This window comes from Pangasianodon hypophthalmus, chromosome 23, assembly GCF_027358585.1.
Source record: "Pangasianodon hypophthalmus isolate fPanHyp1 chromosome 23, fPanHyp1.pri, whole genome shotgun sequence".
NCBI lineage: Eukaryota > Metazoa > Chordata > Actinopteri > Siluriformes > Pangasiidae > Pangasianodon > Pangasianodon hypophthalmus.
The window spans coordinates 6,445,320-6,517,408 of record NC_069732.1 but is presented as its reverse complement, the minus strand read 5'-3'; the positions used below and the strand labels follow the sequence as shown (position 1 = coordinate 6,517,408).

Genomic DNA, 72,089 nt, shown 5'->3' with positions numbered 1-72,089 from the left:
GCTTAAAAACTGGGTCAAACTGTGCTCATAACCTTCTTCTATTTCCTGTCATATGAGCACCTGAAAGTGGGTTTACAAAAACCAAATAAATGTAAGAACCAAAAGTAATGAGTGCAGAGACTGAATATGGAACAACGCGTACCACATGAGTGATCTGGGGACCTGTAACCAACCTGGTTTACTGTAACCAACGTAGTTAATGGTGTCACAGTTCTACTGTTAGAGGATCTTCATCACATACTCAGACATGCAGAACACACATTATCACACATAGCATTAAACAAAAATTTGATTAGGATCCTCTCATACAATCTGACAAGACATCCTAAAGAATCCTAAAGAATCCCTGACTGCACAGAAAACTTTCCAAGCTGATTCAATCCAGGTTAAAGAAATCACAGAAGCGATTGGGAAGTTCACATTTGAAAACGCACACAGGGCTACAGAGAGCTACGTAACCGACTGCACAACTAGTTAACCGCAGAATACGAAAAGCCTCATTCTTCAGACACATCCCCATCTTGTGAATCACACCAGTGAAAGCTTAGCCATGTTTAATTTTGTTCCATCCTAACACACAGTTTTTCTTTCATTATATGCTGCTGAATAGAGTCATAACAGATCAATAACTGTGTCGTTATAAGTTTCCCTTATCGTACTTTTATAATGTTAATCAAATGAAAATGGAAACCTAAGACATGTATTCAGGCAACGCTTATTTTTCGCTGTATTGAATGTATCGTATCGTGTAGAGGCACCACCATACAGCATCAAATTTGGATTTTATGTATCGTTCCACCCCTGGTAATGACACCAATAACTGGAGACACGTTATCACATTGCATTCTGAAGACAGAAGCTCCACGTCGGCTGAAGAAAATGTATCAGAGCCATTTCTTATCGTTCTTATGAAAGTGATTGCACAGGATTGCAGCAGGGTTACAGGGTCACGGTAAACACAACCCGACTGCTGAGTACACAACTACGCAAGCCTCGAACACATTTCTGTACATGTTTTCCTAAGAGAAGATTGACATGTGCATTCCTATTGTTAGTAGTTTTAACTATAAGCAGTAGTATTATAGAAATGATGCCTACTCGTCTGATTTACAAGCTAATCTATATTTCCTCAACAATCACCTGAGCTTTAAATGGGCCATAATGGCATAAGAGAAAACCCATCAGCCCGTCCACTCAGCAGTTTATAGTGCATAGCTGATTAACTGTGTAATGTGGGCACTGATTAGACAGTACACACAGGCCACGCTTACATAGACTTCTTGTAAGCTGCTTACTTCCTCTATGGACAATCAAGTCCTAACCTGCGTATCACCACGTCTGTTACAAGACCGATCACAGAAGTAGAAAAATGCACCAATCACATTTTTGATATGATACCAAAATCAGAGTCAGATATAATCCGATACCCTTTATCTATTTATGATGCGGTTCAGATGGGAAATAATGATCTTGACTAAGCTACCTGATTTCACTGGATAAAAATAAATAAACTGAGAGTCACTAACATGTTCTTACAGCATGTCTTTAAAAAAAATGGCAGTGGAGTGTTCCTAATGCTGTCAGACCAACAACAGTCCACTACCAATATTCAGAATCGATCAGTGCACGGTTATAAATGTCATATGACTTGGTAAATCTCATTAGTTACTTGGTATTAGTTTGAATAATAACAGACTACAACATCTCTAAAAAATGGGAAAGGTGAGGATTGAGAGCAACTGTAATAAATAAGCAGTCTTTACAACCGTGGTGAGCAGAAAAGCATCTCAGAATTCACAGCACACTGAACCTTGAGGTGGATGGGCTACAAGTGCAGAAGACCACATCAGATTCCACTCCTGTCAGCCAAGAACAGGAATAATGAGGCTATAGTGGGAGCAGGATCACGGAAACCTGGACAGCTGGGCTTCTTTCAAGGTTCGAACCTGGCAAGAGATACTCACTGTGCTTACAACCTGACCTGAGTGTGACTAACCATGTCAACGGTGTGTGGATGATGGACGCACCACGTCCTCACTCTGACAGAGCAGGATGGCTGGTGTGAGAATCATCACAGCATATCAACCAGGCAGATTAATCTACAGTGTGAGCGTACAAAATATAAGCACCAACTTGACTTTACATGTACTTCAAATGTCCGGCTGGCTCTAAGGAACAAGATTTCAAGAATGTATTTCTAGATTCCTGCATCAGCAAGCAAACTAAGCAAAATTTCCCAAAAATAAGTAAAGTTACATGGTGCTGACTCACTCACCATTTTCCAGAGACGTTTAATGTCATATTAATGAGGCGTAGAAGTAGTGAAGATGTTGGTGCAAATGTTGGACTCAAAGTCCCAGAATGCAATACAGCTATACGATGCTGTTGCTCCGAGTTACACCAGAGACTTGGCCCGGCTAGTTAGCGAGATGACAAGTGCGATGGCGGTATTAGCATTAAGCTTTGGAAGCAAATCTGTGTGAGCAGAGTGTACAGATGAGGAGGTGAGAGAGCTGGACAGACTAAAGGACTAAAGCGCCGCTGCATCACTCTCTTTATGTAGAGATGAAGCGAGAGCTAAAATCCCACTGCAGCACTATCAGAAGGTAGTCGAACGGCATTGTGGGTGATGTAGGAAATCGTTAACTACAGTGAAAACAGACTATCATCATGTCAATGAAAGAAGTTAAAACTGGATCTGCAACAACTGATTGATATTTATTAGTTCCACAACGTTGATGATAAAAAATATCTTGGTAACAAAACTTAGTTTCGGACTAGTTGGCTTGACGATGCTTATTTTATTTATTTAAAAATTGGGGAAATACAGAAAGTGGATGCTTCATGGCAGAAGACAGATCAGTACAGTGAGTAATATTATAATACTGAAATCAAAGTCTGAAGTTAAAAATAGTGTGTGTGTGTCATTGTCTGCGTTTCAGCCGGGTCTATTTTAGTTTAGAGGATAAAGAAATGTGTCACATTTTGAAATCGTTCCTCTATCGTTTGCTAACACGGCTAAAACACGACAAGGTTTACAGAAAACACAGACGTTACCTTCCCCAACTTTACTGTGAATCAGCAGACCATTTAATGCTAGCTGTCTAACTTCACTCAAGTAAAAATAAAAAAAGATTTGACGCCGCTGAAGGTCACATGTTAATGCTAAAGATTAATATGCAGGTCATTCTGGTGGATTTTTCCTTTAATGAGTGATACCGAGTGTTTAAGGTGCTTGAGGAAAGATCATTATCAGGGTAATTGTTGCTACGAGTACGTCTCTGACTTTCTTTAAAAACAAAGGCTGCTTAATTCAAAGTTAATCTTCGACAAGCATTCATATGTAAATACACAACAACAATATTTTTGTAAATCCCACTCATCAGTGGGTTTATGTAAATGTCTTCTCGTCTCCTCTGCACTACCTGATGAGCGTAAGCCCTGAGCGAGAGCGGATAATAAGATTAAGATGAGCGTGCGCTCTTTCAGCATCTTTAATAAGTGCTCTATAAATACTCCTTGAGTGTATCCAGGGCTTTGTGTAAAACAGGTGGGCAGGAGTTCACCTCCTTAACACAAACGCACAGCACTTAGCACGGCGCTCTGATAGGACAGGTGACTCATCAGTTTTCTGATCACAGCACAGGCTGCAGATGAAGCGCTCTGGCTTTTATCTACTGTCTTACTGTGTGTGTTAACACGGTGTGAAGCTGAGCGAGTACAAAGGGCAATCCTGTGAGCAAAAAAAAAGAAAACACTAGAGCATATGGGAGCTTGGCTAAAATAGGCTTACCTATAGCGGTTTCAATCACGGTTGCCAGATCTGTAGCTTTGCTGCAAGTCAAGTGGGTTTGATTTATTTATTTTTTTATTTATTTCTCAGTATAACTGGTATTCACTGGAATTTCTGGAGTGGCGTGTAATACAGTAGCGCTACATAAAGTATAAAGTATAAATATACAACTGTGTGAGGTGAGAGCAAAATATACAATAAATATACAGGACAAATTGGAAGCAGGGCTTTTCTTTAAAACACATTCGATTAATTATCTATATATATTACATATAATTTATTATTTATACCACAATCCTAGAGAAAGCGACTCTATAACTAGGGATAGTAAATATTATGATATAATATTATGAAATAAACTATGATCAGGTGGGGCGAGTGATATGAGGAAAAATATCACTATATCTCAAGACATTTCGATGATATATATGATACAGTATACATCATGATATAGCCTATAGGTTTGGTAACAAACCACCAGTAAAAAAAAAAGGGGGGTGAGACACTTAATGTTTTTGGACATTTTTATTTAATGTCTACAAAAATAAATTAGCACTGAAAAGGAGAAAAATTTTTTTTTAAAGAATTTAACAATTTTTTTAAAAACCATTTTAAATACTCAAAGCAGTTTGAAAATGTAACATTACCTGAGCTGCTTCCAGACATTGTCACTGTTATTTAAAGAAATAAATATTGTTATATCCAGGATATCTTTTCAAAAAAAAAGTGTATTGTGACATACCGCAATATTGATCAGTTTATATTGTCGTATTTCCCAGCTTTATGATACATTTTTCACAATACGCTTTGGAGATTTTCTGACAGTGTCACAATAACTTTTAAAAAAAATTTTTAAACAATTACAAACTTAGAACCAGCTGATTTGATGTTAACATTTTGTAGTGAACCTTTAAAATTTAGATTTAAAAATGTTACATTTCATCAGAGGTTTCCTTTTTCCTGTTTTTCATTCATTCATTTATTTTCATAAACATTACATAAAACTATCATTCATTTATTAGATGCAACATACTGTTTCACTGGCAGTTTGTTAGCAAACCTAAATTGCTCAATCCTACCAAAAAACACACATACACACACACACACACACACACACACACACACAACATACTTCCGTAGAAACACCCAACACACACTTAAGCTATAAATACACTGACATTCTTAAATCTTACACTAAATTTTCGAAACATTTTAAATCCTAATTTTAAAATTTGTAAGAAGTGTATAGGGTTTGAAATGGTTTTCGACCTATTAATCATAAAATCTTGGATATTTTATCTGTGTTCATTTTCTTTATTTCACCAATCTGATGCAAATATTTGTTTTTATTCAATATTTACAAAAAACATGTAGTGACAAGAGGAAAAAGGTCATTTTCAACGTCACGTCAGCAATTACTTAGTGTGAGTTATAACATAGCAGGAAACTGATGACACATGCAATACTCTTAAAGACGTATGCTGACGTCATATATGGTGATATTAGTCTCATATGGTCAGATCACTCAGCGCTTTTTAAACCTAGCATTTCTAATATAAATTAAGCACTAATGGTAAATACTGGCAAGCAATCATAACGCAAACTATAGAAATTTACAATATTGTAAATTTCTAATATATATATATATATATATATATATATATATATATATATATATATATATATATATATATATATATATATATATATAGAGAGAGAGAGAGAGAGATCAAAATGCATAAAGAATAAAATATTATACTCTTGTTGTGGAGCTCTGGACAGAAATTAAATCCCTTAAAGCCGGGTTTTATGCGGTACAACCCGATTTTACTGTCGCAAACAAAAATCACACATCGTAAGCAAGAATTCTTGAGTCGCAAATTGAGATTAGCGATCTCAGACGTGCCCAAAAACAGCTGACGACAAAGTTCAGGAACTGTCAGAAATTTTTTATTAAAACCTCAGATTGTGAGCACTGCTACGACGTTCATCTAAAATCCACCAAAACGAGGACGGCGTAGGATTACGCACCAAAAATTCGCAGGAGAGCCACAAATACGGTAGGGGAAATGCTGAAACATAAACGAAACATGCTAATGGACGGAAAAATATTCTTATTCCCTCAAGTTCACTTTGAAAAATGATTCATGTGACGTTATTTACTGTACGAATCCCGGATCGCGCTGATGATGTAATGCTGTAAACACTGCAGACTGTAGTCATTTTTTTTCATCATAGGTCTATCGTTAGAGGATCTTCTTATCGCAGGGAGTGTTGAATCCGCTCAAGATTTTATTGGGAATATCTCATGCAATACTCAAACACCTGCTGAAACTAGAGTCGAAAACAGTCTCGTGAGTTTAAACAGTGTGAAGATTTTCACATGAGTGAATTCACACGCAGGGAAAACCTGAGAGGAAGGGATTGGTTTGTTATGGGCTAACCTGCTTTCCTTTATCATATAATCTTGGTGCGGTTCATATTTCTGTACTATATGATTACGATCTTCACATGCAAAAGTGTTAATGGAAAGATGGATGAAGTTGATGGAAAGTTAAGGCCACTTCCTCATGCCTTTGCAGCACAGCAAGAGAGCGGAGGAGATTTCTTGTGACAAATACCATCTCTAACTTTCTCACAGTTCAAAAGGAAAATTCAATCTCTCTGAAACTGAGTTATGTTTGTATTTGTGGTCAACATGCAAAGAAAAAAAAAGATCTAAACTGTGTGTGTGTGTATGTTTTAGGAAGGATGCTTTGCTGTTGCAACCAAGTGGTGAGAAATTTACACTGGAAACACTGGGTGTGTTTGTTTAATTAATCATTAACCTCCTGCCAGGCTTTTCTAACATGATGTAGATAGATAGCAAGCTAAATACAGGTACTAGATGTGCAACAAAAATGAAAATATTAATAAAAATGTCTGGGGTTTAAGTGGTTGACACTCCACACACCTTTAGAAACCCAAGTGTCTGTAAGAACTGCATCGTTTTCACCTGGAAGTCTGAGCTCCACTTTACTCCAAAAATGTCACCAAAGAATGGTCTATTTATCCAGCTAGCTAGTGATTAGTAAGGAGAAGTATCCAAACTGAGCCTTTGAGCATTAGCGCTGTAATCCGTGTGAACACAGGCGTGTTTATTTCCGTGCACTGCCCCGTGTTTACCTGTTAGCTAAGCTAGCTAGCTGGGAAGCTATCATGGAGGCTAATCCAACTAGCCAAGTGCTGTCACACAACACCGCGGAAAACAAAACTTGTCCAGCCGGAAGCATTACCGCACACTCACCTCTGCAAACATGGTGTGAGACGTCGAGGCAGAAGCCGCGCAGGTTAACCCCAGCACATTTTACCAGCTGTGTTACAGCGCTCTTACGGGTTTTTTCTTTTAAAAACAGACAAGCTTCCAGACTCGCTGCACTCTCCGAGGAGTCTCCATATTGCGAGGTTTACGTGCAGGATGCCCCGCCCCCACGCCTAAGTCGCGCCCTGATTGGTCGGACTGACGTGACGCAACACACTCGCCCGTGATTAGTGCAAAGGCATTCAACTCAAACTGAGGCGAATAAAAAGATACAGCAGATTTCCACATTATCTGATTAATTAACATTTATTAACACTGTATTAAGTCATAAAATACAGCTACTAACTGTAACCGTGTGTTGCTGTGGAGGTTTATCAGCTTTCCTTCACCACTACAGGAGCTCTGTTCATCCAGTGTTTCTATCTGTTTCAGGGGGAAGTAGCTAAGGTACTGTATTCTCCAAAAGCCACCAGAAGTCGCCGGATGACGTCATAGACCTATCTGCATAAACTCTGAATCGTCACCATCACACATATCGTAACTGGTTACGTTAAAGAAGAAAGAATAAAGCAGAGCAGGTTAGACTAGACTAGAATGGAATAGAAAAGAATAGTTTTTTAAATCACAATAGAATAGAATACAGTTTTACAATAATAAAATAAAAGTGACATGTAGCCAAGTGTGGTGACAAATACTCGGAATTTGTGCTCTGCATTTAACCCATCCAAGTGCACACACACAGTAGTGAACACACACACACACACACCATGAACACACACCCGGAGCAGTGGGCAGCCTTTTTTTTTTGCTGCGGCGCCCGGGGAGCAGCTGGTGCCTTGCTCAAGGGTCTCACCTCAGTCGTGGTGTTGAGGGTGGGAGAGAGCGCTGGTCATTCACTCCCCCACCTACAATCCCTGCCGGACCTGAGACTCGCACCCATGACCTTCAGGTTCACCTTCGGGTTGCAAGTCCGACTTTCTATCCATTAGGCCACGACTGCCCCCAAAATAGAGTTTTATCATAAATGGGGTCTCTGGAGGACTAGTGGTTAGGCTTCGGTGCTCTTTCCGCTGCGGCCCAGGTTCAACTCTCAGCCAGGGAACCAGGGAACTGACCCCAGCCACTGGGGGTGCACACAACCATACACCCCCAAGCCCGGATAAAACCGGGGAGAGTTACACCAGGAAGGGCATCCGGTGTAAAAACTGTGCCATGTCAAATATGTGGATCAACGATCTGCTGTGGTGACCAACAACAACAGGGGGGTTTCATAGAATATATTAGTTTTATCAGAAAGGAATAGAAGAGAAATGATTTATTAGAATAGAATAGAATAATTTATTCCATAATAGAATAGAATAGTTTTATTGGAACGGAAGAGAATAGAATAGAATCATTTTTATCATAACAGAACAGAATAAAATGGAGTTTTGTCAGGTAGAATAGAATTGTTTTATCAGAATGGAATAGAGGAGAATAGAATTATTACAATAAAATAAATTTTTTTTATCATAACAGAATGTAAAAGAATAGATTGGAGGTTAATCAGAATAGAATGGAATAGAATTATTGGAATAAAATAGAATAATATGTGTTCATGGTAGCATAGAATAGAAGAGAATAGATTTAATAGAATAGAATCATTTTATCATAACAAAATAGAATAGAATGGAATAGAATATAGTAGAGTAGAACTGAATTGAAATAAAATAGAATAATTTGAGTTCATGGTAGAATAAAATAGAAGAGAAGAGAAGAGAAGAGAAGAGAAGAGAAGAGAAGAGAATTTCTGGCCCAGAAACCAGAACCCAGCTCCTCTCTCTTAGCTGAAGCAGAGCTATTTAGCTCCGCCTCTTTTTCCTTAAAAGGCAGCACAGAAGGCTTGGGTCTGGAGTAAGCATAAGACATTTTAGTGTTTTCAGTGACAATATTTCCAACTGTAATTAACTTTACAGGCAGCAGAGAGCCGTAAAAATGACAAACTCCTCCTCTAATGCCATGAACAATGTTCCTTTTACCTCCTTTTTAATCTCACAGCACAGAATTGTTGCTGCATCTACAAACACCACGCCAGTGCATTAATGTTAGATTTCTAATGTATTGATTATTCATGTTTACCAAAAATCAGGTAGCATGAAGCAAATATCATAAAAACTAAATAAAATAAATAAACAAGCAAATAAAAAATCAGACTAGGTTCATATTTTTGATACAAAAAAAAAAAAAAGAAAAAGCTGCATTCCCAGCCTTTTGGGATCTAACACAAAACAGCTGAACATCAAATTCTGCTGAGTTCTGTGTAAATCTTTATCTCTCTCTCTCTCTCTCTCTCTCTTTCCCTGTATGTGTGTATATATATGTATATGTGTGTGTGTATGTGTGTGTGTATATATATATATATATATATATATATATATATACACACACACACACACACACACACACACACGTACATATATATATACACACACACACATATATATATGTGTGTGTGTGTGTGTGTGTGTGTGTATATGCAGAGAGACAGAGAGCATGTATATAGAGATACCTGTCCCAGATTGAATAAGGCTCCAAATGGGTCACACTGTAGACACGGGTGCAGACAAACATAATCCCAGGTTCCATCTGAGGCTCTGTAGGAGGTCACAGTAACCAGGTTCCCCATCGTACACGAGCCAAATTTGTCACTCACTCGCTTCTCATGTCTCCTTGTTTCAGTACATAGCACCTTTTTTGCATAATGCAAATCTCAGATTTCGAAGGACTGAGCATCACGTTGACACTGCAACACTGATAGCACACACACACACACACACACACACAAGATTCAGTTCTGGCTGAGTCACAATCCTCCACATGATTTTATCAATCACAAGGTAAAGCAAACTTTGAACCCTTGGAGACTTTATGGCCGTATCCTACAGTGTTTTTTTTAAATCTCCAGTCTACATTCTCACGCAAATACCAGCTTCAGAAACATTAAATTTCATTCAGAAACATTAAGCTGCATACATAACTGAATGTCAGGGGTAGAAAAGGTACTGAGAAATGATCTGTAAGTGAAAGTACAAATAATGTGTCAAAATCTTTATTAAAGGTGGAGGTATTCAACCAAAAAGGGACTCAAATGAAAGTTAAAAAAAAAAAAAAGTTGCTAATAGTACTAAAAAGTAAAAAGAATTTTTTTAAAGTAGCTGATGAAATTAAGTTACTGTCATGTTTTCATGTGAAAACTTTTATCACTTATATAAACCTGCTATAAGCAACTATGTTTTTTTTTTTTCCTGAATGAGCATTCAGTCTCTGTAGGCCATAAGCATGACTAATGCTCCATAGTTTACTAATGAATTAATTCGAATTTAAAATATCATGCAAATAACTAACATTCACCTAGCTAGAGTTTGACATGCTCAAATCAGTGCTATCTGACCTGGCATCAGCAAAGAAAAAACAGGCTTAGTTAAATCTAGCCAGTTAAAGTTAGCAAATAAGCAAAACCTAGCATGCTTTTACAAAGAGCTGGAGTTCATGCCTTACAGGGAGGCATAAAGTTTGCTTCATTTTGTACGAGTCTTTGCTTTCTTCAGCATATTGAAACGTTTTCCTGAGGTAGGGCCAGGGGCGCTCATCCTCAACCTCTACACTGCAGTCCAGTTTCTGTATCCGTATTCAAACACACACGGATAGCTATAGCACTAACTGCATTCTGTAGCATGAAAAGGTGACAGCAGATGACGAAATGGCGTGATTCCATATAGTTTTTTCTACACTGACAAACCTGATTGGATGGTAAGCTTAAATGATTGGATGCTATACCGAGCCCATTTGTGTGATGTGTAGCAGACAGACATTGGCTAAATGAGAGACGAAGAAAACTTCAAGATTTGTAAAGAGTTCTTTGAAAGTCTAAATGGACATAGAAGTCTGATTACTGTTAATTATCACCTTTTTTGTGCATCCTTAATCTCTATAGACAGCTCTCTATGGACACTTTATGTTGCACGTGCACTTTATGTAAAGATGTGTAGTCTCTTGTAGTTCTGTGTTGTTTTATGTAGCATGGTTGAAATGACAATAAAGCCACTTGACTTGACCTAAGAGCATTAAGGGGAGTCTGTGCAAAGTAAATTACATCATTTGGAGATTAATCCTAAGTGGGATTTCATGAGCGTGTTAAATATTCATCACTATGCTTTCAGACACAGCTACAAAATAGTGCACTATTTGGTGAATATGTTCATGACCATGTTCATGTTTTTGAAAGTGACTCGTTCTGGTCGGACGGTAGTTTAAAAAGGTGCACTGCTGAAAATAGCATTTTAGCAAGTGATAATATTTTGAATATAGTCAAATGTATCTAGTATTTCCTATTACAAGGTCACAACAAACCAAACATGAGATTACTAAAACCTATTTCTATACATTTTTACTCATTTCAAGCTTGAAATAGTCTTGTTCTGTTGGTAGATCATTCTTGCTCATTGTAAGCATTTATTTCTAGAAAGAAGCAAAATGATCTGCCAATAGAACAAGAAAATTAAAAGTTTGAAATGAGTAAAAATGTCTAGGAATAGGTTTAATAATCTTATATTTGGTTTGTTGGAATCTTACAATGGGAATACTCTATAAATCGGACTATATTCAAGATTCATTTACTTGCACGCAGATGTCTTTTTTTTTTTTTTTGCAGTGTGTAGAAGTTAGACACCTGGACAGGGAGGATCATGATGAAGATGAGACCATGGTTCAAATAAAAAAGTAGAGAAGCAGGAAGAAGAAAATTTACATTCGTCTGAAATCTAAAATATACACTGCTAATAATAACTGTTATAATCTAATAAGATGAAGAAGGGACTAAAAATGAAGAAGGGGATGAAAATATAAAAGTAGTTAGAGAAACCATGACAGAGAAAGACAAAACTAGAAGAAACACTGCCAGAGAGATCTGCAAAAAACAATCAAATGAACAGCAGGAGCTCTGAAAATGCACATATTCAGATCATCTTCCTCCTTTCTCTGTTAGTATCTTCTCCCACAAATTCAACCATTTCTCTTACTTTTCTTAAGGAAGGAACAGGCATAGTTGTTTAATTTGCATTAAATATCTGTGCACATGGTTTCATAATTGAGGGTGTGCAAACTTTTGCACTCAAATGTATGCATGTAATATGCAGAAAACAAAGTTTCCTTACCAAAATAATAGTCTTTTACATTCAAAATAATATGACTGAAGTGTGTCTGTGCATGATATAGAATTAAATTATATTGAATTATAATATAAATATTGCATATAAATAGAAATATTCAGCTCTGTGTTGGTGTTTTTGTTCAGATTCTGCTGTTCATGAGGATGTGAAGTGGACCTGCTGCTGCTGTCTCTATTGTGTCACTGTGCTATTTTTATCACGCGCCTTTGTGTGTGTGCGCGCGTGTGTGTGCGTGCGCGCGCGCGCGTATGGTCACCGTTAGCAGCAACACGTAACACAGGCTTCCTCTCAAACACCCTCATACTAACCTACTAAACAGTGTGCCAAAAATATACGCCCCCTATAGGTTACCATAGTTACCACACTCACACTCACTCTCTCTCTCTCTCTCTCTCTCTTTCTCTCTCTCACACACACACACACACACTCACACTCACACACACACACACACACACACACACACACACACGGGATACTAGGGCGCACTGTTTAGTAGGGTAGTGTGCGGTTTGGGACGTGGCCATCGGCATCATGCGCGTGCAGGGCGCAGCCGAGTCTCCGCTTATTTAATCAGTCGCGCGCGCACGGGCTGAACGGAGCTGGTTGTCGCGCGACGCGGAGAGCAGCGCAGCAGCATCAACACTCCGGTAAGTGCGAAAACACACGTTTCTGCTAAGAACAGTGAGGAACGACGGGCAGGACAGGAACATCATTTCATCTCAGCTAGACTTTAACCCGAGTTTAACCCTTTCCCGTGTGCACGCTTAATAAAATTCGCTTAATTAGCCTATTACAAACAACAACAACAACAACAACAACAATGTTTTTAGGGTTTAATCCTAGAACAGATGCGCCTTTTTCCTGCACCAGTCTTCTAGTCGAATGGGATAGATTTAAACCAGGGTTATATTTCTGTATTCTCATATGCAAGTTCAAATGTGCTGCTGCACATATTTATTTAAAATAAATAACAACATTAAAAAAAAACTCTGCGTTGGCTGTTTACCGAGCATCTCTTCCGTTTAGTTTCTGCAGGGGAAACGTCGCGCGCTAAAAATAGCCCGGGCGCACGAGCGGACGCACGGATATAGCATGCGGCAGTTTGAGAAATCCCCATGATTACCAGTTTCTCGCTGTGTTTGTGCACGAGCCTGTTTAAACCCAACCTGTAATCTATTTAAACCCTGCATGCTTTGGTGGCTTGAATATATTTTGGAGTATGTGCTTCATGCTCATCAGTGTAGAGCCTTTTTCTAAAGATCTGCCAGTGCTGTAGAAAGGTGCAAAAGCAACACCTAAGGTATGACTTTGCATTAAACTTCACTATAGTATTCGCTTCTGTCAGATGGATAGAAAATGCAAAGTAGGGTTGCAGAGATGCATCAACAGGTGTGTGCGTGTTATACCTTTTCATGCATTTGCATTAGGTGTAACTGCATCCAGGTCCAGATCATAAGGGGGAATAAAATAGCAGTTTTTTTTCTTTTTTAAATGGACAGTGAATGATGTTGAAAATGAAACTGAAAATGATGATAAATATGGATGCCTACTGTGAAAATGGCTCTGTATTGTCCAATAGTAGTCGCTATTACTTTGATACTGATCTCTAATGATTTAAATTGATCACTACTGGATAACATTGTTATTACATTCTTCAAAAAATACTAGCTTCCACTAGCTAATCCAAACGTGAAGTGGCTTTGAATGAATGGATGTTGCATGACCTCCTTAGGAAGAGTTGTATCAATAGATGTACTGCATCCAGTCCAGATCATATGGAGGTCTGTTGCTGACTGGGTTAAAATGCAGGTTTTTAAAAAGACAATGCATAAAATAAACCGAAAGTGCATGATGCTGCAAAGGAAATTGAATATTAATGAAGATAAATATGAATGTCTAGTATGAAAATTGCTGTGTATCATCCATTAGTAGTTATTACTTTGCTAATGATCTATATAGTGATGATTTACATTGATCACGACTGGATAATGAATCCTATGCTGTGTACTCTTGAAGAACCGAACACATTATAAGATGTGTGTGCCAATGTGCAATATGCAAGAATGATGCAAAAATGTAACCAGCAGTAAAAAAATGACAGAGAATCATTCGTTCATCTTCAGTAAGCGTTAACCAAAGGTTATCCCGGGAAGGTTGGGCATGAGGCGGGGATACACCCTAGATGGACCACGTGTACATCGCAGGGCACCATGTGCACACACACACACACACACACATTCATTCACAAGTAGGAGCAATTAAGAGTCACCAGTCCACTACTGGCATGTTTTGAGAATAAGGAGGAAACCAGAGGAATTGGAGAAACCTATGCGTTCATGGGGAAAACATGTGAAAATCCACACAGACCGTAAACAGATCTCAGGATTGAACTGGGGAGTCTGGAGCCGTGAGGCAGCAATGCTGCTGTGCTGTGTGAGAACATAAATGACAAGTAGAAAATAATAAAAAGAGGAAGGAAATACACAAACAGTTTATAGGGTTCCTCAAGGTTCCTCCTTTTCTCTGAATTAAAAACTGTCTGACCTCAAAACCTTAGAGATATCATATTTAACCCCAGCACCTGAGCACATGCAGATTTGCCTGCAGTCATCACACACAAACATATATGTATATATATATATATATATATATATATATATATATATATATAGAGAGAGAGAGAGAGAGAGAGAGATATGTTTGTATATATTTGTGAACGAGTGTGTGTATACGTGTATGTTTCTTTCCCAGGTGTTCGTTTCCCAGTCTAACACTCCTGGAATCGTCCCCTAGTATACATGGTGTTGACATGGGCTCCCCTGAGCACCCAGGTAATACCTGCTTTATACATTCTTTATGCTGTTTAGTCCCTGTTATCACAAGCACTCCTTTCAGGTGTGCGGCATCTTTAGGGCTAGCGTAAGTCAGCGTAGCAGGCTGCCGGAGGCCTCCCGTGGGCAGGCGGAGAGTGGAGGGATATATTTATCCGCTGCTCTCTGCATGCCCGAGGCCCTCCTGCGCTTCTTGGCAGAGGAAGGCGAGCAGATGGAGACCCTACTGGCAGGTGGCTTCTTTCATCAGACCAGCGCAGACGCTCTGTCACGCTCATTTGCACTCTTACTGTCATTCTCATGAATACCTGGCATCAGGATATCCAACAGGTTTCATTTTAAATTAATTTTTTGATTGTACCATGTTTTTCTGCGATTTTATTTATTATTTTTTGATTTGGTGTTCACAGATGCGGTTAGTTTTGTAGCTGTGTAGACACTAACCATTACACACAGGGAGGAGGCTGATCATAAATAACATCTCAGTGAGGCTCTAGCATGCTCCATGTCATATAGAACACCATCAGATAATAAGACGGCCACGGTTTTGAAAATGATTTGTCATACAAACAATTGCAACATCATACATACTCTTTTAAAATATCAACATATTAGGGACATAATAAGGTTCACATCTTACACAACCATGTTGTTGTTGTTCCTCTTTCGGCTGCTCCCGTTAGGGGTCGCCACAGCGGATCATCGGTCTGCGTGTTTGATTTGGCACAGTTTTTATGCCGGATGCCCTTCCAGACGCAACCCTCCCCAATTTTATCTGGGCTTGGGACCGGCACTGAGAGCGCACTGTTGCACGCAACCCCAGCGGCTGCGGTGAGAGCACTGTGGCCTAACCACTAGTCCTCCAGGGACCCTATCTTACACAGCCATGTAATGTCAGTGAATTAATCTGCTTTTTGGAACTCCTAAGTAAATCGGGAAATCGGTAAACTAAAAACATGGTGGTAAAGTGTAAAACACTTTATCAAACCAAAGTCGGTTTGATAAAATGTGAAAACATATAAAAAAAACCATGAATATTAACTAAAAATGGAAATCATAGGTCTTTATTGAACATCGAATGCTCATTGCTGATTGGCTACAGCACAGATGTCTTTATTTGTGTTTATTTTTCAGGGGCATTCACATGATGTTTCTTTAGATGCATGGCGTTAATATGAGTAAACAAATGCAAACACTGCACAAAAAGACCTCAATCTAGGGGCATTGGAAAAGGGAGACACATTTTTTCAGTCTTTGCATGGAAAACAAGGTCACTGTGGTGTGCATGCATTTCTGATTTGCAGTAACTGCAGTTCACCTTTTTTATCATGACCAGGTGTGGACATTTTCCATGCCATCATTCCCAATTTTTTACAATTTTTCTTTAAGCAGAAATAGTTCTGTACATTATAGATACATTGTCCGCACTTACATTTTCCCTTTGTTTGCCAGGGCCAATGTGTGTGCAGAAATTGATTAGATTTAATTCTGACTGTTTGTTTTGAAACAAGATCTCATCATCTGAAGCCTATTTTTAAATTAGTCCCAAAAAATGCCACCTGCAGACTTGCTTTTTCCACCCACAACCTTGGTCCAAATCTAGCCCAATTTGGCGTATAACCCGTGACCCTGGCAACCCTGCTATCTGTTTTGAGTTAATGCTGATGTGTTTCTGAATTTGCTGTTGCTATTTTGGTTTTGTTGTTGCATTTTCTGACATTGCTGTTGTGTTTTGAATTTGTTAATGTGTTTTGCGCTTACAGGCCACCATAGACAAATGACATGAATATAGGTATAACAACTGTTAGCAGTTTTTACCTAATTTAAATTAATTTTTTTTATTATTGAAATGCTCCACTGAGACAAAAAAAAAAAACCACTAGATGCAACATACAGCATCAAATTATTCCAGCTGTTGACCTGGAGATATGATTATGTGATTAGCTGTTGTTGTTTATATGGTTGTGTCAATACAATGCCCAATACTAAGCGCTCCAGATCTCATCATATTGTTGTGTTGACATGATTGAACTGCAAAATGTGTGCCTTGAACTATGTTAACCCCATATGAAACACAAAGCCCAGATGTTCCTGTGTTCTAGTTTGGTTTATGAGGTTTATGAGTCTGACAATCAGATATTTAAATTTCATCCCATTTATGTCAAGCGGAAAAATCAGTGAGCTGATCATTTTAAGGCAGAGTATCATTCTGTGTATTTGAATGATCTCAGTATTAAAAACTTTTTACGATTTAAGATGTAAGAGTTCTTGTCTAAGGGGGCTAGAAGGGTGGAAGCTTGTTACATTCCTGACTTCATAGACAAGACACACACACACACACATACAGACACGCACACACTAATCTGTAAAGCTGGGAAGGAACAAATCCCAACAGACCTCCACCCAAATGCTTCCTGCTTACAAGATACTTGGGTTTTGACGTATAGGAATAGGACTCTGCTTTGGCTCCTTTGGCTCATTGTGCACTGTAGGATTTTTGTCACAGACAAAAATCACACATGGTAAAAGAATTCATCGGTCGTGAGTCGAGTTCAGCAGTCTTAGAACGCATATGACGTGTTCACTGGCGGCTCATTTAGTGCTGTTGCAATCAAACACAGTCTATGACAAAGTTCTGGTAGTGTCAGATTTTTTTAAAATGAAAATCTCAGACTGCGAGTGCTGCTACAACGCTTGTCTAAAAGCCACCAAAAAGCCACCATGATGGCATAGAATTATGCTAAGCATAATAGTGTAGTGTAATACAGTAGTGAAAATGATGAAACATAAACAAAACATGCTAATGGACAGAAAAAATCCTTTTTACCTCAATCTCACTTTGCAGAATATTTCTGTTTTCATGCGATCTCTTTTTTAGCACGAAGGCAGATCACGGCGATTAATGACGTAAGCAGAATGTAGTATTTTTCTGTAATCGCGGGTCTGTCGTTAGAAAATCTTCATCGTATAGTCACACAATCTGTTATAAAATTTGGCCAGGATTTTATTAAGACCATCTCTTACAGTATGACAAGTAGTACTCGTAAAAGAGCGACTAAGAATGGCTTAAATCAAAGTTGTACATCAGAGTAAGATATTCCTCATGCACTATTGTCCTTTGGTCCAAAGGGGGCGCTGTTGATTTGAGAGAGAGGGAGAGAGAGAGAGAGAGAGAGAGAGAGAGAGAGAGACAGAGAGTGAGACAGTGTGTGTCAGTGTTGTGCTTGTCAGCTGTGATTGATCGGTGAAGCTTGCACTGGTAGGCCTGCAGTTCTTTGAGCATTAAGCCATGACCGACTCGCTATGTTGAAGATTGTCCAGATGGCTAACGCTCTTCTGAAGTTAGGCTGTTTTGAGCACAAGGGTATGTGCATGTGTGCTTGTTTATACCAGTGGGTGAGGAGCTGGTTACACATGGCTGTTTCACACATCTCGCATCTGGATCGTATCAAGCTTTTAGAATAACATAAGTTTTTAAACACCTTGTGTTAACATTTTTGGTTGAATGTCAAGAAATGGGTTCAAGCTAAACACTCTAGAACTAGACAGTAAGAAATAGGTATAAGTGAACTGAGAAATATTTGTGACTTTTTATCTAATTGAGAAACTTTAGATTTGTTAAGACTTTAGATCAACTCCGTGAAGATATTCGGAAGTCACCTTATGACTTTACAGATATACAATTATAGAGAAATCTCATTTCAGGAGCAACAATCTGGGTTCCGTCCAGACTGTGGAGCCGTGGCCCAGGTCTTATCTTGACCAGCTTTGTGAGGAGTATGCTAATCAAGTCTACATGTGTTTCGTGGATATGGAGAAGGCATATGATCATGCCCCTTGACGTTTGTTGCAGGAGGTACTGCTGGAGGATGGGTATCTGCATCGCTTGCAAGAGATCCGCTCTCTGTGAGAGTTGTGTTTGCATTAGCTTAACTCCAAATTATTTTACGGTGGGTGTTGGACTCAAGGGTCAAGGCTGGGTCTTCTTGTCTCTACTTTTGTTTGGGTTTTCCTGTAAAGGATATTAAGAGGCAGCCAAGGTTGGAAAGGTGTCCAGTATGGCTGGCTAGAGATAACATCCCTATTATTTGCAGGTGATGTTGTTCTTTTGGCGCTATCCCAAGTGGACTTCATACACGCACTCAAGTGTTCTGTTCTTGAGTGTGAAGTGGCTGGGATGAAAATCAGCACCTCCAAGTCCAAGGCCATGCTTTTCTCCTTGAAAAGAGTGGGATGCTCCCTTTAGGTCAGGGGAGAGACCTTGCCCATGGTGGAGGAGTATCTCGGAATCTTATAAATGATTGAGGGAAAAAGAGAGTGCGAGACTGACAGATGGATCGGGGAAACTGTATCAGTCTGTGGTGGTGAAGCAGGAGCTCACTTTGCAGATAAAGCATCTACGTTCCTGTTGTTCCTTATGAGATGTGGGTAGTGACTGAAGAATAAGGTTGTGTGTCCAGGTGCTGTAAATGAGATTCCTCTGCAGGGTTGCTGGGCTTAATCTCACAATCTGGGAGATCTGGGAGAGCCTTGGAGTAGAGCTCCTGCTCCTCCAAATTAAGAGCAACCCGGGGAGGTGGTTTGGGCACCTTACAATGATGCCCCCCAGGTCGGCTCCCAGTAGAGCTGTATCAGGCGTGTCCTACAAGACAGAGACCATGGGGCAGACCCAGGATCTGCTGGAGGGATTATATCTCACAGTTGGCTTAGGAACGTCTCGGGATCTCCCAGAAGAAGCTGGAATGTTTGGCTGGGAATAGAGAAGTGTGTAATGACATTCTCCTGCTGCCATCATGACCCCCATCAGGAAAAGGAGCTGATGAATGAATGAATAAATGAATGAATGAGTGAGAAATGTAGGAATGTAGTTGGAAGAAAGTACAGAGCATTAGAGAGTTAGAAGAGAGTAGAGCATTTTCTTTTGAAATGCATTGGGAGAAAGGAAAATTCAGCTGAAGTACGGATACTTCAAAAGCAGGCTTAAATATAGTAACAAAGTAATTGTACAGCCGTCTCGCCAAGCCACAACTGACAACCAGAACACATCCTTCCTCTAAGTTTCGAGAATTTAAAGGCCTTAATACAAACTTGTAATTTTTTATGTGGCAATTGTATGTCGCATCTTTTCAAGCCTTCTGACATGGTCTGAGTGATTGGATATAAATAGATCTCCGGTGCATTTACACCGGTACCTTTCCGTGGATAATCCCTATCTGAGCTGAACTTTGTGTAAACTGAGTCTGGTGTGTGTTTTTTTTTCAGCCTTATTGTTGTGTCCATTTTTAAACTAGTCTTCTTTCACCTTTGGGAAATGTTTCTGTCAGGAACAGACCTATGCAGATGACCTATTTTTGCATCAGCAGCGTCTGTTTTGTCTGGAGAGGAAAACCTCGGCAGCAGAAGGTTTGTGTGTGTGTGTGTGTATGTGTATGAGACCTGGGTTTCACTGACGGTATTGTCCACTGGATGAGGATGTATCTGGGGAACTCCCCGCAATAAAAATACAAAGTCGTGATGCCACTTTGACCAACAATAGCAGCAGAGTAAACCTGTTGCTTGCAGGAGTTTCTCCTGGGGATATGGGCCGCCTCTGCTGCACACACACAGCTTTTCCTTTCTTTAAGTCGTTCAGCAGACTTCTGACGTCTGCATAATTTGGTCTTTTTCCAGAATGGTCTTCTGGAAGTCTCTCTACTGGTCTTATGGCTCTGTCTAGCAATCATAGTGTTTAGAAAAATTGCCCTGCTGTTGTGACGTGGCTAACGTGGCTTTTTTTTTTCCGTTTTTTTAAATCACCTGAGAAATAGGACACTGATTAATACACACACAAGGACATCCTGTTACTGCTGGATCTTTGCAAAGATTACCAAGGGACAGTAATCTATGTGTGTTTAAATGTCATCTGTCAATGGTGGTGTGTGTTTTGTTTCGTCCTTCGGTTTAGCTGGGTCTGTAGTAAATAAAGTCTGGGCATAACTTGACGGAAACATGCTATTTACTGAAAGTGGAGGAAACACACACGTTCCCAAGGTGCGGCAAAGGTTTTTCTCCAACCACAGACTGCCTGTTCATTTTTAGCAGGCTATTTTTGTAGCATTTTATGCGTTACAGGAGATGGACCAGGTCGGGTTATTTGAAAATGGAACGGCAGGTTTAGAAGCAAGCTCATGTCTCATGGTGAAACTTTTTTAAACATAGAAGTTCAGTCCTTCATGTTATACCTTTAAAGGTGCAGTTTGTAATGTTTAAAAGTGTTTCTAGACATGTAATAATCATATACAGTGCATAGTTCCAGACATACTGTGATTCACATCATTGCCATGAAGTGGTTCTTGTTGGTTTATTTTAGGCTTCTGTTTACATTTTTATGGCCTGGAAATTAGCTCTGCCCCCCAGCTGGAACAGAGCAGTTCATCTTTGCCCCCTTTTCTTATAAGACAAGTCACAGGGTCATGTGTATTTTCAGCAGAAGGGGTGGGGGAAGGGGAAGGCCTGTCAGTTTTTTTTTAATTGCAATTGCAGTTAACTTTGTAAGCAGCAGAGGGTGCTAAAATTACAGACCGCTTCTTTAAATAACATGTCAGGGCTATAAGAAATAGCTTTCATGCAGTAACCCTGGCCTAAATTGTTATTTTGCCTCAAGTTACTTTTCTTTTACCTTGAGTTATTTTTCTTTTTTCGCTCAAGTTACTGTTTTGAAGTCATTCTGATTTTACGAGTCTTGCGGATGGATGTGACAGCTGACAGTTTACTGATCCAGTTAAAAGAGTAGAGTAGTAAAAGGCGGTAGTGTTTGCAAAGCCTTGCATGTTTTTGCGATTTTAAAGAAACTAGGTTACAGAATCAGATACTCCAGACACTGCTGCATTAAACTGCATGCATTCAAGGCATGCACTGGGCTTCAGTTTGAAGGATGCGATGTCTTTTTAGTGCTTCAGGTTTTGTTTGTCTTAGCCTCTGTGCCACTAAAGGAGTGGTATGTAATTTATAGAGTAATTTATAAACTGCCCCACTTCCTCTGTTTAACCTAGATACGCCTCGTGAATTTGTTAACTTCTTAGGAAAATGGGTGGAGCTGAGCAGCTCTGTTATGGATGGGGTGGAGCTTATTTCCAGGCCAGAAAAATGGAAAAAGTGTACATAGTAGCCTGAAATACAGAAACAAGCCAGCTCCATTGCATTGCAATATTGCAATTTGCAGTTAATCTATGGAGTCTTTGTAATTATAAGATTATTACAGGCGTCAAAGTAGCATTTAAAAATTACACACGGTGTCTTCAACAAAATGGATAACGGAAACAGAAAGAGGAAAGCTAGAAAGAGGGCCGAATGATAATAAAGACAAGAGCAGCATATTTATTAGTCCTCATAATAAATAATGTAGAGAAAAGCTGACGAAATAACAGATCCCCTGGTGTTTGAAGATAGGCCTATCAGAGAAGAAAGCAGGAAAAAAAGGGGAATTTAAGTGCAAATAAAGGAGAAAGATAAGGGAAGACTGAGAGCAGAAGATAAAGAGGAACCAGGGAGCTGGGGAGAAGGATGAAGGCAGACAGCTGTGTTTTTGTGTTGCTATTTTAAGCGTCTAGCCGCTGCTCCACTCCCCTGGTTTGGCCCAGCCTATTTCTGTCCTGGGCCGGCCCTGCTGCTATTCCTGCCACCTGGGAGCGAGAGAGCAAGAGAGAGAGAAAGAGAGAGAGAGAGGGAACTGCTGTACATTCACATGGTGATGATAGGAAGAGCGAGAGACAGAGGAGGTGGGAGACAGATAGGTTTGTAGAGATCGAGAGATAGTCAGAGTGTGACAGGCGGCGCTTCGGGGTGAATCAGAGAAGCTGGGAAAAAAGAGCACAAACAGTGCAACAGTGCAGTCATTTTCTTCCTCGAAAAGTCAGTTGGTCAGCTGAAAGACTCAGAACAGACTGGCCTTTTCTGCAGCGATTAAAAGACTGAAAAAGGACAGGAGAACGAAAAGGGTGTCCCTGCTGTGAGACTGGTGGGATTTGGTGAGGATCGGTTGCTGGGGTACAGGGCTCGTCTCGGCATTCAGTATGCTGCAGACTATTTATGAGAGCGAGTCCCGCATCCCCGCTGAGTGGCTCAGGAACCTCCTGGATACACACAGCATCTCCAGCAGTGTGATTGGCTCAGGTACCTCTCTCTCTCTCTCTCTCTCTCTCACACACACACACACACACACACACACACACACACACACTGTAGGCCTATATCTTTGCTGCTCTATATTTATCTTTTTCTCTCTGTATGACTCTTTCTGTCTCTCACTTCTCTTAGCTGCTCCATCTCTCCCTTCATGTGCTCTTCTCATATTTTTTTCCTCACGCGGGTGTGACTGCATAGGTGGCACAGGGTGGAGTGCCACCCCAACGGCCCCCCCAGCTTAAGTCTAATTCACTTTCTGAGTGGTTTATAACTTCTAGTCTAATTCATGCAGACCTGATTTAAATTGCAATGTTAAAGAAGGTATCAGATATTCTGCAAATGCAACCTGCTCCTATACATAATTCAGTCGTGCCACCCCTTAGTGCACTCTTGCCCCCTTTTTGCCACCTCATACCAAAAAAAATGTCCAGTTCATTCTCTTTGCATCTCTTGTTTGCTGTGTTTCTCAATTCTTGGGATCAGATCGCTATAACACCAGCCCTTTTAATGTGCATAGGTTGTAGTGTGTTTGTGAGTCTAAGGAAGGATGCTGTAAGTGGAAGTTTGTGTTTGTTTGTTTGTGTTTGTGCTTCTTGCCTGAAGTATTGTCTCAATGCATTTGTATTTAAGTGCATGTTTGTCTGTGTATGTTTTAGAGCTGTTTTTAGTATGCTCATCTCCATGCATTGTTACTGACCCTTTCATGTAGTGTAGTGTGTGTGTGTGTGTGTGTGTGTGTGTGTGTGTGTGTGTGTGGTGTAGCAGAAGTGCCTGATATGCCAATGTGATATTGATATTGTGATGAATTACGTCAGAGCACTTTTCCGAGGACATTGCGGGTATCACTATTACATAGTGACACTGTACTTCTATTACGTCTACATATAACATGAGTCCACTGTTACTCAAAGTAATAATAATTACCTTTATTTATAGCTCCAAATGTCCCAATGCTTTACATAAGCCTATAAAACATTAAACAGTTTGAACAGTAAATATTCACTATAAAACTCTTTACTTCATTAACTGTACATTGATGAGAGTTATTACAAATAATGAGAAGTAGCTATATTTAAAATAAAAGAACAAATAACTATAAACAGGTCAGGTTAGATATATTTTTAATCTGGAACTAAAAACAGCTAGTTGATAGAATAAAAAGTATATGGTTTTCAGGGTTGTTTGGATATCTTTTAACTTCTGAAATGTTCTGTCTGGAGTCCTTTCTAATAGAGAACTGCTCAGTTCAGGGTTCTACATAGAACCTTGAAAGGTTTCCTCAGAGGCCAACGAAACCTTAATGGTTCTCGATTTAACCTAGATTTTGGTTCTCAGTGGTTCAAGATTTAACCTAGATTTTTGTTAAATTTTTGTAAATATCAATTAAAAATGTTTTTTAAATTATTAACTTTTTGTTGTTAAATTACCTTTTTTGTAAATATTAAATTTAAAAACTAAACACCATCATACATGTCATGAACTGTGAAAATATCTTCAAGTATCATGATATGATTTTTTTTGCCATATTGCTTTCTCCTAGATGTATTTTTTCACTGCACACTTTACAGAATGCTCCCGTTTAATAAAAGACCTTCTCCTTGTCCTCCACTGATTCTTAAAAAAAGAAAGTCCCTTGCAGCTGGATGCAGAGTGCACACTTCATTAAGCTGCTCAGGCCCAAATTAGAAACAATCCTTGGAGAATGGGTCCTAGGAAACACTGGTACGGGGCCAGAATCCTAACATGCTCAATACTAAACTTCTGCTGCTTTCCCATTAGGATCACTTTTTATCTTGAAGATCTTAAAAATGTATTTAGACAAGAAAAAATGTTCTTCAGACAAGAATGTATTTGTCCTGAATTTCCTTGGGCATATATATATTTTCATACGCCAGTTCTGCAAGTCTCAGGTGTATGACATTATAAACACTCCTACAGGGAGTTTTGTTTAAGAGCTCTCATGTGACTTCCAGTACGAGCATGTCAACTCAAAAATGTCAGCCAGCACTTCCATTTTTAGCCTCGTCTGTTTTATAACTCTGGGATTCTGTTTATTTGAGCTCTATCTCTGTTTCTTGTCCGCTCTGACTCACTCTGGCCACTAAGGGACATTTCAGAGTTGAGCAGCATGAATCAGTGCTTATAGCCATGCAGAAGTCTATAGGCGCTGAGCTGAACACAGCTCGCCACAGACAGCATTAGGAAAGCGGGCTGTAGTGGAAATAATGCCGCTTGGTGCTGATGAATAAAAGATAGAGGTCGAGCGTTTTTCTGACACACGTCAGCCTTGCTGAGCAAAACAGCCACCTACATGTCTATGTTTTTGCATTTATTCATACGAACGGCGCTTTTATTTTTATCTGAAGTGACTTACAACTGACGCAGATGAGAGCTAAGTGGATTCAAGGATCCAAGCCTGGGATTTGAAAAGTATTCAGAAAAGATTCAGATGTAATTTCTGGCTGAAACGTTTACATTCTTCAGTGATGTACCCAATAAGCCTGTCAGAACAGATTTCACTATTTAAAATACCTCTTTATTTTTAGTTCAATTCTTTTAATTTTACTGGCAGACAAAAATTCAGGTTTGAGTGTTTAATTCTACTTTTAGTCTCATGATGCAAGTCTGTCAACATAGTACATATCACATATTTTTTAAAATGATGTATTAATCTAATTAATAACTAATTAATTACAAAACCAAACAAAAGATTATTACACGTAAGTAGTTCAGTGAATAGTATACAGTGTCCTGTGTAGTGTGTCTTGATGAATAGGAAGAAGTTTTGACCTAGATTTGGCCTGATGTTGAAGATGACAGATTTTGAAGTGGTAGCATGCGAAATGTAAAATCAAAGTATATATCGACGACAAGAAAATTGGCATTAATGTTTAAAAACACACACACTATGAGTAACTATGAGAAGCAATATGAAGTCATATTACTTCATATTTTTACTTATAGATACAATAAACATTGATTAATGCAGGTGTTTAGTATTTGACTTCTATGGTTCATTATTACAAAATAAACTAATACGACCTTTAACTACTTCGTTACTGTAATGCTCTAAATAACCTTATTTTTAAGGAAATCTTTTAATTTAAAGTTAGTACATTGATGATGAATTATGATGTTACCTTTTTTATCAGTTTAAATTTTAAATGATATTAAAATCTGAATGTAAGAATCATGAAAACCCATTTAAAAAAAATAAATAAAATCCACAGGGATTTATTTTCAAGCTGCCAAGATGAGTGCAATATGTGCCAAGATGAAACTACTACTCCATCACTGTAGTCTTGTGCCAGTTAGTATCTGATTATCCTTCTTTCACAGAGCTTTTGTAGCATTGGAGGCCTGACTTTGGCCCCTGGCGCGAGTTAAAGACTAGCGTGACGGGCATGCTGTTTACCTCCCTCAGCCTCACAGGGCTGGCGGAGCATGAGGCCAGCTCAATGTTCTGGCTCCTTGGCGCTCGGGTGCGGCTATTCCTGGCCTCGTTATTTTGGGCTTAAGGCATTAGGGCGCTAAGATTAGCCTCGGTTATCATTCTGTCTGAGTTAACTCCTAATAAAACCACCCACCGGAAAGGCTTTATTTATAAACCTCACTCTTTCTGCTGTTGCACATGGAACTTTTTTTGTTGTTTTTTACAGAACACCTCCTTCATCTACCTGTGTGAGAACATCAGTTGTAGTGTTCATGGTTGTAGAATTTCCTGATCATAATTAGGAACGGTACATGGATTATGTCTCCTCAGAGCAGGCAGTTACAGGAGCAGATGCTGGAGTCTATTAGTAGTAATTAACATGGAGGTCAGTGTCGTGCTTCTGTTTTGGTGCCCGCTGCTTTTTGTGGAGTGTGTATTTTCAGGGTGAGGGGCCCCAGGAGTCAGACTGACTAGTGGCCACTTCACACACACTTTTACTTCGGTCATGGTTGTGTTCAGAGTCAAATACACTTGGCTGTGAGTCAGGTACTGACAACGTGTCCCGGGCTGCATAGTGAAGTCACAAAGAGGTGTGTGTGTGTGTGTGGCTTTGCATTGTTTTTTTTCCTGCATGATAGCAAGTATATTTCAATGCATGCACATGTGTGTATGTAGGCTTGTGTGTGAATTTCTAAAAGAACAAGTGTGAAGAAATAAATCTATTCGCTGTAGTGTAGTGTGTATGGAGGCGTTGAGTGCTAAAAGCTGTCTCACACAACAGATTAAGGCCATGTGTACAACATGTCTTTATATATTAGGGCTCAAGTCCAGATGCTCTCACACACAGACACCGATGCCTGCATTCCCACACATGCCAACCAGCCTTTCCTTTTTCTACCGTTTTGTTCACGCGTGTAAAAATAGTCGAACCGCATCTCGAACATGACAGTCACATGCCGTCTGTCTTTAGATTGAGCTTAAAAAAGATTTCTGTCGCTGGTCAGAATGTCTTTATGTGTTTTTCGTCCCTGAGAGGTTCACATAGCACCAGTGAGAGCGGGATATTTTTTGCAGATTACTCCCAATGGCCTTAAAAGTATTTATGCCCCTTCCTTCATGTGACACATTGAAAGCAATGTCTTTCAGAACAACATGATCACAAACCTATAGACTTATTACACACTCTCAGGAAAAAGGGTACTAAACTGTGCCTTTCCGTGTCACTTTCCTTGGTACCCTTATGTTTTGTACCTTTTATGGGTAAATGTGGATACGGTGTATCTTTAAATAGATGTAAGGTACACAACTGGAGCATTTAGAGTAAAGCTTTAAAGTAAAGTTACACTACATGAACATTTTGAAGTAAAAGATACAGGAATAGTACAGTTTAAATAGAGGAACGGTGTGATTTAGTATCATTACCAGTGTTCTTTTTTTTTGCTGGTTTGTGGTTTCACGTCTGAAATTCCAGGTTGATGATGGAACAACTGACACAGTTTGACTCAAAGGGACTTTTTCGTTTTCCTATTATTTTGCAGACACTTGCAAAATAGTTTGCTCGAGACTGCTCTTCAGCATCTTTGCCAGCCACAGATGATCTTTTTGCTCAAGATTTAATGTGAGCGAAGGGTAGTCAAACTGTTTGCATTTGTAAAACACACTGAAAAAATAACTATCCTTAAATCTCAGTGTTTATTGCACAATATGTCTTAATATTTTCCTCTCTGTCAGCCTCTGTCTCGCTCTCTCTGTCTCTCTCTCTCTCTAATGAATGAGACAGCAGATGGATGAGGTTTACAGATTTTTTACAGCCTACTGCTGCTGTATCTCAGTAGCAGAGTGTGTACGGATTCTTCAAGTTGTCTTAAATTTCAATGTTATATGGTGTTATATGGGCTGTTTTTCATCTGGTGTCATCTGTACTTAGATTTGTCTTTATAAAGCATAATACTAACCAAATAAATCCTCAGTCTGTTTATCGGTGCCACTAATTGCAATCTCTCTCAGACCCTAACTGTGGTAATGCATACAGTTCTTTTTTGAATTCTTGGTTCTGATTGGTCAGAAGGTGTTGATTCATTTTCTATAACAGCATGGCTCGGAGTAGTTCCAGCGTACAGAGGACTTGTATGGCAGATCCTGAAATAAACACATTTGAAAATTGGATAATTTTTCTTTTATTTAACACTTATGGAAGGAGTCTCCAGTGTCAGCTGTAATTTCTTACATGGGAGGGTCTTCAGGATGGACGTCTTTGCACTTTTCTGGTTTCTCGGTAACATGACAAGCTGCATATATATATATATATTTTTTATCTATTTAACATTTTAAGAGAGAGAAAAAAGAGAGTTGGTGAGGGAATAACTGTTTATAGCTGCTGTAACATAAATGTTAACAGGAACTAACTTGTTTCATGGGAATTCCACAACATTACAAGTAAAAGTAAAAAGTTAAAATGTACAATGTCGTTCTTAAATAATGTAAAAAATTGTAATCATTGGTAAACTGTGGCTGTACTTAAAGATATAATTAACAATGGTAAAAACATGGTAGTGTCTTGGGTTAGAGGTACCAATAGCTACTATGAAGCACCATAAGAAGACTATTATAAATTATAATAAATATTCATAAAATTGTCAATTAGTCTGCCTCTTTAAGGGAGAGAAAGTATTAGAAATGGTTTAGCAGTGTTCTACTAGGACTTATGATGTGGGAAATATGGGAAATACGATGATGCAATATTGATATTGTAATATAATAACATGATTACACTTCATACTGTAATTACGTTACTGGCAATATCATCAGATGTCAGTGTTCTTTTGTTACGAACTCCTTCATAAAATAATTCAGTTATAAGTTACTAATAAATATTAGACAAAAATCTCTGATCCTTATTGATGTGTTGTTAGCAAAATCTGAGTCTAAATAATATATCGTGATACATGATGTCTAGCGTGAATTGTGGAAGTGCTAATCTCAGTTGGCAGCTGGTTTTAATTGCTGTTTTTTGTAGCACTTTGAGATTTTCTTTAAAATGTAAAGTGCTTTATAAATAAAATGTATTATTATTATTATTATATCATATTGTGATATGATATTTTGGTTAAATTGCCCACCCCTAAACCCTTCATAATAAAGGGCTGACTTTACATATAAGTGCTTTTTTCTTGATATAATGGAACCAGGAGCACAGGGCAATGGGGTAAAAGGCAGGGGGGCTTTTTACAGCTGGGTTTTGGAGATCTTTGTCTCTGCTCTGGGGGACAGTGAGAGTGGGGTTGCTAATGAAAACCACCAGGTTGCTGTTGTCTCCCAGACGTGAGGGTAGGTGTCCGTAGGGAAGAGACCTCTTGGCTGGAGTGCAGGTCACAGCCGTGAAACACCAGACAGAGCCATCAAAAACAGCGCCGGGTAGCGTGTCTGCGCTACTCCCATGTCGATGACTTGGATGGACTTTGGGGTTATACACGTGAACCTAACAATGACTGTGTGAAAGACAAAAAAACAGAGCACACAGGAAAGCTTCCAAATAGTTTGAACTGCCATGTGCATTGATTTGGGTGAGAAATACTGTACATTCCTAGGCAGCAAAGTGATGTTGGCCCACCATCTATTTTATATGGCTATGTTTGCCCTCGGTATACAATGGCGGGACAACACTGAGCAAGTCCTGGGAAAAGACGACTTATAATAACAACTCTGCCAAAGGTGACCTATTGTTAGGCCAACGCTGGCAATGCAGCACTTTTCATGGGCCTGCTAATGTTGGCCCAATGTCAATTTGCTGCCTGGGTTGCATTCTAGGGCTAAGAAAAGGGAACGTTCAGTATATTTCAACATTATGTATATTTCAACATTATTTCCTTTAATTATGATTATTTCATATATATATATATATATATATATATATATATATATATATATATATATATATATATATGTATATATATATATATATATATATATATATACACACACACAAAATATGCAGAATATACTACAGCCAACATGTTTAGTGCCTGATATTTACTTCTTTGGATATACCAGAGCTACAAAGCTAATGAAGCTAAAAACTAATGGAGGTCTGCCTTACCCACAATCCTTTCTATAATTTCTGCCTCAAGCATGCATTCAGTTCTTCGGTGATTTGAATTGCAGAGAAGACCTGCAGATGTTGTTTAGGACACAATAAGAATGAAAATGAACGAAAATTCACCGCTAACACCGTAACAGAATGGGGACGGCCATCTTGGATAACTGTAGTCACTTTTTTTCCCGCAGCATTATTGTGCTTCTGTCTCCTAAAGTTTGAAGGTGAAATTGTATCAGAGAGCTAAAAGTATTGAACTTAATACTAGGTATAGGGTGAGACGGGGTGCTCAAGTATAACATGTGGAGGAATCTGTACATACATTAGCTTATCTACATTATTTGAAGCAAGTATATGAAGAGCTGGACATGTATTTATAGAAACGATTTTTGATAAGATTTTTGATAAGATTTCCATTATATTGTAGCTACAGTGCAGTGCTATAGAAGTTTTTTTCTACACTATTCCTTTAAGATTACACTATCTTGCCATTTTATAAAGAACTGGTGAGCAAAAAAACTAGCACTGAAATACAAGCTTGTCCTCAGAGTGAGACTTTGTCCGGGTGTGGCTCTGTAACAGGGACTTTTCCTTCCATAATGGTGTTTTTAAGATGAATTAGAAAAAAAAGTTTGTTAATTTATGACTTGGAATGTGCAGCTGAGTCTCACATGACTAAGTTACTTTCAGCTATAAAATTAATTTGCATCTCTCTCTCTCTCTGTCTGTGTCAGGATCGGAGTTGTTGTCCCCAGTGGGCAGGTCTGAGGTCAGTATGCCGGAGTGGGAGCGGGACTCAGAGGAATGGGAGAGGCAGCTACAGAGGGAACTCCTGCTGATCCAGAGACAGCAGCAGATCCAGAAACAGCTGCTCATCGCCGAGTTTCAGAAACAACATCAGGCTTTACTGAGGCAGCATCAGGCTCAGCTACAAGAGCACATCAAGGTCTGATCTGTTTCCTGATAATTACTCTTCAGAGAACTGCTTGTACATATGCTCATATGGCTGTTAGATGAGCCAGACTGTTCATGTACTTGCTTGAGTAACCTTAGTGCATCTGGTGGATTAAAAGTGATATCCACTAGAGGGCAGGTCTGCAGCAAAACAGCTCCATGTCAGACTGAATAATGTTCAGGTTGAGGATTTCATGCCTGCTTTTTTTTTTTTTTTTTGGATATACATGGATTTGTGACTATAGTGCACTATGGATTTGTCATATAAATGTGGACTCTTCAAAAGTTCTCTTCCAAACTTTCTGTCATTGTCATAGATTATATGTCTCAGATTATTATGTACCATAACAATCTAAACGAAATGATCTATAAGTGCTTACTTTTTTAAAAAGTGATTTTTTTTTAGATCTTACTAAAACTTTCATGTACTTTTAGGTGGAATTTATTTTTAAAAAAGCATGTAAACAATGTAATCAAAAATTGCATAGTACATAAGTATGCAATTTAAGACCAACAAATTAATACATTTATAAGCTTTAACAATTGCTCATGGTCGTGTATGTGTATCACTGACGATTCTTTATACAACAGTCTGGTTGCAGTGTTAAGAAAATTAGCACACATTTTTCAGGTGTTCATTTGCATGCTGCTAACAATCAATTTAAATGCCCTTACATAAATGCGAAATTTGTTCATTTTGCACTCTGCTGCATGCAAGTGGACTCATAATTGCAATTAAAACATTGTCTTCTTCTGTTCCAAAAAAGCCCCACTCATTTTATACTGAGTGAAGTTGGGGGCGGAGCTAATCTCAGGGCCTAAAAGTGTAACCTGAAGCCTAAAATTAAAAAAAGTTAGATTTACTGAATGAAAATATTGCCAGTTAAAGAGTGTCTTTAACATTATATCATTATTACAAGTCGAGAAACACTTTTAAACATTAAAAATGCACCTTTTAATGATTTACAGCTTATACACAGTGTATATATAGGACATTTTTAAATGCTTATGTATATTTAGGGATTATTGGTACCTTTAAATAATGTGCTAGTAATTTTTTCCACTTATGATTTGCTTGAGTAGCTGTTAAAATCAGACAGTTACAGCTTTGCATGCTGTCAAATCTCAGTGTTTGAATCAAAGCATGTGTATTGCGAGTACCCAGCTACTGTTATAACCTGCTATAAACAGTTTAAGTCATGCAAAATACTGAGACTAACACACTCTTGTGCTCTTTCTTCCAGCTCCAGCAGGCTTTGTTGACCCTCCGACAGCAGCAGGAAGCTCTTGCTGAGGAGCGCACGCCTGAGATAGAGATAGATGAGGAGAGAGAGGAGGTGCAGGGGGAGGAGCTGGAGCGCCACAGGAGGGAGCAATCTCAACAGCAGCACCTCAACCACAGGAAGAAGGAGCGCAGCAAAGAGAGTATGTACATGTTCAGTCATTCGTGGCATTTTAATGCCTTCAAGGGGACTTTTTTCAGATTTGAGGCTGTTTATACTCAGAGTATGAAAGCATGAAAGGTTTTCCAAACCAGGTGCAGTCTAGGAAACTGATCTCAGGTTCAACTGTGACCTCACCATGTGTGAAAGTGACCTGATTGTGGGGCTGGGTGTCCAATAACCTGATTGGTTGAACTTGTCACATTGCTTCCTGTTTCACATTTTATAGTGGTGGGAAAGCAGATGACAATGTTTGATGTTTTACAAAGAGCCAGAATGCCTTCTTAATATATATATATATATATTAAGAAGGCATTCTGGCTATTTGTAAAACATCAAACATTGTCATATATATATATATATATATATATATATATATATATATATATATAGCAAAAAACAATCAACACTAAATATAATGGAATTGAAGAATTCTCAATTCCTATAGGTCAGAAGGTATTGATTAGTTTTCTGTAACAGCAGCTCTGACAGTTGTGCTGGCTGCAAGGCAAATCGCAGGTATATTATTGCGCTCTTGTAATACGTTATCATTTCTATAGTAGCACCTTATACATGGACTTACATGGTGGATGCACTACATAATCTAAAAATATTAATAAACAGATTTAAAAAAAGGTTTTCTGTGTGGAGATGTTTATTAAACAATTATAGATGGAGTCTCCAGTGTTGGTACTTTGTAACACTCAGAGATAAAGCTTTATCCGTAAGCTTTCCAACATGGCAGTGTCTTCAGGATGGAGGGTTTTGTGCTGTATGGTTTCTCAGTAAAACAATATTAGATGTGACTGTAAATGGATAAAAAGTACATGTCATTCTTGTCAAATGTCAAATTGTTTAAAAATTAGCTTTAGCTTAGAAAAATAAACATGTCCTTATTTTCAAAACCCATTAAAAACCTATTTAATTCAAATTACCAGCCAATTAGATTAATAATTTTAATAAGTCATAATTCATATCTATAACAACTATAACACTATTAGTTCAAATGAATCTCCGGTATTGTCATGTGCTTAACTGTGGCCCTACTGGCTAAATGTCAAGGACCCCTGATGTTCCGCCAGACCCCATTTTAAGAACCGTGAGTCTAGAATGGCAGAAGAATGTAGATCTGGAGCTGGAGGCAGAAGCTGATTTAACAATGGAGGAGCCTGGGCATTAAATCATGCTCAGATATCAGAAGCACATGCCAGGCTTGCTGAAGGTGAAAGACATCTGTGAGATTGCTCAAACATCAGGATCATATCAGTGCACGTTATAATTTGTTAATCTCTAGCACCTTCTACACTCTGTGATGTGGCATCTGTCCTGCAGAATGCTTTTACAACCAGAAGGTGGCACTGTTTGTACATTTAGTCTGAGTTTGGCTCAAATGATCATTCATGTTATCTCCCTGGAGCAGTGGAGTGGAGTTTTTGCTCTTAATAATGCATTGCATGTTTTTTAATGCAGGCCTGGATCTTTTTCCTTCAGGTGCTATGGCCAGCACAGAGGTGCGACAAAAACTGCACAACTTCCTGCTGAATAAATCGGCTAAAGACACACCTCCGTCTGGTCACCCGCTCAACCAGCGAGCCAAACTCTGGTACATGTACGTGATGCTTCATTCAAGTTATATTAAATTGAGATGTCATATTTGGATTATTATTTTAATGTTTGAAGGAAAATCAAGCAGAACTGAACTAAAATCTACATCATATGACTAAGCATTGATGTGGAAATGTTTTCAAGTGTCTAATATGACTTCAGTGGAATACTTTGGTTGAATTTTTCACTTACACTGAACATAGTTGATCAGCTGGTGTCTGATGTTTGCTTTTTTTAGGCTTCCACTGTAACAATCATGTAATTGAGGTTTATTTGATCCAAAAGCTTTTTCTGTAAATGTGCTCACACTGTAAATATCCGCCTCAAACCAGAACCAGTTCTTCACTGATGTCACGCCGAGTTGGTGTGATTTACTGTAATCTATAAAAATGAGGGGAAAAAACTTCACTCTGTAGCTGAACACTATTACTGGAAAAAAGGAAGTGGTGGTGATGATGATGATGATGATGATGATGTAATTCCATGTTGAACCTAAATTTGCCCCAAGAAAGGAAATGAAAATTCTGGCATGTATTTATGAAAGAGGTTTTGGGTGAGAAAAAGGTCCATTTGGTCTCATGGCTGAAGACCTGAAGAAGCGAATGTTGGACAGCAAGCATGCTTTGTCTACACGGCTACACTTAACTCCTTTAGCACAGTGAAGATGCAGTGTAGGAAGACGTTCTCAAGTGAAAATATCTAAAAATATGCAAAATGGTCTAGTATTTCATATTATAATACAGTACAGTAAACCAAATGATGATTATGATTATGATTATTAAACATATTTCTAGACACTTTACTCATTTCAAACCTTTTTTTTTGCAGGGAGATATTCATTTTCCATTTATATATCTGAGACCTGCATTTATGACTGGAGATGAAGTATTAATGCAGTCAACTGTCTTTTTACTTAGCACCAGCCAGCACATGTCCATGGAGCAGAAGTCTCCTCCGTTAGGAGAGACGCCTCCTACATTCAAATCCCCCCTGCCCTCTGGCCTGGACACCAGGGAGGAGGACTTCCCCCTCAGGAAGACGGGTAGGTCACAGTGCAGAGGTTGTCAGCAGAAATAATGCTGCTGTGAATAACCAGTTAACAACAAAAACCTGAGAGAGATTTATCCAGGCTGGGAGATGTGTGGTGTTTGACAAAGATGGGCCATGTTGCCTAATATAATGTCTAAAAATACTAAGAAGACCTAGATACATCTCTACATGTTTATCCAATGCCCCCACATCCTCCTGTCACCTCAGATAGCTAGCTGACTAGTTAACATCAAAGCATTTGCATAATCTTAATCTTAAGATTTTTTACAAGTACTCAAACCTGTCAACATATAACCATGATTTGAATTAGCTGCCCAGGTGGACATGAGTGGGATTTCAGTAATTCCACTTGCATTCTTATATTCACAGTTATTTATTTAACATTATACTAGTGTTTTTTAATTCTCATTTCTGATTGTTCAGAAGGTGTTGATTAATTTTCTATAACAGCATGTCTGACAGTAGTGCTTGCTCTAATACAAATCACAAGTTTTATTAATGCATTCATTCTGACATGCTGTCTTTCTTTAGTAACAGCTAATTCACTTGGACTTGTATGATGGTTGTTCCATGTAATCTAAGCCTAATAATAAGTGGATTAACACACTGTTGTTTAAAAAAAATCGCTGATGATTTATGGTAAAGATTTTGGTAAGGAAATGCTTATTTACAATTTTTGGAAGGAGCCTCCAGTGCCAGCATTTTTTTATGCCATGGAAAAAGTCTTCAGGACAGAAGAGTTTGTTAGAAGAGTTATTAGTACTGTATTAGAATTTAGAGAAAGAAAAAACTGGCGGCTGATGAGGGAACTGTTTATTAATGTTAAAATGTAAGTGATGGCAGGAGCTAGCTTGTTTTGGAGGTTCCACAATTTTAAATGCAACTATAAATAGATAAAAATGATGACATGTTCATTAATAAATTCTAATTTGCAACTGTATTGTTGTGGTATAGGGGGATCAAAACACTTTGTGCTGTAGGAAAATAATACATTTTGGGGTGGTAACAAAGACGCTGCTTCACGTCAGGCCGCTTCACATCAGGCGCTTCACGTGAGGCCGCTTTACACCACCTTGTCGCTGATTATTTTCCTATAACAGCGTGCTCGCAAACTCTGGTGAAATATACCATAACAAAATTTTGGCATTTTGCTAACGTTAAATAACTTAGCATATATAATAACAAATAACTAGTTTAGCATGCAGATTCTATGGCTAAAAGTTTCTGGGTACAACATCCTCCTCTAATAATTTTCATATTGAAAGCACTGATGAGATACTTAAAATCTGTAAATTTACCACTTTTGCTATATTTCCAGAATCAGCCATTCAGGGGGAGTTAGCCATGTAAACATTTTGAGTTCCTGGGTACATCATTAAGTGAATATGTAAAGGTCTAGAAGTGGGAGAAAGAACTCAATCAGGTGACATAAACATATCTATTTCATTTCCTGGAATCATTGTCATCTAGTGATGTGATTTTTCCTGCATGTCATACAGGTGTTAGGGGATGAGTATGAGAGCAGAGTCGAGGGCGCTCTGCCACTCAGCCTCATTAAACGCGTGTCATTGGGGCTCGGCACTGGCGATGCTGCCTAAATGTTAGCAGATGAGCCTGAGCGATATTTAATCACAGAGGTCAGAGGGCAGCAGCGCGTGTCACGGAGCCCGTAGCCCTGCGGCCGGAGCTAATGAGGCTTGCTAGTGGCCCTGTTTACCTTCAGGGTCAGCCTGGTGATACTGGCGGCCTGTGTCCCCGAACACTGCTCCAGGGCATCCAGCACAGACTTTTGCAAACAATTACCCATAGGAGAGGTTAAAGGCACCGGGTCTGAGCAAGGCTGCTAGTTTGGCCCCTAATCAGGGCGAAAAGGGGGCAAGTGCACTAGATAGGGGCTAAACCTCCTAGGTGGAGGGCAGAGGGGAGCTAGCTTTAGGCCGTACGCTTGCAACGGGTCTCTGATGAGGACTGCTATACCACCTAGTCTTAGTTATTTATGCCGAGGACGTTTATTATAGGTATTTGACATTTGACCTTTTTCCTAATGCCTTCCTCTTGTCCTGAGGACACCAGTGTCCCTTCTACAGGATCATGCCATGACATTATTGTTTTTTTAATATCAATTCATTCTCAATTAATTTTTAATTAAGAGTGGGCTGTCTCATAATGAAAGAAGAGATTTTTAAAATTATTTTTTATATTTGATATTATTAAGATTTGATTAATCTTCACAAGGCACTTTATAGCTTGTTATATTCAGTTTCAGTGACATTTTGCTTAGCAAGGAAAACAAAACAGTGAAGTTATATTATGTAATTTGATATGAAACGATATAAATGACATTGCATTAGTAAAACTTTGAGAAGGAAATATAAGAAAATTAAAAAAATTTTTATACTAGAATGCAACATCCAGTAAGTTACTGTCAAATGCAAAAGTGTGAATATGCTTAGGACAAAATAAAGAAGACAAATTGAAAAGTTGAGTGAATAAAAACAACACTTAGTCTGTTAGGTTTAAACCTTAAACCTGAATCTGAGTGTTAAATCTGAACCACTTCTCTTTCTCTGCATGTGATGTAAAAATTCTCTATTCTCTATAACTATTGTAGTAATTTTTTTCTATAGTGTGTTATAACATAAAATAAATTTATAAAGTAAATACTGTTATAGCAACATTTAATTTAAAATTTTCTTGCATTTTTTTGTAAATATATTGTAAACAGTGGTATAGTTTCCTTATTTCCCACTCAGAACCCATTGGGGGTGTAAACTTTTGCACTCAGCAATATGTTACAGTCAGTAACAGTGGAGTTATAAAAGCACTGATGCCTCATGATATCCTTGAAAAGTTTATTGTAACATCAATATATGTTGTTAATCATATTGTCAATCACCCAGACCTATTAATACCAGAAAGGGGGAGTCTGATTCAGGCTTTGCCGGGAACTCTTACCTGACTAAGCTAATTTATCGGAAGAATGACTCGCTCTGGCTGAATATTTTGGAGCTGACGGCCACAGTGTCAACCCTGCACTTTTGTCCAATCACATTTGAAAGACTCATTTGCAAAGAAAGGCGACACTCAGGCCGTGGGTGTGATCATACCAAGATCCTTTACAGTGCAGCTTCAAAAATAGGCCTGGTTTTCATCCACACACTGATTTTTTTGCAGAATTTCCAGTTCAGCAAAAAAAAAAAAAAAAATAGGCAGAGGGTCGTGTGGCTCACAGGCAGGAACAGTGCAACCCTCCAGGGGGGCGTTTCCTGCGCTGCATCTGAGACCTGCGTGCAGCTCTGGCCCCCTCGCCTTTCATCCTCCCTCAATAACTCAGGTAACAGCTTTTTAAAGGTCCCGGCTGCTCACATTAGGAGATACAAAAACAACAGGAACGAAACGAGAGGAAAAAAAGAGAAGAAAAGAAAAACAGTCTCTTTTTTTCTTTTTTTTTTTAGGCTGCGGAATAATTTGTCTGCGCTGACAAGACGGTCTGCAGGACCACTTCCTGCAGCTCCGGTTTCAGGCAATAGATCAGAAATAGAAAAGATAGAGACAGCATGGCCAATTAAAACACGAAACACTTCCTTGGGGCGCTAAGTGCCCGGTTTTTACGAGGGCAATCAAATTCCCGTAGGAGGCTCGCTCCTGAGCTTGCCGTGTGTAACGCAATCAAAACACTCTCTGCATGATGTATGCAAAACTGAAAAGATGTAGAATGTGTGGAAGCGAGTCTGTGTCTATGACTTGGAATGTGTGTGTGTTTTCATGAGGAACTCCTCCCCCACTTCCTGTCTGTCCTGCTCTGATTCTGGCTGGCAGGGGGTGAGGTGGCTGAAAAGGGGGAAACCAAGGGTGGAGGGAGGATCATAAAGGTAGCGTTTGTTCTCTGCCCTGCTCAGGACCTTGCGTGGATGAGTGATTGACAGGTCGGAGGGGTAGGCGGGGCCCTGGGAGATGCGAGGTTAGTGGGACGGGTGTGTTTGTTTAACTAGAGGTGACAGCAGGAGGAGAAGGTGAACTGCTCTCTCTGAGCCCTGTATGTACACACTCTTATGTAAAGGCTGCATTATTAGTTAAAAAATACTAAAAAAATTCTTTCTCTGAAAAAAGTGGAACTCCAGAGACATGTCCCTCTCACAAATAATAAGACAGCACTGCACGGTGGTGCAGCAGGTAGCTCCAGGGTCCCTGGTTTGTTCTTGAGCTCAGGTTAGTGATGTTTCTCTCCATGTCCATGTGGGAGTCCTCTGGGTTCTCTGGTTTCCTCCCAACTCTGAAAAATATGTTAGTAGGTGGATTAGCTAAACATAATTGCCCCGGAGTGCGAATGAGAGTGTGCATGAGTGTATGAATAAGTGTGTACATGGTGCCCTGCCGTGGACTGGTGTCCCATCCGGGGTGTATTCCCTCCTCGTTTCCAGTGTTCCCAGTATAGCCTCCAGGATAAAGTGGTTACTGAGGATAAATTTAATGAATGAAATATTAAGTCCCATCTGTAGATTCTATCCCATCAAAGAGAAGATAGAAGGTACTCATGTATTTTAACATATTTTCACAGATTGTTACCTATCCTAGAGCACCTAAAAGTCATCTATTTTTACATATTTTCATAGATTGTTATCTAGCCAAGAGCACCTAAAAGTCATCTATTTTAACATATTCATGTATGTTTACATATTTTCACGGATTGTTACCTAGAGTAGAGCACCTAAAAGTCATGTATTTTAAAATATTCATGTATTTTGACATATTTTCACAGATTGTTACCTAGCCTACAGCATAGCTGTTTTGTATAATACTGCTGTTACCATTCTTTACAGCTTAAGATGGTGATGAGAGCAAGCTTTAAACTGCTGTAAATATAAAATTTGTGTTTACATTTATGATTTTCTGCAAAAAAATTTTTTTCAATTATTATTTAAGACCAAGTTTGGATTAGATCATCTACGTCCACAAAAGAGTGGAAAACAGCTGTCAAAATGTCAATAGCAACCATAAGCTAACCTGACAGGATTTCTGAAAGGAAATAAGTGATTGTGATATTAGTAATAAATCATAAATTTCCTTTGAGGCACTGTATGCTAACAAGATAATAAAAAGGATAAAAGAGGATAAAAAGAGGATAAAAAGATTTTAAAGTCATATTTGTAAACATTCATAATCTTCACTACTGTTGCTAGCTGAATAGCAAACACAAGCTAACCTGACAGGATTTCTATAAGGAATTGAATAATGGTCATAAATTTCCCGTTAGTGCTAGCAACTTAGCCTTATTTCTAAGAAGAAGTCAAATTCAATAACTTTGATTCTAAATTCAAAAATTCAGCAACCTTGACAGGATGTCTCACAATGAAGATTTTCAGATCTTCAATGAAGATTTTAATAAGAAATTGTTCAGAATCTTCAGTCCTAACACCAGCCAACAACCCTGCTGCAAAAAAGAAAAAAACAAAACAAAACAAAACAAAAAAACCCTTAATCTGTGTTATTCTGGAATGGTCAGAATGTTTACTACCAATCTTAACCAGCAAGCTAACATGAGCTAACCAGATAGACTTTCTGTGAGGATTTTAAGTCATATTTATTAATGTTTGTAATCTTTACTACTAACACTAGGCAGCTAACATGGCTAACTTGACAGGATTTCTGAAAAGACATATTCATAAATGTTTATAATCCTCACTGTAATGCTAGCTTGATGGCTAACATTAGATAACATACTTTTTTTAGAAGATTTTAGCTAATATTTATTAAGGTTTAATTCTTTACTACTAACATTAGCTAGCTAGCCTGGGCTAGTGTGACAGGATTTCTGAGAAGACATTCATAAATGTTTATAATCTTAACTGCTGATGCTAGCTAGCTAACATGAGCAAAACATGACAGTCGTTCTGAGAGGATTTTAAGTCATAATATTAATTTTCATATTGTTTACTGCTAACACTAGCTAGCTAGTTAACATTGGCTACAAAATTGACAGAATGTTTGAGAGGATTCCTAAGACATATTCATAAATGTTTAAAGTCTTGACAGCTAATGCTAGCTAGATGGCTAACATGAGCTGAGGTGACAGAAGAGGATTTTAAGTCATAGTCATAATCATCTATACTGCTAATGCTAACTCTAAACTAACCTGACAGAATATGTCTTTGAAGATAAGACTACTAAAAAGAGAGAGAGTGAAAGAGAATAGTTTCCATCACAGTTTATAACACATGATGGCTTGAGCAAACTCTTTGTATTGTAAAGCACTTTGTATTCATGGTTTAATTTTTATGTGCAACTGCTCAGGAGAAGCTAAAAAAAGCTACACAGGTGCATGTGGGTTTATAATATGGCTCCCCGTTTGGTCCGTGTATGCCCGGGAGCCCCCAATTCTCTTGTGTTTGTGTAAGGAAGTTTGAGTCGGGCCACATTCGAAATACCCTTTAATGACGCACGCTAATGTAAACACCTCAGCCAGGTCGTCGTATTTTTCCACTGAATTAAAAACATGTAAATCCTTCCCGCTAATTGTTGCACAAATATTTTTTGTAGTATTTTTCTAATAGCCCTTATTCATCATGTGTCAGTGAAAGCCGTATAACAATATTTTGCCATAGCAAAGGCTCGTCCTCAAGCTTATAGCATCCATCTTTTTAAAATCAAGTGTTTTTAATCAATTGTAGCATTTTCTCTGGGGTAATAAGGCCAGCTAATGGTCGTTTCTCTTAATGAGCGTCAGCTCCACAGAGACCGGATTTTACAGTGGCAGTAAATCTGCTCGGCTGGCATGGCTTTGATTTGGGATTGATGATGTCGGCATGAAATGTGAATGAACGTAAAGACAAACACTCATTCACACGGAAATGTCTTGTGCTCTCCACTTTTTTTTCACTTTTTTTTTGAGTTTTTGTGAATGAAACAGAAGAGAGAAAGATGTAGATGTAGATGTAGATGCAAGTGTAGTGGTTTTTAATGAAATTCAATTCATGGGAGTGATGCAGAATTCTGTGAAAGGGTGTGTGTGTGTTTGTGTGTGTAACTGTGTGTCAGTGTGTATACAGTATATGTCATACCCTCTATCATCTTCATATCTAATGAATGCCCACATCCCAAAGTGGGTGAGTAAAGCACAATATAATCATAGCGTTTCCTGACGTGTGTTTACTTCCTGCTTCTTTGATGCCCACCCACTGGTTGGCGTGGATGAAGGTGGCGTCTCTGAGACTCCCATTTTGCGTGCCTCGTGTTGATTCAGTAGAGTAAACTTAACTCAATAGGAGGTCATGGAGTGGAACTAGGGGCATGGTGCTGTGTGACGAAAAGTGAAGGTGGGGGATTCCCTTCTTCCAGGCAGCCAACACACACAAACACACACTGGACGCACACATGGCATCTGTGTGTTAGTTTAACCGCTGCTACTGTAGAGGGACTGTGGTTGCCTGGCCGGCAGGTAACGGACTTTTTCACTTAGAGCTCTGTTGCTCTGGACTAATCTACTCCAGATGAGGCAGCGAAACGATCCCCTCTATTTCAGCTTCATTACAGCTGGGATTTGTCCCAGTGAGAACTGCGAGCTCTCACATAACTCTCACACTTCGCTGAGGTTATGTACCTGTATTTGATTCATTGCACAGGGCATTTATATGGATGACTGTCCTGCTTAGATGCAGAGATAAAGAAAGATGGAAAATTCTGACTGAATTTGCAGTTGGCGAGTGTAATGAATATTAGGGACACTTTAAACTGACAGTTTAGTGAAAAAATAAAATGTATGCAATTTCCACTTATATGCCACTTAGCCAAGTCATTTAAATTTTTCAGTTAAGTTCTTTTAACAATCAACATTGTCACAAAGCAGCTAGAAATCTTGATTATGATCTAGATCCCTGATGAGCCAGAGGCAATAGTATCCAGAGGCAATAGTATCATGGAAAAACCTACATAAACCAGGGCTTCTCAAACGTTTTGCACTCATGGACCCTTTTTAATGTAAAAATGTTCAAGGACCGCTTTATGGTTAATTTTACAGTTTTTTTTAGTATGAATAGTGTACTCCAGCTATTTATTTTACATTTATGTTAACAGAATTTAGCAGATGACCTTTACCTAAATACTTTGTAGTCTCTATCAAAAGCATATCCTCATGCTAGTACACTAGATCAGGGACTAATAATAGTTGGGAGGGTTTATATTTGTATTTGTATTTGGTTGAAGACAAGCAGTGACTTGGCTGTTCGGACAGCGAGTGGGAATTCATTCCACCACCTGTGTGCCAGGACAGAGAATTGTCTTGACGCGTGTCTTCTTTGTACCTTGAGAAATGGTGGGTCCAGTTGAGCAGTGCTAAAGGCTCGGAGGAAGCATGGTGCAGAGTGGGGTGTGATAAGTACTTGTTTTTGGCTTTGTAGGCAAGCATCAGTGTTTTAAATCTGATGTAGGCAGCTACAGGAAGCCAGTGGAGAGAGCATAGCAATGGGGTGGCGTGGGAGGTTGAAAACAAGCCATACAGCTGCACTCTGGATCAAATATTAGGTAATATTAGGCAAATACATACCATCATGTGTACAGAGCTTTTTATTCCTGAACTTCAGCCACAGACACCAACACGGTGTTAATCTGTAGATTAGAAACATTATATATCCTAGTTTTAGTAAAATTACATCTACAGGGTGTTCCAAAAGTCTCCATACATAGGGGAAATGAACACTTTTTAGCAGAATGTTTTCCAAAATTTTTTATACTTAGTTTATATTATATATGTTATTATATATAGCCTTTAAGAATGCCTTTGACAAAGGAAGAACGTGTTGAAATCATTCTCATGGCTGGATTGGGAAGCTGTCACTAGGTTGCGATGGACTTTATCATGAAACATGACAAGCACATCACACACAACACTGTTGCTAAACTTATTAACAAATTCAAAAAGACTGGTAGTGTTGCGGACCAACCGAGAAGTGGACGTCCATGAACATCCACTGACGAAGGCACAACCGATGTGGTGCTGGCAAACATAGTCCCCTGTGTATGGAGACTTTTGGGACACCCTGTAGATTCAGGTTGACATTTGTGCTTGTTTTAAGTGCTTGTATTAGATAGATCCTTCTAAAACACATTTTATTCGTTTTTCATCTGAAGCGACTTACCATTGAGTTGAAGATACAAGGGCTTTGCTTAAGCGCCCAACAGTGGTAGCTTGGCAGTCCTGTGATTCAAGCACACAGCTTTCTGTAATACTCCAGAAACCTAACTGCTGAGCCATCACTGTCCACAGTGTATAATTTTACACACATTTAAAACAGCTGACCAGTCAGTTGGGCTCTTAGTTATAATAACTCATAATTCAAAACTATAACAACAATAACAATAGCAGTTTAAGTTCTGCCGCCTCTCTCGCTATGCATCACAGCCCCAACTTTGAGCACTATTGCCTTAGACAACATGAAGATAAACCTTAAGAGGAGCCAGACTCAAAAGGGAACCCATCCTCTACTGCATAACAACTGATAGTGGCATGATAAATCATTACAGTATGCAGTCATATAAAGAAAAGCCAACCAGTAGTTGAAAATATCAAGATTGTTGGAGTAAATAAGAGTTAATCATGATTAACTCATTTTCAGACATACATACCAACTTCTCTCTGCTAGTGAAATCTCAAAACTGTGTTCTACAAAAAGAGCACGTATGTCTCATTCTGTCTCATCCATCTCTCTTTTTGTCTCAGCATCTGAGCCTAATCTGAAGGTGCGCTCGCGGCTGAAGCAGAAGGTTTCTGAGAGGAGGAGCGGTCCTATCCAGCGCCGAAGAGACGGGAGTGTGCTCGTCACGCCACCTAAGAAACGCCCGCTGGAGCTCAGTGGTGAGCAGATAACATCCCAACGATATGTCACGCGTAATGACATTGACATATACGTGACATTATGACGAGTGTGAAAACCAGTCCATTGTACTGTTCGCCTCTATACAAATTATATTGACACAATGAATAACGTAAACTGAACAGGTTAATTTCAGTATTAAATTCTCGCTATGCATGCGTAACTCAGCTCTGAATACAGCACACACTTCCCCAGTCTTCTTAAACATAGTCACATGAAATGCTGGAGAAGGCTAAATAGGAAATCATATTTGATACCAGGGTTACTATAGTTATTACAAAATAAGGTGGTATTATATTTTAAGGGAGAGTTGAGGTGAGAGGACTCAAGAAACAATGAGTCAAATAAACCGAATATCCTTTACCTTTCATTTAATTAGCTTTACAATTCAGAGAAAGCTAGCGTTGATTTAGCATCACCTTAGCATCACGTCTTACAGAATTTATTCTTAATTCTGACTGACAATGAGATTACTTCTAGTTTTCAAGTGGGACCTCGTAGTGAAGCATCACACCCCATATAGTGCACACACAGCTAGCTAACTAGGTAAATTTCACCTCAACAATATCATACAGCTTTTTTTTGATAATTACTAAGACATTTTTATCACTGTTAGTTCATCATGTTCTTAATTTTTTATAGTTTATTTATGGAGCATTTGGAATATTTATAATTTATGATGATTATGGCCAGTTGTGTTTTACCGGCTAAATGCCCTAGAAAGTACTGGCATTAATTCCCAGAGGAAGGTTGTGTGAAAGTGGCTGAAAGTAGCCAGTTAGCCGTGGTTTAGATAAACCTACAGTACGCATGCAATCTGGGATGTTTTGTATACAACTCTGACTTCACAGTGAAATGATTAACTAAACCATACTTTAGTATGGTTCAGTATTATGGAGTTTTCCTCTCAGAGCTAAGATTACAGTATTTTAGAAACGTTAATATCCTGTCCTGTTTCTCTTCACACAGACTCCTCAGCCAATGACAGCTCTCCCAGCTCTGGGCCCAGCTCTCCCATTGGCTTATGCAGCAATGAGAATGGAACAAGCTACCAGGCCAGCTCCGCCCAAATGGAGGTACTGACCATCAAGTAAAACACGCCATTATTCCATATTGTTTGTGTTTTCTTGCAACACCTGCTTGCGTGCTTTGCTACTGTAAACTCTGAACTCAACACCACAGGTTAAGCTCCATCATGCTTTAGCACGCAATGTGTTGTTTATGTGTGTTGGCTGGAGGCTGAGCGCTCGGCTAATGAGCCATTGTTTTGGAGGGACTGTGAAAGCGTGGTGAAAGAGCAAGTGTGTGTCCTCATAACTGTGTACTGTTAAACACACAGCATCATAAACAACACTATTAAACACTCATTCTGCTTCTCAGTGTGATTACATCAGAGCCCAGAGCGCAGGCATCTGCTTTTCCTCTAACACACACACTTTCCTTTCTCTCACTCTCTCACTTTCCTTGTCCTTCTCTCTTTCCCCATCTCTCTCTCTCTCTCTCTCTCTCTCTCTGTTTTCTCCCACTCTGTCTTTCCCTGTCCCTCTCTCTCTTTTGTCTCCCTCTCTCTCTGTCTCCCCAGTCCTTCTCTCTCTTTTTCTCTCCCTCTTTCTCTTTCCTTGTCCTTCTCTCTTTCCCCATCTCTCTCTCTCTGTCTCATTTTCATCGCCTCTGTCTTTCCCTGTCCTTCTCTCTGTTTTCACTCCCTTTCTCTCTTTCCCTGTCCCTCTCTCACTTTCTTTTTCCTCTCTCTCTCAACACTTCTCTCTTTCCCCATTTCTCTCTTCCCCTCTTTCTTTCCCTCTCCCTCTCTTTTTTCCTCTCCCTCTTTCTTTCCCTGTCCCTATCTCTCTTTCCCTCTCCCTGTCTCTTTCCCTGTTTCGCTACAGTACTTCTCTATCCATCTGTCTTTCTGTTTCTCATTCCCACTCCATCTCTCTTACTCTTTCTATTTCTCATTCCACCTCTCCCTCTCTTTTTTCTATTTCTCACTCTATCTGTCTTTTTATCACTCCATATCTCTCTTTCTCACTCCACATCTTCCTCTCTTTTTTTCTCAATCTCACTCCATCTGTCTTTTTTCTCACACCCTCTCTCACTTTCTTGTTCTCACTCCATCTCTCACTCTTTCTGTCACTTTCTCACTCTATCTCTCACTCTGTTTCACTTCCATCCCTGCCTCTCTTTTTTCTTTCTCTCACTCCTTCTCTCCCTCATTCTCTTTCTCACTCCACATCCCTCTCTTCCACTGTCCTTTTTTAACTCTATCTTTCCCTGTTTCTTCTTTTCTTCTCTCACACCATCTCTCCCTGTCTTTTTCTTTCCCACTCTCTCTTTTTCTCATTTCTCCCTCTAGCTCCAGCCTTCTTTTTTCCTACTAAGCTATCTCTCTCTCTTTCTCTGTTTGATGTGTGTAGAAAACTTTGTGTGTGTGTGTGTGCATGTATTTTGTGAGTATGTATCCACACACATGCTAAAGTTTGTGTGCCTGAGTACCGTGTGTATGTTTGTGTGTGTGTGTGTGAGAGAATGTGGGCGTGATTATGTTCAGCTCAGAAAGCTTTGAGTGACAGGTCCTTTCCGCTCTGTGCTGTGGTTTCTGGTCTAATAGCTGGTTGGGGGCTGAGGGGAATGAAGGGGGGCCTTCGGGGGAGCGGCAGTTCTGTGAAGTTCTGCCCAAGCATTTCCTCATTGGGCTGCGGGCCAGCGTACGGGGCAGAGAAGGACCCCCGGACACAATGGAGTTCTTTCTGCGGCTCATCTTCACACGCGGCCCCCCAGAGACGGCCTGTTTGTGTTTGTCTGCCATAATTCTGCAGTGAAACACACGGAGGGGTGGCCCTGTGACAGGGTGTGTGAAAGTGGGTGTGTGTATGTGTTTAGGGCTTAATTGCTATCCCAGGCGCTGGGATCTGTAGACCTCCCAGGCTGCTGCTCACACACTTGTGCACATAAACACACACATACACACTTATAAACAGACTTTTGGTATGATATTGACACAGCCACAGTCATTTCTCAGAGCTTCCTGTTTGTCTAATGGAGCCCTGGCATGAGCTTTGTTACATTAAACTTTCCTTTTCAGTCCCTAGGGGTTTAATAAGAAGGTGAAACCCAGGAGAGAGGGTGTGTATGTGTGTATAAGGCTGTCTAATTTATTTAAAACTTGATTTATAGTTTTAATTTTAAAAGTGCAACAGAATAGCAAACATTAGCAGTAGCATTACTCTGCATGTTCATATCACATAAACCACAGAGAGGGAAATTTGTGATGCTTTCTTAAGTAAAGGAGGTAAGATCATAGATTTATCTTTAACATTGTGGATTTTAAAATTTGGAATATTTTCAGTAATTGTCACTTATATTTAGCACGATTTCTTACACAGCCTAGAATCTATGTAAAAATCTGCCATTTTCAACTTTTATCATCTCCATAAAGAAATTTTATTTAAACCCCGCCAACACACAGTTTGGCCAAATCCAAATCCAAAATCCAATTCACTATATATGCTCACTAGATAGGGTATAACATAATGCCATTATAGAACCTACTGTACATATATGTGCATTATATGTACAAGTGAAATCAAGTAAAAAGATCATAAATCGTAAATAGATTGTAAAACGTCTAATATTGCTAATATTATTTCCTATTAAGAAAATATTAAATTAGTAATAATTTGGCTTCTTTCTTGAAATGAATGGATGAAATAAACAAACTTTAGCGACGAAACAAGAGTGACTCCAAATACATGTAATATCACTTTCAGGACACATACTTTGTTCAGTTTTCATATTTAATTAGAAAGTTGACACACAAGTTAAAGAAATATTCGTTCATCCTAAACTGGACTCTATTCACTTAGTAGTGCACTATTTATGGAGTTTATTTTTTTATATTTATGGAGCCATGTCTGACGGTACAGTGGAGAATATAATATATAGTGTGCTCATGAAATCCTAAATGTGTCTAAATGATTTATCCTACAGAATACCCACAATGCACCATTTTGGACACTATCTAAAAAAAGAGGCCATAAATAACATGCAAATAAGTGACAGAAGGATTATTTGTTCAAAATGTTTTGGAAACAAGTGTTTATGCGATATGTAATATGTCAATATAAAAATTCGAACAGAATTTGAACATTGAAATGAATTTTGACAGCCCTAGCAAGTACCTATACTGGACTCATAAAGTGAATCCCAGTGACCCTCTTCATAATATATATAAAGTTTGAAAATATCTACCCATGCATGCATACACACACACACACACACACACATACACACACAGAATACCGTCAAGAGAACGAGACATAGTCTGGACGAACAGGCTAATTTTGAACAGGCCGTCTGACTACACTGGCTAAATCTATCACACATATAGCGTTTCCTTATCCGAGGCCATGATAGGAAAAGTTCCTTTATGGAAAGGTGTGAAACACTAGAGTCATCCCAAACATACACACTCGTGTCTAAATGATATATATTAACGTTCCACAGACAAATATATACTAATAAAGCTGTTTAAATGGTCTACTGCAGGAAAACTGTGTTCATAAATGTGACGCTATTTTAAACAACAACATGACCGGGAATGATAAATTGCAGTCTGGGCTAGAAAGAAATCAGCCCCAGCACTCAAATCTCAAATCATTCCGTGTATTTTTACATACAGCTGTAAAACAAATAGTCGTAACAAAATGCCAGAAATTGCCTTATTTTTATTTTTTTTTTAAAGAGAGGGAGGGCTTAGAGCTGCTGGCTCATGTATATCAGCCAGTCCTGAATATTAGTACTTGTTTGTATAACCATATATTTCTCTCTTTTTCTCTGTTGCAGAAATATTTGCCACAGGGGGGAATTCTGAAGGCAGACGGCTCTCTCGCTCTGTTGAACCTCTACACGTCACCTTCCCTTCCTAACCTCACCTTAGGCGTCCACTCTGGGCCTTCGCCAATCAGTGTGAGTCATCTTCAGACCTCGCCACTAAAGAGAATGAGATCATATCACATAATCAGAGATGCATCATCGAGCAGCACTCAGAGATTTTGACCAAAGTGTATCTGCCATCTTGAGACATTAATTGTCTTGTCACTAATTTACCAGTGTTTATCGGTTATTGTCCATCAATAACAATTATCAACCAGTGTAAATCTGACCACATACGTTACTCATCACTGTGGCGCTCTTAACAATATTGTCAGTATTCACCACATTCAGATATTGTAAGAGCCCTGTTAGCATAGAGTATGGAATATGCTTAGCATTACCTATTAGTATGAACAGAGCTTGTGTGTCTGTGTAGATGAAATTAGCAATGGCCAGGTCACCATTTGAGCCAGGACAGGCAAATGTCCCGACACTATTTTGCTATCTAAGTATAGTTTTATCTCAGTGTATGTAATTGTACCACGCTCTATGTGAAGAATGTGTTAGTGGTTGCTCAAGCCACCTTGATCCTTCCCTCATCCTTCACATACTGACCAAGAGGATTTTTACATTGACACAGTGACATGAACAACTTTATGCTCTGCAGCTGTTTCATGCACATGTAGTGAGAAGTTAATACTCTAAGAGTTGAATTATGCGCATGTAGTGAGAGGTTCAATTTTGCCATATTCAGTTTTGCCAAAATTATGCTAAAACCCTCACATTGCCAAAATGCTTAAGATGTAGCTGTGGATCTTCTTGAACAGTTTCATGGGTGTTGTGGGGTGGAGTTTGGCAAAAACAGTGCTTGTGTTTAAAGGTGGTGGTCTAGACAGCTAACCTCCTGTCAGACGATTCTACTCAAGAAAAATCTCATAACGTCATAACGCATGTGCGTAACCTGACTCTGAATACAAGGAACTTTCTCTGTGTAAATATTGATGCCACCTCTGAAAACAAGCTTAAAGGGTGCTGACCATGTGGTGATACACAATAGTTTTGTTGTGTTGATTTGAAAAAGAAAGAACATGTCATTTGGTCTGTGGTGCTAAAATAAGGTTTATTTGGTTAACAAATCTGCAGAGTTGGTGGTTGGTAATAGTGTTTGGATCCAGGAATGTTATTATGAGGGCTCAAATGTGCTGCATGTTTTATAGCTTACTTAGCAAATGATGAAAGCATGAGAAGTACAACAGTTAAATTGTGTGTACGAGGGGATTGTTGATTGGCCTGTTGGTTGTAGATTTAGTGGGATGGGTATGCTTGTTTTTTACCTCAAGTGCTGACCTTGAGCATTTCTATACATTTGTACTTAAGAACTGCTGGTGTAATCATAAAGACGGTCTTATGCTCATCCTAGAACTCTAATATACAACTTTATAGTTGTATAAGAGTAATGATTTATAATCCCATTAATTAGCATCACCCAAAAGAGGATAATTTTGAGTCAAAGTTTCTTGAGAGATATCAGGATGTTTTTCGTTGCCAATGTTGCCTCTGGCTTGCTCATTATAGATCTAGATCTAAATCTGAATTCCTGTAAAGCTGCTTTGTGAAAACGTATTACATTACATATGTATATACAAATAAAAATATATTAAACTCAATCATTAATCAGGTGATGTCTGACGATCAGGGTCAGTTTTCTTTGGAATGAAACAGACACCGTTCTGTATCTTTTTTCCTCTATGTCCATAATTGTATTAATGCAGTAAAATTCAGAACGTGTCCAGAAACAGGACCCTGGGCTCACTCTTCACAGGAACAGATATGAATAGGTCCTCTTAGAAAAAGACAAGGTATCTGAAGCAGTATTTTTAGGAGTAAGTGAGCCATCGGGCCCCTTCTATTTCTGGAGAAAGCAAGAAATGCCGAGTGAGGAATTCTCCTTCTGGGATACGTATGAATATTAGCAGAATCATTCTCCTCAGAGAGAAACATGCAATCATGTGCCTGTTTTGGGAAGGTGCAAGGTGAACAGGACTGTTGGGATAAAGATACAGTAAGTTTTATTTTAGAAAGAAAGAGAGAGATATAGTGAAAGTGGGAATGACACTGAGATATACAAACAGAGATACAGAAGGAAAGAGAGAATAACAGAGAAGAAAGAGACATGCTGTTAGTATTCAGCTTTTTTCTGCTTTGCTTTAGCTTCACGCGAGCACAGCTACAGGGGGTTTTGCCCTCTGACCTGGAGGCTTTCGAGCTTTGTGCGTAAATAGGGAGAGTGAGTTTTGGGTTTCAGGGTGCGCTCTTTATCGCCTCATTCATCACAGCCTGATAAAACCGTAAGGAAACTGGGCCCTGTAACTGCCCCTCATAAATATGCACTGCCAGGTTTTAGATTTCAGGTTAGCCACTTGTTATGCAACTCTTGTGCACGCATGAATGCTTTGAACTTGTTTTATGCTCAAACTCCATTTTTTTGTTACCAAACATAATGTACTTTAGCAGCAGGATTTCAGAGCACACGTGATTCTGAACATTTTTATTGTGAAGTGACTGTATTGCTCAAACAAGTGCTGATAAGTTGCATACTTGACATTTCATGACATACTGACAGGAAATAACATGCAGTACTCATATATATACATATAATAAGTAATGATGTATAGACATGTTTCCTAAATATGTTTTAAATGGGATTAACAAAAATTCAGCACATTAAATTGTCATTCAGGATAATTGTCAAAAATATATAAGGCGCACTTTTAGCTATATTATTTGGTAATCATGGACAAAAATGACATTATGCTGTTATAGTTTATAGCGACATTTTATTTAAATGTCATAATTATTTATTATTATTATTATTATTATTAGTAGTAGTAGTATTATTAGTATAGTACAAGCTGCTGTTAAACTGTATGACAGTGTAAAACCTTTTCTCTTTGACTCGCATAAATAGACGTACGTTTTGTGCCTAAACGCAGTTTAAGTTCTCTGCTGACTTAAAAAGTAAAAATAGCTAAACATTTTAGCTAATCAAATGTAGGAAATTGCTAATTAAAGCCTGTGTATGTTTGTTATTGTCATTTATTCATTCATTTTTGCCCTTTTGAATCCCCTCTTCGTCTTTGACCTATACCTACATGAAATTCCTATTAATACTGCACCAGTATTTATAAAACCCTCATGATTGTTTTAGAGGTTCAGCATGTGTCCAACTTCCCCTGTCTGAACCCTTCATCTCTCTCTCTCTCCCCCTCTCTCTCTCTCTCTCTCTCTCTCTCTCTCTGTTTGTTACCCTGCAGCCTGCTTCAGCAGTAAAGGACCGAGCGGGTGAGGCGAGCTCGGTGTCATCTGCTTCACGGGATCCGAAGGTGAACACCAGTCATCAGGCTCTGCTGCAGCACCTGTTACTGAAAGAGCAGACCAGACAGCAGAAGATCCTCACGTCTGGTAAGCCTCCATCACAAAGTGTAAACCTGGCACTCAGTAGGCTAACACTACTCATTTCATGCTTATTATTTAATACATGAGATTTATGAAATTCTAAGTACTTACTCAGTACTTTTTCCTTCAAATCATTCTATATACCATATCTTACAAAAATCAACTTATTATATCAGGTATTAAAATGGCCAATGCCACACTGAGTCAGCTTCTGTAATATAGCAACTTAAGGTAACGTAAGTACCACATTAATACCATGGTAGTGTGTTGGACAAGAGTATATCAGCCACAGTTAGCATTAGATACTATAGTAAATGTGGCAATATATAGTTGAATGCATATATTAAGGAAGGAATAAAACACAGCAGAGTGTGCTATTACAGGAAAATCATCAATGCTGGTTTGGTGTGATGTGACCACTACTTTCCTATAATGGCATGTCCAGAAGTGTTTTATTCCTTTTATACCTCAGCAGTTTCACAAAAATACAACTTCTGTTTATTAAAGAACGGCATGTTGTGCTTTTATCCATAAATATGTACATTTAATGGTGTTGAATGTCTGCAAAACAAGTTAGTTCCTGTTCTCCCTTAAATTACAGTAATTAAATCATGAATGGTGTTATGGTTAAACATAATTGGTAGTACCATAGTGAAATCATGGTAGGTTCATGGTTTAAAGTTTGGTAACCATAGTTACACAGAAGATGCCATAGTGAAACCATGGTTTGGAGAGAATAGACTCATTTTCATTCTCTCTTCCTCCATTTCTCTTTGTCCGCTCCCAGGCAGTGTCTCAGTTCTCCCCCAGTCTCCTCTGGTGATGAAGGAGCGTTCAGGAGGAGGCTCTCGTCCCAGGCTGCCTCGGCACCGGCCTCTTAACCGGACCCAGTCAGCGCCGCTTCCCCAGAGCACACTGGCTCAACTCGTCCTCCAACAGCAACACCACAACTTTGTGGAGAAACAGAAGCAATACCACCAGCAGGTCCACATCAACCAGGTACTTCAGTCAGCACTGATGCTGGTATTTCACTCAGGCCACGTTCTTTTCGTAGAGAGCTTCAGATCAAGCCGTTTGAGTGTGTGAGGTCTGGAAAAGCGCTAACTCTGCAGTACTGTAGCTCGTCATGACTGGAGTGTGACAGTCTGGAGTGACACCATGAGTCAGTCTAGGACATTTTATAATGCTGCATTCCTGTGGTTTACCGCAGTGAATTTCGAAAGGAAAACAAAGCGAGAGCCTGGTAGAAACATATATTCGTGATCTGAATTGTGAATTAAAGATTATACATCACGATTGTAGGGTTTAAAGGTAGATTTTATGTTCACGTGGTAGGCCAGATCCGAGTACTCGCCTGTAGGTGCTTTTCCAATGCAGGAAAGTTTCAACCTTTCCATTGAAGCATTTCCTTCAGAGAAACAGCATAGGCATAGCTGGTGGGGTTGGGCGTGTGTGTGGGGGTATTACCCCCCCTCCCCCTCCCCCAAACACACACACCAAAGTTATTTTATGACAGTTCCAAATCCTCATTGGTGGGTGGTAAAAATAACACACATACACAGCTGATGATGTACATCTGAGCAATAATTTTGCTATAATGATGATGCTTCCCTTACGTTTAAACGTTTTCTAGCATATGACTACCACCCACTATGAGAAACGGGCTTAACCAATCAGAATCATGCATTTTCCCCCAGTAGATCTGGTTTTATAAGGCAGTTTCCACCATATGACTAGCATCTTTGCATGTTCTTGGTAACATGTCAAGATGCATTTCTTTTGCCTTATTAACTTAAAGAGAGAGGGAAAATGAGAGGCTGGTGAGGGAGTGACTGTTTATAGCAGTTATAATATTAAATGTAATAACTATAAGCGGATAAAATTTACAATGTGTTAATGCTATGAATAAAAATGATCAGTATAGTGAGATTGGTAAAATGCATGAGCGTGTTGTACATATCACACTTATAACTGTACAGATTGTGCAGTTATTTTATTTAGCATATTTCCTCACTCGTTCTGAGATTAATTCATGGCTACACCTCTGGAAAACCAGGTCCAATTTTACTTCCTGCTTCGTAGCTCATGTCATAGATACGGTCCATTAGAGGAATTCATGTGATTCATCTTTGTCTAATCTCTTCCTTATGTGACAGTTTGAAATAAACTGAAGCAAAAAAAGTTTTTCAATCATCAAAAAAAGAACCTGTTTGATAAACCTGGATAACTAGCTTTCACTTACTATTTCATAAGCTAGCCAGCATTTCAGTGAGGGTTTGTCTATGATGTAACTTATCAAAAAATATCTAGCTAATAGCTCCCTAAAATAAGATACAAAGTAAATCTATTCTCCAAATTTAGCTGGCTAGTGGTGGCAAGACATAAATAGCTAACTAGTTTGGTAGTTACTATAATTTACACCATAACACCATAATTTATATGGGATCTTACAGATCTTTTTGGAAGGATGGCATTTAGAGCACCATCTGCTTCGATGTAGGTACTTTTCAGTACCTTTTCAACCACTGAAGTAGAACTTATCACACTGAACATCACTTACTGGTCAAACACAAACCTTACAGAATGACTAACCCTCTAAACTAACATTTTAGCTAACAAGGGATCTTGGTTTGTCACGAATGGTAAAGTGGAACATTTTTGCAAGCATTTTGTTTTTGTGTGAGTCACAGGAAAGTTTTTCGCACATGTTTCGAGTGGCATGTCACTCGCAGGAAGTAATGAAAGGTTCAAAGCAGAAAAATCTGCTTTGTGTGGATGTAGCTGGTTTAAAAAGCTATATGTTAACATACATGCTAACAGTAAATAGCAATGCAAATTCAGGTCCCTTCTGTCATTTAATATAATGGTCGCAGCGTTAATGCAAACTAGGAACTTGTTTCAGAACCATGTAGTTCTTGTTCAGGAACACCTTATTTCTGCAAATGGTTCTGAAGTTCTGTGTGTGTGTCTGTGAATGCAGAAGGTGAGTTAATGAGCCCTCAGGTTGAGTGGCTCCTGATGGCCTTTTTATAAGAGCTCAGGGCTCTTAAAGGGACGGCGAATTAAAGGCCCCTCGCTGCTGCCCGAACGAGACAGGAAGTGGATAAATCCTGGCAGGATGTTTACACTGGGGCCGCAATAACAGGACCTCACTCACCTTTCTTCCCCTCCTCCTCTCTTTCTTCTTTTTCTTTTTGTCCTTAATTTCTTTTTCTCCCTCTTTTCACTTTCTTACCTTTCTATTCTCCTGGTCTCTTGTTGTCTCCTCGCTCTCATGTCTCATTTCTTCTCATGTCTTCTCTCCTGTCTTCCTCAGTTGCCCTTAATTCCTTTCTGCTTCTTTAGACATTTCTTCTTACACACGTACAAAATGTGTTGATTCTCTCATTCATTTCTTGGGCTTTTTCTCTTTATCTATACCATAGCTCATCAGTTTTATTCTCATTTTCCTCCCTCCGTCTCTTCCTCTCTCTCCCTCCCCCTCCTTTTCCCCCCTGACTTTTGAGCCTGGTAACTCAGTTTCATTTCCTGAAGGCCTGAGAGAAAAGCTGGCAACACTCTTATACTATACATGTTTAATTTATCTTTTCTTGTAAAAAGAGCACAAGCAGCTGAATTCTCCCGTCTCGGTTGCCCCAGGATCATGTTAAAAGCATTCAGTCTCTTAGACATGCAACCGACCTAAATGATGAAAACCACCAAAAAACCCACTGAAACGTGTATATATTTGTATGAAATGAAATGAGGTTTGTAAAATGTTAAAGTGAATTAAGTTAATGTTGAACCATGATGAAGCTTTATGTTAAAGTTTATTTTAAAGTTAATTATCCTATTCATACATTATGAACTTTTGCCATTCTATGTGAATTTGTGTGATATTTACATATGCAAAGGTAAAAACCCACATACAAATGTGCACAATACCAAGAGTACTTTTAGTCATTTAAATTTTTCAAAATACAATTTTTTTTGTCTAAATAATCCTTGTGCTGAACAAAAATGGGTATAAATGCAAGACATTTTGGAGATACTTAATTTATACATTTTAAAACTGATGTTTTAATACAAAATTAAGAAATATTACACGTAAGTAAGCAATTTGCAACAGATACGATCAGAGTCGCATGTTTTCTGTGGTTAAATCTCAGATGGCGCTTTCCTGTATGTATAGTGCACTATGTAGGTACGACAATACCATCAGGTTATACCCTGTGTAGTGAGCAGATAAAGTGTAGCCGTTTGTGATTTGGACTAATATTGTTGAAAGGATTGATAGTTGAATGGGTGCTGAGTCGACTAAAATGTAATATTTTAAAATGGGTAAAGTAATAAAACACGTCTGAAGCATTAAGGTTTATGAAGAAATGATCATATTTCTCATTTGCCATTTTCACTTTCTATGGTTTGTGAAATATAAATGCTTATATCATTGCGGTCTTGAATTCTTGATTCTGATTGGTCACAAAGTGTCATTGTGCTGTTTTATTACTTATACATTATTTACACAAGGACTTGTGTATGGCAGATGCGCCACGTAATGGATTAAAAAATGTGTGTAATTGTTGAAATGGTTTTTAGCTGTTAGTGAGGAGATCCTTATGTAACATTTTTGGAAGGAGTCTCCAGTGTTAGCGCTTTGTAACAGGCAGAGGTAAAGCTGTAACTTTATGGTTTCAGAGATGGGAAAGGCTTCAGGACAGAGGAGTTTTTGCATTTTGCAGTTTCTCTGTAACATGACAAGCTGTGTTTATTTGTCTTATTAGCTTTAAGAGAGAAAAAAGCTGGTTAGCAAACGACTGTTTATAGCGGTTATGACATTTAATGTAACTATAAACAGACATACAGTGTGTCATTCTTTAATAAATGAAGAAAAAATCTCATTGGCAAATTGCTGTGATAAAAGATAAAATAAAACTTTTGAACCTGCTGTTGTAGGAAAATTAACGTTGGACCACGTCATTGATTACTTCTCTATAACAGCACAACCCCAAGTGTTTTATTCCTTACATACTGTAGTACTATCGCTAATGTTTTTTTTTCTGTGGTTGTGTAAAATTATATGCTCAACAATAATAATAATATTTGGTTTCTAAATCACCATAAAACCTTTCTTCATTAGTTTACATTTTTCACACAAAGAGACAAGGTGGAAAATGAAGAAGTAATGGTCGAAATGGTGGACAACAGTAGTGATTGACTTTTTTGGGTTGATTTTTTGACAAATGAGACAGAGGGTTTTATTTGCTGACACTTTTTTGAAAGGATAGATGATGACTTTGTGTAGCTATAGAATTTAAGAGGTCTTTACTTTCCTAGCTAGATCCCTGTCTTATTTATACAGGATCAAATAATGAACACTGTGTGTGTGTGTGTGATGGAGAGAAAGATACCTGTACTTAATCTTAATCTGTACTGTATGTAGATGCTGTCGCAGTCCATCGAGCAGCTGAGGAACCCCACCGCTCACCTGGAGGAGGACGAGGAGGCGAGAGGCCTGGAGCTCACGCTGCCCCCTGCTGGAGTCATCCGGAGCCACAGCAGCAGCAGCAGCAGCAGCATTCAGTTAGAGATGAGCGGCCAGAGCGAGAACCCCAGCGCCCCAGCCAGCGTGATCAGGGTGAAAGAAGAGCCGCTGGATCCCGAGAGCAGGATGGAGGAAGGAGGAAGGGATGAAGGTGTATCAGGGAGAAGGGATGAAAGAAAAGAAAGAGGAGAGGAGCCGATGAAGGAGGTCAAGTCTGAACAGAATGTAGAGAGTATGACTGAGACGGACGTCTGAGAAAGAGATGAAGAAAAGAAGAAAGAAAGACAGAGGGTCAGAGAGAAGGATAGAAAGAGAGAATGAATACAATAAAAAGTTTCAGAGACAGGAAGAATGAAGAAAAAGAGAACGAGAAGACAGAATGTATGAGTGCAGGAGTGTAAAAGCACCTTTTCGTCTCAATACAGAGCTCTCCCTTTATTCTTTTCCTCACATTTCTCATCACATCCTTCTTGTCTTTTCATTCTTTCTCTACTGATCTTATATGGAGAAGATTAAGATCATTACCACTGACAGCGTTATCCCAGGCAATAGAAATATTTATAAATGTAATATTAAAGGTATGATCAGCAGTGTGACAGATTTTAAGGAGAGGCTCTGGCGTTGCAAAAATAACATTTCCACAACATATACAGAAAATATAACGTGAAAATATTTTGCGTTAAAATGTACTTATAAGGTCATTCAGCCAAGCACAGTGGCAACATTAGTGTTAATGTTTTTCTTCATTATTATCAAGAACAGTTTCACAATCTAGAATTTCCTAAATATGGCTATGTTGATTATATATGCAAATATTTCAGCACTGAAATGTATTAAGATGAAAACTAGCATTTGCAATCTTGCTTTTCCAAAAAGCAAACCTGAGATTTGCAAAATTAATAAAATTAGGAATACATCATTTATGGACTTATTTAAAACAAGTATGTCCATACTGTATATGTAATGCATATCTTCTAGTTAACTGTAATAAGTAAGCTATTTGGGAATTTCAGTTTTCCAAAGGGTCTGATCTGGGAATGTTAGGAATGTAATTTCACTCATACAGCTACGATCGCAAGGACTTTTCAGTATCCGTCAGAAGCACACTGATACACAAATGGGAAAGAAATGAAAGGAAAAGTTTTCTTCCAAAAGATTTTCCCTCAGTTGGTGTTGTGATGGTGGTGAAGAGCTCCAAAATCCCCTATAGGTGTTCAATGGAGTTGAGATCAGGTAAGTGTGAAGGCCATAGCATATGATTTACATCATTTTCATCCTCAACAAACTATTCAGTGAGCCCTCGTGCCCTTTGGATGTGGGGTGGAGTCATCCTGGAAGAGGCCACTCCCATGAGGATAGAAAAGAATCTAGAAAGAAGTACTTTTATTGATTTTTCGTGATGATTTTCTCTAAGAGGAGAAGTGGAGCCAAGCCATGGCAATAAAAATAAATAAATTCCCTACAGCATACCAGAGACGGAGGATAGAGATTGATTTTTGGGTGAACTGTACAAAGTTTGTGCATAGTACGAGTGTGCCAAACTGTTGTTATAGACTTTTGGATGTGAGCTGACCGCTTTAATTAGTTTCTCCTCCATCCTCCGTAATATCCGTGTGAATGACGAAACATTTCTTCTATTTGCTGACGCATGTCAAAAAAAGTTAAATCAACCCATCAAAAATGTTTGTCTCCGGTGGATCTTAGAGTGTAAATTTTCCACGTTGCTATGTGCCATATTGTGTGTTCTCTGCCAACACAACATTTTCATTTAAATCAGCAGCGAAAGGTGCGATTATGACAGATAGCAAAATGTCCTTGTGAACGCAGCCTAACATTTCTGTTTTAATGTTCCTTCCACTTAAAAAAGTTTCAGCAAATTTGTAGGAAAGTTTCTAAATGTTGAGTAAAAAGTAAAGAACGTTGTGAAAACACTGAAAAGTTTCTAAAACTGGAACATTCAGAAAATGTTCTGCCAACCTGAAAATATTTGCTGGGATGCTGGCAATGCCATCTTACTGTGATCAATCTCTCTCTCTCTCGCTCTCTCTCTCTCTCTCTCTCTCTCTCTCTCTGAGAAGTGACACTGATACACACACATGACAGTCTGCCACTGATTTATACTGTTGTGGTCTCTCTTTCATATGTATATTGTTGTGCATAATATAGAAAAGCCATGACCTCCAAAATTTCATTTTTACCAGCCAGGATTTTCAGCGTCTGTGTAAAAAAAAAACCCTGATAGTGAGCTTTTCTGTTTTTTCTGTTTGTAAATGTACATATAAGAACTGGGGCGAGTGTCTTTTGTTTCCATTTTGCTGATCTTAATTTAGTCCCTTGTGCTGTTAAACATGTCGAGTGCATTCTGCCACGTTTGCCTTTAAAGTGAGCCGCCAAACCTGCAACCATTTGAGTGTCCTTTCTTACATTTTACAAATTGTGCAGTTTATTCATCTGAACACTGGGACTATTTGTTGAAAATTGTACATTTTACGTTTATTATTATTATTATTCTGTGTAGTTTAATTAAACTGATCTCATCCAACCTTTGATTGGTGTGTACATGTGTGAAGCATATGAGGAATGAGCATCTGGCTCGAGTTCTTGGAATAAAAGAAGGCTTTGGTGGTTTCAAATATTATTTTATTCTTGTTCGGGGACTGGAAATAAAATGAAAAGATATGTCAACTGCAAACCTTCTCACAAGTCCACATCAAACTGAAGCCAAGAGGGCTCACAAAGGGTGCAGCAATAAAGCATTCACCCAATCATCCAGTGATTGCAAGTTCGAATCCTGATTATGCCATAGCCATCTGTGGCCAGGAATCCGAAAGTTTGGAAGGAGAGAACTGGCTGGTGGGTGGGAATTTGCCAAGATCAAGTTAGGGAGAAAATCCAAAAAAGCACAAAGTCTAAATGGTCCTGAATATGTCCACATTTTCCAGTTTGATGATTTATATCCTAAGGCTGGAAATACATTTTTGAACATTTCAGGTAACCAGAGAAACGGTGGATTACAGATCTTTATCTTAATTAGTTTGGCTCACTTCAAGTTCAATACCAAGAAAGTTGTTTTTCTAATGGCATACACTACATTTCTTTAAATAAATTAATTAATAATAATTTAAAAAACTTTATGGACAAATGAATTAATATTAATAAATATTTATGTAATATTTCTACTATAATTTTCCAACAATTTAAGGTAATTAAATACACGAAAAGTAAATGCACATATTGCAGTTCATGAATAAGCTATACGCTACCTGCTTAACCATATTTTTCAGCTTGGATTTGAAGAATAACAAGAAGCAGAGCCTCGGGTCTTAAACTATGTTTATTCTGATATTAGGTTTATAAATTAAAGCTGTTTCTACAGCTTAACTCTTAATCTACTCAAACCCAGATTATGACATTATTGCTGGTTTGGGGGTGTGAGGGGTGTGAGGGGTTGTTATCCCTGTAAACAGCAGGTCACATAAACACAAGGCCTAGTATAGAGTATAGTCCTGATTCTGGATCAGTTTTTTTTTAATTCTCAGAGCAATGTTAAAGGTTTTGTTGATATGTGTGATCCCTGATCCTTGCTCAGCTCTCACTTTTACATAATTTTGTTTAAATAAATGCCCGGGAGTGAGCCTGTCAGGTCCAGCCCTGGGTCTGGCTTTAGTCTTGACCTCATTTCTTTTCCCCTGTGCCGTTTCTGATACATTTCCCACAACCCCTCACATCCCTGAGTCTCGCTAGCGAACGTTACGTTAACCCCCTGTGCTTTGCCAGGGCTCAGGGATCAGGTTAACTCTTTGAAGTGAGGCTTAGCTCAACTCTGGCATCTCCCCGGCTGTGAACGGCAGTATGTCCCTGACGCAGATATACGATTGCTAGATCACAGAGCACAGAAGCCATCTGATATGTGATTGCGAGCCCTTTGTGTATTCCAGGTTTAAACGAAAACACTGCTCCGTCCTGTAACCCCAAATGGATATTGTCATGATTTTTTTTTTTTTAATTAGTTTTTAGTATTATATGGTTCTATTTGGATAAAGAGCTGTTTTGAGATATGGGACTAGCAAAACTACATTAACAGCTGAACAAGACTTACACTCTAATGTTGCTTCAAATTTACAAAATTCTATAGAATTTCAAATTTACAAAATTCTATAGAAATTCTAATTGGATTGAAAATTTTCAAACACAAGTCAAGTAAATCAAATATTTCATTGAAATCTAAAAAAAAAATCAAATAACTACATAACTGCTAATAAACTCAGCAGGGAAAACATTTAAAACCACATTATGGTCATATATGCTTTTCAGTAGGGTTAATTTGTCAAATGTATTTTCTAAGACGTAAAATACACTAAAATTCACTTTTCAAACTTAGTTGTTTTTAAACATTTAGCTTACAACGACTAACACACACTTGTGTGCAACCACACAAACACATCTTACAAGTCAGCTAGCTGATTTTCAGTCCCTTGTTAGAGCGGAAACTTGCCTGTAGCATCCTAATATTTAAAAAGCTAATGTTAGCTGCTACGCTGAAGACTTTCTAATGTGGCAGAACGTTTATACCACTGAGTACAGTAGACCTGTACTGTACCTGTTTTGTATACTTACTTTTTTATTACTCTTTTGGGAAGTATGTAGAACATCTCCAGCTAAAAGTTAATTGTTACCTTCTGTGAGCGTGTAAATAGCACATAGATACTGATTGGTCAAAGCCGTCTAGTTTGCATTCATCCTTTGTTCTTCCTGGATGATGGTTGGCTGGCAGATAGAACCTTATAAAACCAAGTTTATTTGTGAGTTTGAAGATAGAACTTTTCTCAAAAGCACTGCAAAATAAAAGCACCACAAAAGATTAGAGTATTCCAGGAGTGATGAGGTTTATGTAGTTGACTCATTTTCAACCAAAATGCCAAACGGAACCTTCTAATAGAGTGGTCATGATTTTTATCCACTTGCATATGCTGTGTAATGTTTAAAGAAATCATATTTCTTTCAAACAGGGCCTTTTTTATGGTTTAAGCCCATTAAACTACTTCTCTTGGATTACACATTACTACTCTTAGCTTTTCTGTAAAGGTGGTGGTCTGATATGATCCATTTGCTGCCATATTGCTCTTTTACGCCTTGGAAAATAATGTGGTCAGCCCTCCCTTTAACAGGGCACTTCCACATTTAGCCAAGAAACCCATGGGCTCTCCGCAAACGAAGGTGAACGCCGGCCGTAAAGAGCTTAGGAAGCACTTCAGAACCTAGGGATTATCCTCACCTCAATTAGACAGTGGGAACGGGAATTATCCCCACCTCAATTAGCGAGTTTTTCCCTTCTCCCTTCGGATTATGGTATTCAGCCTTCAGCCTCCGAGGGGTTCTCGTTTGCTCAGATGATAGCCAAGGTGGTGGTCCACCTGGACCACACTTTAGCAGCTGTGAAAGCAAAAGCATTGCTCCACAAACCGCTGCTCAAAGCTGAAACCGTGAAAGGGTCTATGCAGAACCAGCTCTGACATTGAGCATGATGAAATATACATATTGTATCTTCATTTTTTTTCTAGAAACGTAGCATTGTTGGTTCTGGAAAATGTGAACTGTAGTAACACTGAAAACCTCCTGTGCCATGTGGGCCATTTCTCTAATACATTCGGAAAATATACTGGAAAATACAGCCAAGTGCCAAAGACTGCATACCATTAGGACAAAACGAAGACGACAAAGAAATTTATACCACAGCGATGTAGCATTCTGGATTCTGATCAGTCAGAAGGTATTGATTATTTTCTCTAACAGCAGCTCTGTGACAGTAATGTTAGCTACAGGTTTCAAATGTTATCATTCCTATAGCAAAAGGTACACAGGGGCTGTATGGTGGATATAAAGCTTCTACTGGCTACAAAACTTGCAAAGCACCTGTTGCAAGCTCGATAATAAGGTGCATGCTTTGCTGAATTCCTGCATTACTTCACCCTGTCACAGTTTCCCTTTAACAATACGCTTCCACATGTAGTCAATGGGAGTCAGGGTGTAGATGGAGAGTTATGGTCTTAGCGAGTACAGAGAGATACGGTCTATAAACATTCAGTCTTTGCAGGGAGAATGTCTCCCCTACAGGGCATATAATCATGACAGACTGACTGTGTCCAATTTATGTGCACATAGCAGTAACCCCTGATCAGTCTTAAAATACCATGATGCCAGGATGTTAAACAAATAAAACATCCATCCCTATTAATGCTCTGACACTGAGGTGACACTGAGGTCTGCTCCAATTAAGGCCGAGTTTATTATTCTCCTTTTTTTACTGACACAAATGAGGAAAAGGGGGAAAGCGCAGCAGCAAAAAAAAAAAAACCTGCATTCTTTCGGTGTGAGCTCAGCTGCGGTGAGACCTCAGTGTAAAAGATAATATATTTGTGTTGAGTAACGTGTGAAATCTGGACTGTGCTGCTGAACAGAGAAAAACAGCCTCGTCGTGTGTGTGTGAGGGCCATATTCAGCCGCTTTGACACGAATGACAGTCGTAAAATAGCTAAATGCGTAAAACATCATTCGAAATGAAGCGCATTGGAAGACATTGTACAGATGACATCATGCAGGATATAAAAGAATATGTGTCCACAGTGGGTGATTTTGTGAGAGGAAAATGAAAGATTAAGTCTTTGTAGCAACTGATGTTAATAAAAGCCTTGAGGTAACTTGTTTAAGTTTAAGATTAGGGATTCACTCATTTAGTGGTCGTCAGTGTCTTATTGACCTTGATTAATGGTCTCCATTAGAATAAAGTCACTATTAGGACTGTCTGAGGTCTTTGAGATCTCTGAATGAAGGAAACTCAGATTTGTGTCAAACACTGGTACACTTTACACCCACCTGTCATCAGGGCTGTTATGCTCCAGCAGCTATTAGCAGCTTTCAGATGTTTAAACACACTATGATATGACTTACACGTGGGACAGTCTGAGGAATCTGGTTTATTATCCTTCTTTTCAACGTCCCACTGCTGAGAAAAAAAAAACTCTAGTGTGCGCAGGCGTTCGAGTATGAAGCGGTAATGGCTCGTGGTTGTTATTCTTTCCGTGCATGGTTACCGCACAGGCGGTGTGGGACAGCACTGGCAGGCCAGGCGGGGGAAAGACTCAGAGCGTGAACGTAAGAAAAGGACCACCTCAGACTAGCAAACAGAGGAGCTGGCCTGCTGATGACTTCAACTGAGCTATTTATTTCTGCACGCCGTCTCCTGCCCAGTTCCCGAAGGCCACGCGCTGATGTTATCCTGAGACCTGGCCAAACGGCACGCTCACATGGTGCCGTCCGATTGTTCACGCGGCCAAAATGGCTCAGGGCAGGCGAGAGACTATAAAACGTGGCTTTGTTCCGTTATATTGCTTTCAACGGTGATGGGGAAAATTGAGTTATACAGAGGATGACGTAAGAACCTGTGAGCAACTGCTTCTGACTTTCAAACTCTAAATGAAGTGATCAAAATACGACCACATGAACCACATTCTACTGAATACAACATACACAGGGTCGAATGTTTGATTTTAAAAGTCCCTATGAAATTTTATTATAAAATTTGCAGTAAATTTTAAAGACCGTGACACAGACACGCCATGTGCAATAAAAATATCCAACATGGTCCAAATTTTTATTCAACATGAATAAAAGGAAAAAATGGCAAAAATGTGTGATAACTGAGCTGCTTAGCCTACTCAAGAGGAATTTTACCAAGAGATCCTACACACACACAGACACACACACACACACACCTCATTTATAGTGAGATGAATGGGCCCAGACCAGGCCAGGTTTATGAACCTGTCAGCATGATAGCTCACATTGTCCATACTGTTATCTCAATACCTTCTTAAGGGGTTCGAGCCTCCCTCTCCAGTGAAAGCAGATAAGGCCTGAGGTTCAAGGAGGGGCAGTTGGGGAGGTGGGAGTGCAGCTCTCATATCTGAAGGAGTTCAAAGAGAGCTGCTTTATCTCCGCCATGATGAGTATTGGCAGGGCTGGAGGTGAGAACCTTAAAGACCTGCGTCCCATTGGGGCAGAGCACTGAGCCATCTGCACATACCCTCTTATCCAAAACTTGAAAACATTTACTACTGCTTCTCCTGTGACAGTTTTACTGAGTCCGTCTGAGCTCAGTGGTTCCGAGTGGGTATATAACTGCTTAGCAATAATCATCAAAAGAGACGCTCGAGCCAAATTCCACTATGAATTGAACAGGCTCAACCCTAAGCACTGTGCCACCTCGACCACAAAATAAAAAATAAAATAAAATACGAACATGAATATAATTAATATTAATAGACAATATCCATATTCGAGATTTGCACACCATGTTGCCACAAACAAATCAGAATTACCTCATGTAGGTGATAATATGCACACACTTGCAGAAGAAGGGTTTAGGTCACCCTTTTATTTTTAGGTACAGTATATAATTATGTCGTAATTACTAGTAATTTTCTAGTTCATAACTTTATTGGAATATTGGATTTTTGTAGGATACATAGTAACCAATGTCAAAAACAGCAGGTTTGCATAGCTGCTCTAAACTTGATACTGCACTTCAACAATGCAAAATTTAATAAATAAGAATGTACTTAAAAATAAAACTTGATGCATACGTTAGATCTTGATTTTTCTTAAATGTGGTAACTAATATGAAGAAATAGAGGCTAGAACTCTGACTGAAATGAGCAGGTCAGTACAGTTATAACAAACAGTTGTTGAATGCTCAATTCTGATTGGTCTGATGTTGATTAATTTTTAATACCAGCAGCTCTGACAGTGTAATTCAAATCACAGCTTTATATTAATGCACTCATTCTAATACAACATCATTTCTGCAGTGACAACTTACACAGGGACATGTATGATGGAACCTCTACAAAAAATATATTTTAAAAAGGTGTAATTGTTTTCTTGGAGGAGACACTTATTTAGCATTCTTGGAAGAAGCCTCCAGTGTCAGTGCTTTGTACCAGTCAGTGGTAAAGCTGTAACTTTGTAATTTTCCTATACGGTAATGTCTTCAGGACAGAGGGCTGCATTTTTCTGTCTTTTTTCAGAAAAAAGAGCGGCAGGCAGGAAACTGTTAATACCTGAAATAACTTGTTTTGTGGACATTCCACAACATTAAATGTAACTACAATCTGATCAAATTTACAACATGCCATTCTTTAAATAATACAAATGTTCTAACATTGACAAATTGCTATGATATAAGAGGAATTAAACACTTTGGTATGCAATGTTATAGGAAAATAATCAGCGTAAGGGCGGTAAAGGTAACTCTACTTTGCTTCAGGCCACATCACACCCCCAAGTGTTAATAATGAATGTGTAATATTGCTAGTAACATTAAATAATTATTTAAAATTCACTTGAAAGTAAATGGTTATTAATAATATGTCCAAATATGCACTGTAGCATCAAGTATTTTTGGATTTTTTTTTTCACATTAGCTCCCACATACTCACCTTTCTAATATATGCACATATTACTTGTTACTAGAACTACAAACGTACCCAATAAGATCTGAGTAATTATTGGGCCAGATACTGCTGACACATACACAGTACTCGAGTTGCTATGTGCTTGATATATTCAATATTGAAACATTACTTGTAATTACTATATCATTACCTATTAAACTGTACTACTGCACTGTACTCAAATAAACTGCTAGCATGGGTTTATGTGGAAATCCAGGTTGCCAGATTAAATTGATGGTTTTCAATCCAACTATGGGCTAAAACCTCCTTATTTTACTACAAACCATTTAAAACTGTGGGTAAAATATGTAAACAAAATTATATCTATTAGCACAAGCTCAAATAATATTTTTCCTGCATACCATTCTTCCTGGGGGAAGAATTCAATCTTCCCCCAGTCCTCAGCCATCGTTTGAACCAACCACTGAATTTCAGGATGTCAAGACCTCTAAATTACAAGGCATGCTCTGACAGCTCTGTGATTTTTAGATATATAGACATTGATCGATATAATTTTGATCCTCTAGGCCAAAGCAAGACCAAAGTAGATACAGCTATATATATATATATATATATATATATATATATATATATATATATATATATATATATACTTACATACATACAGTATATATATATGGTTTGAGAGAGGTCAGAGGTGAAAGGTCATACTGGTTCAAGCTGACAGGAAAGCTACACCAACTCAGACTACAGTTAATACTCTTTACAACCGTGGAACACAGAAAAACATCTCAAATACATAACACTTTGAACCTTGAGGCAGATGCAGAACCTTGAGGCTACATCAGCAGAAGACTACATCGGGTTCCACTCCTGTCAGCCAAGAACAGGAACCTGAGGCTACAGTGGGTAGATGCTCACCAAAACTGGACAGTCACCTGGTCTTTATCCAATCTTCAGCTGTTCAGTTTCAGGTCTTGACATGGCAACCTTCACAGGGTTAATGTGCCGATCTAATAACAGTATTTAACTTTCATAGTTTAAGAATATTCCATAACTATAGTCATGATCTCATATATTCTTAGAAGAAAAAAGGTTTCATCCAGCACCCTAAGGACTTGAGAACTCTTTGGCTCATCTCTCTGGGAGAAACCTTAAAGATTCCACATAGAAAACCTACAACAGGCTGTTTCCCAAGAGAAGATTCCAAGTAGAACTCTAGGGAGGTTAAAATACTGAGCCTTCCAAAGAACCCTTGAAGAAACTTTTTTCTTTTCTTTTTTTCTTTTTCTTTTTTTTTGAGTCTGAGACTGGTCAAGATCATAAAAAGTGTCAAGCTCATAAAAACTCCTGAACTCCAGGTGGTCCAGTTTTCATCTGGTTCTGGTGAACTGAAACACAAACTAATGCGTCTCTTACGCCACTTTAGCAATATGTCTCATTAGCAATAATAGTCAAATACGACACTTGAGCCAAATTTAGTCTAAGAATTGAAAAGGGAAAAAAATAATGTTGAGTCGATGCACAGAGGGTCACATAGTGTTAGAGCTGGAGTCTTAATCTCATGGTAGTGGTCAATATTTAAAAAAAGGTCAAGACCATAAAAACGTCTTACTACATGTCTTGAACTCTAGGGGGTCTGGTCTTTATCTTTATCATACAGTTCAGAGTTCGGTCCAGGTCTGCGGCTTTTTAAGGTAGCAGTCCTAATAATGTCCCCAGGTAAAGCACATATAATAAGATGGCGTGCGATCTGAGTGTAACCGAAAATAAAGACGTCTCTCGGAGTTAAAGTGATGAAACTTCTGGCTCTAGTGGAATTTACCACTGTGTGATGATTGCCAACGTTTGGTAGAGAATCTTTCTCATTATTAATTGAAACTGACTTCAGGGTGTGTGTCTTATTCAATACTACTGCAACAGTGAGATCATTTAGGTCATGATCCTCTCTATTTTGAGCCAATTTTCCAGGGGAGCTAAGTTAGTTGAGTTTGATTTCTCCAAACAGAACCATATTGTGTTAAAAAAAAAAAAAACAAGTCGGAGTGGATACGTTGTGTATCTATCCATGTGAAACATTTGTATTCATTGTCTATGTGGAAAGATATAAAGTACTGTTTAATCAGATATATACACATTTTGTTATAGAAGAGGACTTGAATGCAAAAAAGTAAACACTCTATAATTTAATAATAAGTCCTAAAAACTGAAGTGAATCTAATTATGGGCATATCTTTGAGAATCTACACTGCTTTTCCTTTGTAATCCTTTCATGTTTTTGCCTCACTGAGGGGCTGACTTTAAAAAAGAGTAAAGAAAAAGCATTTTGCAGAACAGTGACGCTAAAGAGGTTATGCTTAACCCAATATTTAACATAAATATCCTTGAGCAAGTTTTGAAAGAGAATTATCTCCATTTTTCTCTCTTCCTCTCTGATATGCTGATATTGCTAATCTTCATGCACCTTGGTGACCCGCTGAAATGACGCCTAATATCCATAACTACCTCTTGCCATGAAAGTCTTTCTTTTCAGCTTTATCAGTGTGGATAGACTTCCATCCTTGCACATCTGTAAGACATTACCCAAACCACCCCCCACACCCCCCACACCCCCCCACCCCTGCACACTCACCTAGAGGTTGTGCAGTTGGTCAGTGAGGGGGCAGCGGCTGTGAGCTGGGGGTCAGGCTGGCCTGAGCTGTTGGACATAGGGGACATGGCTTCAGGGAGTTGAGGGGTGTTTTTAGACAGAAGGAGGTTAACCCTTACTTCCTCTTGGGTCAGAGAAGTTATTTAAGGGCTCTGAAATAGCACAATGTAGCAGTGAGGATGATCGCATGTGCAAATGGATTCATAAGATTGACCAGCTGAGGGAAATGCATCATTAATTAAGCCTCATTAATTAGGCCTCTGTTTGAGCTGTCATGTGATTTTGATGTACTTTTGACAAGAAAATAGAAGCTAGAAAGAAGCAATGATGCCCTGCTAGTAAAGTGTCTGACTGTATTTTAATCACCATTAGC

At 38.8% G+C, this 72,089-nt stretch overlaps 2 protein-coding genes across 8 annotated transcripts in view; one reads left to right on the top strand and one right to left on the bottom strand.

Moving 5' to 3' along the window:
• snx13 (sorting nexin 13) overlaps positions 1 to 9,887 on the bottom strand; it is a 37,162-nt gene extending 27,275 nt beyond the window's left edge. Inside the window, exon 1 of one of the 3 annotated variants that reach the window (XM_053228497.1) lies at positions 9,643 to 9,887. In XM_053228497.1, coding sequence (XP_053084472.1) covers positions 9,643 to 9,759 — 117 coding nt within the window. In that variant the 5' untranslated portion in view covers positions 9,760 to 9,887. Of the gene's footprint in view, positions 1 to 7,079; positions 7,270 to 9,642 lie in introns of those variants that run through there. The other 2 variants (XM_026929800.3, XM_053228498.1) reach the window with 2 other exon arrangements.
• A 2,874-nt stretch (positions 9,888 to 12,761) lies between these two features.
• LOC113536132 (histone deacetylase 9-B) lies at positions 12,762 to 62,135 on the top strand. Of its 5 annotated transcripts, XM_026929928.3 has the most exons (12): positions 12,762 to 12,948; positions 15,053 to 15,132; positions 31,556 to 31,767; positions 33,020 to 33,200; positions 34,688 to 34,826; positions 35,740 to 35,864; positions 45,585 to 45,719; positions 46,708 to 46,814; positions 50,584 to 50,706; positions 53,928 to 54,075; positions 54,857 to 55,068; positions 59,492 to 62,135. In XM_026929928.3, the coding sequence occupies exons 2-12, from the start codon at positions 15,111 to 15,113 to the stop codon at positions 59,846 to 59,848; spliced, it is 1,761 nt and encodes a 586-aa protein (XP_026785729.2). In that variant the 5' UTR covers positions 12,762 to 12,948; positions 15,053 to 15,110; the 3' UTR covers positions 59,849 to 62,135. The 5 variants fall into 5 exon arrangements, with proteins under 5 accessions (XP_026785729.2, XP_026785730.2, XP_026785727.2 ...); XM_026929929.3 differs by lacking the exon at positions 15,053 to 15,132 and having other exon boundaries at positions 12,784 to 12,948; XM_026929926.3 differs by lacking the exons at positions 12,762 to 12,948; positions 15,053 to 15,132 and adding an exon at positions 22,473 to 23,283.
• Positions 62,136 to 72,089: the final 9,954 nt, after the last annotated feature.

Bases quoted from the DNA above. Each gene is read 5' to 3' on its own strand.
- LOC113536132 (XM_026929926.3), top strand. From the start codon at position 23,184: ATGCTGCAGACTATTTATGAGAGCGAGTCCCGCATCCCCGCTGAGTGG. The intron at 31,768-33,019 runs GTCTGATCTGTT...TCTTTCTTCCAG, and splicing joins AGCTACAAGAGCACATCAAG to CTCCAGCAGGCTTTGTTGAC. The intron at 33,201-34,687 runs GTATGTACATGT...TTTTTAATGCAG, and splicing joins GAAGGAGCGCAGCAAAGAGA to GCCTGGATCTTTTTCCTTCA.